This window comes from Nanorana parkeri, unplaced genomic scaffold (genome assembly GCF_000935625.1).
Source record: "Nanorana parkeri isolate BGI_ZX_2015 unplaced genomic scaffold, ASM93562v1 scaffold1197, whole genome shotgun sequence".
Lineage (NCBI taxonomy): Eukaryota > Metazoa > Chordata > Amphibia > Anura > Dicroglossidae > Nanorana > Nanorana parkeri.
In genome coordinates, this window is record NW_017307465.1 from 28,907 (window position 1) to 80,854 (window position 51,948).

The window sequence follows — 51,948 nt, forward strand, 5'->3', positions numbered from 1 at the left end:
GGGGGGGGGGTACACAAAATCACAAAAGGTGGAGTTCCTCCCTTCACATAAAAATCCTTTCTTCAAATCAGAATCCCCCTTTACATCAGTGCTCCCCTTTCACAAAACGATTGCACATATTTATGGAAGGATCCATCATAAGTAAGATCTTTCAGCAGTCTCTTCTTGCCATCTTGTATGTGCAGTTAGCACCCTTTAACTCTCCCACTCACTAGCACTTCGGGGCTTTATTTGCCATAAAACACTGTCAGCTGTCATTCTATTAGCATTTCATCACTGGCCTCCTACATTCAGCTAAACAATGGCTTGTTTTGCTTGGCCAACTTTCCACAACTTGAGAAACAGTTATAGTCTTCTCACCGACCCAACTCCAGTTTACAAAAGGCCCTACAAACATGTACTGGGGATTGGATTTCATGTTATAATACTTTGTTCTTTTCATGTTGCTCGCCATGAAATATTTATACGGAATGCACTTTGTGCAATGTTCTTGTTTGTTGTCACCGTTATCAGACTTGTTTTGGGAATATCTTTCCATAGATTTGTTTTATATTATTCTTTATAGGTGGTGCTGTATAATAAAAACTGCAGAAGGTAAATTCTACATGGATAGTTTACAGTTTAGTCTACTTAAATGAAATAAGGTGACCGGTCATACCTCTTCTAGTGAATGCCAGCATAGGGGAGAGAGAGAAAGATCAGCCAGAGATGGGAGCGATAAAGCTAGTCCAAGGTAAATAGACTTGTCTTTGTTTAGTGAAACTCGAGTGAGCAAGCAGTCCAGTTTTGTATTATAGCTCAGCATTACTCCTTAGTTATTAATGATTGTAAGATATTCCCCTGACGTTAAAGTAGACAAAATGGAAAGGTTGATACAAGCGAGTCTTGAATGTAAGGTGGCCATATATTCATCCAAACTAAAAAGTTAGCTTGGCTCTGAACATGATAACTTGTTTAAAGCTGAACTCCAGGGAAAAGAAAAAATACATTTGCAATACGCCCCCGGGCTACGAGGGTTAAATGCTTATTTTTCCACTTTTGCAGCCAAATTGGGAAACCACCCATTTCATATTGGGTACATGTTCCTATTCACATACAACAAGCAATAAATAGTACATAAATAAATGCTTCTTTTCAGTTTTTTGTTTTTTTTTTAATTCAAAAAATCAGCTTTATTTGTTTATCCTTGCAGTTTTATATTTGTTACAGGTTCTAATTCACGCCAAATAAGCTGTTTAAATTGCTTTTTACTTGAATAAACTTGTATTTTCTTCTCCTTCTTTGTAATGTTATGAGGGGTTTGTGTTAAAGGAGAACTATGGGGTTAAGGCTTTTCCCCATAGTTCTCCTTAGGGTAACGGGAGGACACAAACTAGCGCCCTCCCGTCACCCTAGGCTCAGTATACCGCGTGCTGTAGCTCGCGGTATACTGAGATGCCGCAGTATACCGCGAGCTGCTGCTCACGGTATACTGAGACGCCGCAGCTGAAGCGGATGCTGACAATTGTGCCGGGACCTGCCCAGCTGCGTGACGAACAGCTGGCTCTGCCTATCTAGAGGCAGAGCCAGCTGTACCTGCCCCCTCCCCTGTCCGTTCCGCCAGTCAGCGCTGGCGGATCGGAGCGGGGAGGGGGGAATCCAGCCCCTCCCCTGCCACGGCAGAGAGCCGTGACAGGATCGAGAAGTGAGCGAACGCCGGGAGGTGTTCGCTCACCTCCCGATCTACTGAGCCGACCTGTGACAGTCTCATTGTCACAGGTCGGCTAGAACTCTGAGGTAAGTGAGAAGCACTCACCTCATAGTTCTCCTTTAACCCTATCTGTACTGTGCTAGCTGATTTCATTATAATTTCTAAAGTAGATTTGGACACAGCCTGTTCTATCAAAGGGTTAAAGGATTACAACCCTGGCTTCTGCATTATACATTAATGAGAGAAATGCATTCCATACAGCCTCGTCCTTAGTCTTTCCATAAGGAGAGGTCGCTGTGAAGGTGCTCAGAAAAAGGTTGATTCAGCCATTTTGCTTGCAACAACAAAACCTCGAAAAAGGTAAGAAATATTTTTGTAATTATTTTTTTCGGTATGGTGTATTATGGATGGGAAGACATAACAAACATACAGAGGGATTTTCCCAAATTTGCAAAAGTTGCAATACCCTTAAAAAGTGTCATATGCTTATCTAGCCTAGCACTGTCAGCACCTAACAGGCACCTCTTGGTGCTTGCCAGTCAGGTTAATTTTCATTACATGTACTCTGGGTTCTTTGAAGTGTTTGGATATATACTTACTTCTCTTTCCTCTGTGGTGGGGACCTAAGTGCTAAATCCAGCACCTGCCATTCAACTCTCAAACAGAAGAACTTAAAATGGATGACATAAAAAATAACATATGACTCAGTAAACTAATAAACTTTAACACATCAATTTATTTATTTTTTAAACAGAGGTATAATGGTACCCACACATCAGTACACTTATTATTACCTTTGACAGGTTTTAGGCTGGATCACATTCATCTTAAACTCTACTGTATAATTTCAAAATACTTTTTTCCAAATCATTATGTTAGGGGATATATCCGCTCTCTAAGTTTTTTCTGTTGGAGGTTGACTGGAACAGTTTCTTTTCACCTAGAATTGATCAAGCAATTTGGTGTAAACTTAGTAGTTACATAACAATAGATTTTAGGAAGTGTGCTTTTGTTATTGTTATTATTATTATACAGGATTTATATAACGCCAACAGTTTGCGCGGCGCTTTACAATGTAAGGAAGACATTACAATCACAATACAATTCCAGACAAGATCGTAAGGAGGGCCCTGCCCGTGAGGGCTTACAATCTATTTCTTTTACACTGAACTCCATTCAGGATTGGGCCATAACTGGTCAAGTGTGTCACCTGTGAGAAAGGTCCACCAAGTGGAGCCATCAAAATAATGTACCTGCATTGTAAATTGTTGTCTGGTGCTATGGTCACATTCGTTTTAACGCAGCACAAAGAGGATGCTTCACTGAGCATTAGCGAGTCACACTATTTTGTCTTGGCATTATGAAGCAATCTGCAGAAGGTTCAGGACATCTGCTGAGCACCTCATGTAGGCTTACTATGTAGGCTCACTAAGTTTTCTGCATGAGCCTACATTTGAAGAGTGCTTCAAATGCAAGGCAGACATTTACATTCTTTTATTTTTGCAGTGTAGATAACTGCTAGAAGACTGCTTCAGACCAGCTTTGCATTTCTTTGGATGAAGCAGGATATACTAACATACACTTTTTTTGTAACAGGTAAATCAGGCCAAATGCAGTCCCTGCAAGCACATGTATTTTGGGTAGCAATGGAAAACGCAGCATTTGTAAACAAAGCCTATCTACACAAGTCCTTAAAAGCATGTGTACAGGGATTTTATTAATATTTTTACATTATTTAGGAAATGACCTTCATACATAGTCTTTGGCTCTCCACGTAAGACAGAAGCTCATAGTTTACCAAATGGTCAGAAGTGGGGGTCAATGCAGAATGAATGGAAAAATGCACTGGTTATCTTTGTCCTATTCATTGTAAACTTGGTCACTCTTTGGTGACAGCAGCAGCAGTTGTTGGCTGCCGTATGTAAGCAAATTGATTTTTTTCCTGGCTTTTAATAGCTTGCTGTGCCCATGTGCCCATTTCAAGAAGTCGTGGAATGTATCCAGTAAAGTGTCTGATAAAGTAAACTGTCAGTAACAACGTTAAACAGTAAAAGGTTTTAAGGAGTGTAGAGGCATGCATCTCAATACTCTATGGTGAGAAGGGACTTAAAATGACACTCACCAAATAAGACCCTTTTCAGGAAAGTTAAATATTAGAACACGATTTGTATTTTCATAATCGTTCACCTTCATTCCAAATCCTGGTTTCACTGTAAAGTATTACACAAAGCAGTTATGAAGTCAGTGACCTTAAATAACGTATAAAATGATCTTCAATTCCAAGAAAGGTATGGCAAGATTTTCTGATTTTCATGAATTATTCATTTTGGCGTTTTTTAAAACGATCATGGAAATCAGCCAGCAGGCTTTCCTGACACTGCAAAATATATGTGTAAATATTGACCCATGGCACGTTCCAGAATCATACCTTTGGTGATGATATAGTAACTAAACAATCAGTTACTGTGCTATAAGTCTTCATTCCTCCCAAGTCACCTTGAAATTCCTGTAATGGAGTCAAAGGCTGTGATAGAAGACATACGAGTTGTTGCTATTTTTTTGTATTTTCACCAGCTATGGACCTTGGGTATAATAAATGCATACTCAAAAATCTTCATCTAACTACTCTGGGTGTTCCTCATATGCCTTTTTCTTCCTTCCCAACTGTAGCCTCTGTACCTCCTTTGTAAATCAAGCTGGCAAACACAGTTTGCCATGTTCATTGATACAAATATTATTGTTACAATATATTTAGACTAGATATTTTATATGCAGATTAAAGGAATGTGTTTTCTCGAACAATAAAAGTGCCTAAGTGACTAGTTGGCTCAATCAAACTAAATGACAAAAGAGTGTAGGTGTTCATGCTACGTTAAAGATAACTAGCCACGACTGGGTTAATGTAAAAATATATTCAGTGTTAAATTATTGTAAGTATTAGGATTTAATGGAATTAACTGATAAAATTTGGCTTTTTGAGAGTCCTAGAAGAGTAAATATCATGTGACACTCTCAAAGTCCAGAAGCTGGTCCACCAACTCACACTAAAGAACAATTATAGGCCTGCCCATAAACAGTTGAGGCTGGTAAGTCCTGTGGTCGAGAGTTACCATTACCAATGATAGGAGTGGACACAGCCAAAGAAGCACCTTGAAGTATAGATGGAATTCCCTGCAAATTGACATCCCAGTTGCAGTCACCAAATTTACCCCACTGGTATCCACAGACTTTGTGCAGTGTTCATCAGAACTGCAGGTGAAGTGAGGGGAAAAAAATCAATGAAATTCAGGAAGTGGACTTGTGGTCAGGAACAAGCTAGATGCTGGAACCTGAGAATTAGCTACTGAGATAGCTACAAGAGCATGAGAAAAGCCAGGAGAAAAGCTGAGGTCAATACATGAACAGTAGCTATTCAATCCAAGGGCATAAAAGTCAAAGAATGAAGCATCAGCAAGTTTTAGATTCCGGAAACAGAAACAGAATTAAGAGAAATGGTAACATTGTGCTGCCGCCAGCAGTTGTATGTGTTTATTGTGTTTATTACACTTTTTCTGTGTATCTTCACCTTTTTGTATGGTGTAATTTTCTCCTTCCTCAGTAAGAGTTTCTGCTATCATTAGGCAAAACATGCACATGCGGCAAGGAAAGAAATATTCCTTTTGACCCTTGAATACAAACATCTACCACATCATGTTGTTTTCCAGAAATCTGCTGCATGCAATAACAATCATCATGGATTCCAAGTATTTAGTGAGTTCAGGAGATGAACAAATATGGAAGTATCAGTTTTCCAGTAGACTTCAAGAATGATTCATCATCAAAAGAGCAGAGTTCAGAGGTATGGGCAAGGGTAGAGGTAAGTATTTAGTCTTCTTATGCAAGTACTTCTCTTTTGTCACATACATGTCCTAAAACAGGGTCACTTTAAACAGGTGTCAATTTTTTATTACTGTTTGTGCCCCCAGTTGATGTTTCTGCCAAGTTTGACCCTAGAGTGATATGTAGCTATAAGGAAGGCACAGCAAAAGATAGTTCCATTGGAGCAGTGACTGAGATCAATGTCGTATTGCCTGAAAAGTATTGTACAAAAGGTACACTAGATGCAATACAAACTTGAATAATAAAAAAACATAATTGGTAACTTCTTGCGTGGCATATATTTTGTTTGTGTGGTGCGGGAGGTATTTACAAATCCTATTACAAATGATTCCTATTGATATGCGTCAGTCATTACCTATTCAAGAGAAGGGTGTATTAACTAACACATTTATCCCCAGCTATCTTACATCATTTTTAGCAAGTCAATGAAGCCAAGAATGCACATTAAGCCTATGCAGAACTGCAATTAACAGAATAGGTCAGCAGACAGGAAGTAACTGTAAGGTGCATTTTACTAAATAGGTGCAAGTTAATAATAAAAACCGGTTCAGTATGACAGAGACCATGCAAATATTGCAGAATAGTGAAAGCTTCACTGGCATGGAGTCATCACAGCAATGTCCATGACTCCATCAGCATAGTGCGTGACTGCATGGCATAGTCGCTATAACAAGAGAGAGTCAAGCTGGGAATCACTATTTCAGTAATGCTGTTCAGAGCACATCTACTAGAGATTATTCACATACACAGTGTGCATCACAGTAAATCCAGGGTAGTTGTGATATCACAAGTGAACAGCTTGAGTGTTCAAAAACCCAAGAAACTAGAGAAGTTCGGTAGCAATCAGGAGGGGTCTCCCCACAGTAATCCTCTGGAGAAGCTACATGCTATTATGCTACAGCACGACTGCTTGCACACCGGCTTTGACAGCAGAAAACCTTTCACCTGACTGCAGATCACTTACTTAGCTCCCTCATCAGGTATTGCCTCTAAGCTGCTGAAAGATGGAAGCTAAGGAACTTATACTCCCTGAGCATGTCCATAAACCGAGGGAGTTGTGTGAAATGGAGTTAAAAGGGGCCAGCGTCTGCATCTGAGCATGAAGAGTAAATGGGCACCCAATCCACCATTTAAAGTACAACTAAATGCTCCTGTTTAACAGTCTAAACATGTCCCAAATCAAGGTACTATGGATTGCACAAGTCTCATAAAGTAGATAAAGATTTTCCTATACCTTCCCTGACTGAGCCAAATTTACCTTCATTTGTGCCTCACATGCTCCACTTCCCAGACACTTCAGCTTACAGTGGGAGGATTTCAGCAACAGAGGCAATGCTGTCAATCCAGAAAGCAGTGGGCAGTACTAGATAGGCCAAGTGTTGATTGACAAGCTGATTGACTTATGAATCTGCAGTGACAATGCCCTCCGCAACATCACCTCATCCCACTGTAGCACAAGAAGGCACAGCCTAAATGAGTGGCAAAACTGCTCTGAATTCAGGAGCAATGCAGCATCATTGCCATAAGATCACAGGAAGCTGCCTTTAGTGGACTTCACTGGCAGGATCAACAGTTTTGTGGGACTTTGTAGGGGGAGTACAGATAATTGAGAGCTGAAGCACATACATTTTACTGGGAGGCCACAATTCTACTGCAATACATCAATCTGTAATATTTTGGTATTTTAAAAATGTAATAAACCAGCAAAAGTAGCAGCCATAATAGAATTGAAAGCCAGAGAAAGGTGTATTTAAAAGAAAATACAGCTAAAGCAGGTATAGTGTAAAAATGTACATTATTTGTTTTGTAGGTGATTTGAATGCCTAACTTGTATCCATACTATGGCAATAGGGAGATGCATTGTGGTTTGGTAACAGCAATGTGGCAGCATGCCGTGCACATGCTGTGTATTGCACCGGACAACTATCAGCAAAAACTGTATTCTGCACATCCCAAACTAAAAAAAAAAAAAAAGGCCCCAGCAACACAAAATAAAGTATACCCCACCAATATAAACCCCAAAAGACAAGCCTACCCCTCAAAACAAAAATCCCACTGATAGAGAAAAAAAATAGCCCAGAGAGAGGCTGTTGGTTGGGGGCATAGAATGTAGCCCACCATCTTATACCACAGTATTTCTCCTTACATATACCAGCTCCATGGATTCCAACCTGAAATACATAATTTCAGGGAGATGACCTCTGTCAACCCCCCCTCTCCATTGGGGGGGGGGGGGGCAACAACAAGGAAGAGAGCACCCCCTGAAAGGATGGCAGATAGCAAAGAAGCTTTTTTTCTTTTGCTATCTGTTTTTTTTTTTTTTTTTAGGAGGTCTGACAGCTGCTACCGTCAGAAAAGAAAAACGGCATAGGAATGCATAGCTAGGTTGCTATTGGCTATTTCAATTTGCAGTAGCCAATAGCAAGCCAGCTATTGCACCCCTGTCAGTCAGCAGAGGTAGACCTGATGGAGAACTTCAGGTCCATCTCTGCTGATTGATAGCAGCAGTGGGCGGGTGCAATAGGTAGTCTGCTATTGGCTATTGCAAATTGAAATAGCCAATAGCAATCTAGCTATGCATTCCTATGCCGTTTTTTTTTCTGACGGCAGCAGCTGTCAGAGCACTAAAAAAAGAAAGCAGATAGCAAAAGAAGCATAAGCTAGCTGTGCATTCCTATGCCGTTTTTTGTTTTTTTTTGGGTCACTGATGGCGGCCCCGATGTCAGAAAAAAAAAACAACAACAAAAAAAACAGACAGCACGGAAAGGTTTACTCTGTAGAGTAAACCTTTCCGGGAGAAAAGGTTTCTCTCCCGGGTGTCTGGGAGCCGCTATCTAATTGCGGGAGACTCCCGGAACATCCAGGAGAGTTGAGATATCTGCAGCTCTCCCTAACAAATCCAACACACACTGGCAATATGGCTGCTGTAAGCCCACCCTTTCCTAGAAAGGGGACTGGATCATCTATTCCTTCAGATTTATGGCTCATGTAACTCAGGTAACCAGGGATAAATGCTATACGGTGCTTTAGGAGTTGTTCCTAATTTCTGGTGCAAACTTAGCCGCCAAGAGTATGGGATTCAGCCTGAACACGAATCCAAGCGTGTTCCCGGCGGCACACTTACTGCCTTCAGGTGCTGCAACTTTATTATGGATAGCTATGGAAACATTTAAACTAATATTAGGTAAGGCAATCATGGGATATGGTGTCCTGTATGGCACTACACATCATTTGATACATGATCCAGTTATAGACTGACTTCAGAGAAAAACACAGACACAGTTTTGTTAGGTTTGCATTGATTATTCAGATTCCTTTATTGTAAACATTCAATGTAACGCCTGCCTACAGAACAGCTAATCAGGCTTGTTCGGTAAGGCAAATAGCAGTACCCCAGAAGGACCAATTAGAATTTAATCTTTCATTGATCGGACCTCAATAAACTGAAAACAAATTGGTTGTCCTTCAGACATCATCATTTCTCTTCCACTGCTTTAGTGAATAAGCCCATTTAGGCTGGCAGTTGATTTGGAACTCCGAAAATACCAGGCTCTCCCAAAAGGAAGACTTGATATATTGTCATCATTTGTATTAACCAAGTCCAATTGAGGCGTCTAGATCCCACTCGACCAAACAGATTCTGTTCTGTCAGTCGGTCAGTCTTAAGCCATCGAGTTACATTTTGTATTTGGTCCAGTAGTTCTGCTAGACACTGTTTTCATACCACCAACAGAGAGTCAGTCTGCTGTAGACCAAAGCGCTCTTTGTGTGCATTAAAAATCTCCTGCAGACAGTCTATATAGATAGTATGATAAGCATCCACTTGCTGCTCAGAAGGATTCTTCATCCTAGGCACAGGGATGGGTTTACCTACTGCAAGCAAATTAAAAATTCAGTTTAGGACAGTCAATCCAAGCAGCAGACAAGTCAGCTATTAATGAGATTTTATCCAAGAGACACACCTTGTGATACACCGAGGCTCCATTTGAAAGGCACGTGCATGTAGTAATGATATTAATCAGCATACACACTATGATGCTTTTCACTCACCTCATAGTTCTAGCCGACCCGTGACAATGAGACTGTCACAGGCCGGCTCAGTAGATCGGGAGGGGAGCGAACACATACCGGCATTCGCTCACCTCTCGATCCTGTCACGGCTCTCTGCCGTGACAGGGGAGGGGCTGGATTCCCCCCGCTCCGATCCGCCAGCGCTGACTGGCGGAACGGACGGGGGAGGGGGCCGGTACAGCTGGCTCTGCCTTTAGATAGGCAGAGCCAGCTGTCAGTCACGCAGCTGGGCGGATCCCGGCACAATTGTCGGGATCCGCTTCAGCTGCGGCCTCTTAGTATACCGTGAGCTGCTGCTCGCGGTATACTGCGGCATCTCAGTATACCGCGAGCTACAGCTCGCGCTATACAGAGCCTAGGGTGACGGGAGGACGCTAGTTTGTGTCCTCCCGTTACCCTAAGGAGAACTATGGGGAAAAGACTTAACCCCATAGTTCTCCTTTAATTAAAGTTTTAGCCTTACAGAGAAATGTCATATATAATAAAATAAATTTAAGATGAATCCTCTACTTTTATATTAGCAATGCATTGTAGATAATAATGAGAAAGTGAACTTATAAGTCCTGCATTTATATAGTGCACAATTATATAGTGGAAACATCATATATACAGTAAACTCCCCATTATCCGGCATTCAAGCAACCGGAAAAAAAATATATATATATGTTCAAGAAACTTTTGGACGATTTCTTAAGGGACCGTAATATACAGGGGTACAGGTACTCCTAGAATGAGATCCTAATAGGTTGGACTTGATGGACTAATGTCTTTATTCAACCTCAAATACTATGTAACTATGTAGCTGGTGGCTTGATGCGTTCTAAAGAACTGTCAGTTGCTTGGTGCACTCCAAAAAAGGTTGTTGTTAGCAACTAAAATTTATTTTGTTGTTAACTAAATTCTTTTGTTTACATTCTGCTGTCGACCGCGGCGAGATTCCACAGTTGGCAGCAGAATGTAAACAATGTGACGCAATAGCCAGCCTGCTATTGGCTATTTCAAATTGCAATAGCAGACTGGCTATTGTACCCGGCAACTGAGCATAGGAGCAGACCTGAGAGAGAACTTTCTCTATCTTATTAACTCTCAAGCAACGAGTAACTACAGTTATCCGGAACCGACCTATCCCTGTGGATCGGAATAATGCACATATAATTAGTTATATGAATAAGCGACATGTGGAACATTTAGCTTTGTAGGCCAAGGTAACTAGTGTTTATGAAGGACATTAAGGCTTTGTAGATGGAGGTAACTAGAGTTCATGTAGAAAAGTTAGGCCTTATAGTTTAAGGTAACTAGTGTTCAAAAGACAAAAAAGTTATAAAATAGTTTTTTGACAATAGGTCCAATCCCAAGACAGCTGTCTTCTAACCTTGATGAGTGGGAGTCTTATTAAGACAAGAAGACCCATCTAATGTTCTTGGCATGACCAAATGCAAGTATAGTACATTATTATCTGATTTTTGGGGATAATTCAAGGTAACACAGATGGTTCTACTGTTTAAATCCCTATTAAAAGGGGCCTGTGAGCCTATATTATTTGAACCCGCCTGAATTGCTGCGTGTTCCCGGCCTACTGAATAAACCTACTTCTTGAAGATCTGCCTTTTATCGATCCTCTGTTTATTCTACTTCAGTATGCAAGCGCAAAAAATGAAAATGAAATATATGTATTTGATCATGCACTTGCAAACTTGCAGAGCCATTCAGGACAAAGGGGACAGTGTCATTGCAAAGGGGTCCCCGACTTACTGATATCTTGTCAGCACTCTAGCGCTGCTCATTCCTCTGTGGCATCCACTGAAAATTCACTCTGGCTCCAAGTATATGGGAGCATGTGACTTCCTTCGATGTGACCATGCTCAAGGCTAACAATCAATTGCTAGGCCCGAGCATTGTCACATAAAATAGTGAGTGACATCACCAGGTACCTTAGTGTCGGCTCCAATGGAGGAAGAATCAGTGGGGGATCAATGGCAAGCTAAGCCTGAGCACTGTTACATGACAGAAGGAGTGACATCCCCACTAACCTTAGCCCTCAACCCAAGGATATCTTATCAGCACTCCACCACTGATTATTACCCTGTGGCAACCAGAAAAATACACGGTGATACCAGGTATGGGGGAGCATGTGACATCCTCTGAGGTGACAGTCCTGAAGTCTAGCAACCAATTGCTAGGTCTGACTACCGTCACATGACAGAGGGAGTGAGATCACCTCTCAAATTAGTGTAAGCTCCAATGGAGGAGGAATCGGCGGGTGGGGGAATCGCTGGCAAGGGTAGTATAAGTGGGTTGGGGGGTTCCCTTCGCAAAACACGATCATTTTGTCCTAAATGGGCAAGAAAATTAAAATTCCAGATTAGCACAATCAATCTGACTAATAGACACACAAGCTATTAATGATATTTTATGCAAGAGACACACCTTGTGATACACCCAGCCTTTTACTAGACATGTGTATGCAGTAATAATGACCTTCATACACAGTTCACATGTGACTGAAATGGAGGAAGAATCAGCATGGGATTGCTGGTGAAATAAGCATAGCTTGGCTTGGGGTCCCCATTGCAAGACACTGTTACTTGCCTTGAATGGGCAAGGTGACATTGTCTCTTTAAAGTGTCTCTGAAACTTTACCAACAAAAAATAAAAAATGTTGGAGCTCTGCTTTATCAAAGTGGTCCGGCTGTAGCAGGGGGGCAGGAAATAAAAGCTGCTGCAGGTATGTGTTACTGCACTTTATAACTGTCAATAGCTTTTTCATAGTCACTTTAAAGGCCAGTGTGAACAGGCTTTTGTTCACCTCACCCACACAAGTCTATAAAAATGCACAAGCCATTGAGGCAGGTTAAATCCAGGTCAACTGCACCTGCAATAAACGTTGAATCTGAATGATCTCGAAAGTGCCTTAAACCGATGTCACGAGCAGGCTGTATTTGCCCATCAAAGCAAGTTGACACAGGGTCTAATGAATATACCTGAGATGCTAAGTTGACCCAAGAGTGATATTCCTGTTACAGGTGGTTTCACCTGCTACCTTCCTAAATTACTTGAGAAATCAGTGGCAGGAGTGATCTACCATTCTTTGGAATTGTTGGTGTTATCACTCATTTGGGATATTTCTACAAATTAACCCTCGGCTCTTAATGGCCATGGCAGCTGTTCAGACCTAGGAATTGATGCATAGAGATCTAATCATTGGCATTCCATAGAAATATAATAAACCATTAGTCTAATTTTACAGCACTTGCCAAGAACAGTTTTGAGTAACCCAACTCTTAAAAAAAAAAGTGACTTATAAAGTCATTAGCACAGCTTACAGTAGATGTATCATATTTTATAAAAAGCTTATACTCTAGGACTAATATAAATATAAAAAGTAAGAAAAGTCTGCGGACATGTCATTCTTATGTTAATTGGCACTAACCCACGGTGTTGATGGCTCTTCGTAGTGGCATTATTCCTTTGGAAGAACTGGAAAAGATCCCTTGCCCAAAGAAAATGCAGGGAGCAAAACCAATCCATTGTTGAAATAATGCCTGGAGCTTCCTTTTCCAGCTCCCAGGCTCAAAGTAATATTGCTGAAGAACCTCATTTTCCCCAAAGGCATACACGGGAACCAAGAAGGCACTGTAAAGCAATGTATTATGTTACTTACACAACAAAACCGTTCCAAGAAAAACTCTATGGACACCCATAACATAAGGTGACGGTTTGACCGCTTTTTATTTGTGGCAGGGATTGAATGATCAGGCATGTTAAAAAAACCTGTTCTGCTTCTCCGCTCAGCCCCCTCACATTGTAATCAAGGAAATGATTCCAAGTTTGTCCAAGCAAAGCTTACAAGGTCATAGAGCCTTTGTAAGCATTGCTTGGAGCTCTTTATTAATAACCACAAAAAATACTTCTTGTAGCCATTTGTGAGCACCCCAAGGCCCCTTTCAGACAGCCGCTCCGATCGGGTCTGCCTGACAGTTTTTTAGGCGAGCCTGATCATATGCCCAATGCAAGTCTATAGGCAGACATGTGTAAACAGACAAGTGTCAGTTTACACCCAGCTACCCCTGGTTCCAGCTAGGCCCGAAAAAAACAGACAGAACAGTGTTCCATTTCGACGGACCAGATCGTGCCAGATCGGGGGTAATCTGATGTAAAAAGGGCACATGTCTGTTTACATCAGATTCCCCATAGACACACAGGGGGTCAAGCAGTTTGATTTTTTTGCAAGATGGAGAAAAACACTGTACAATCACGGATATCACAGCGGTGACATCCGATCCATACCCCGCTGATCAGGAGAGGATCTGTACATGGATCCACTCCTGATCAGCCCGTGTGAAAGGGGCCCAACACTTGCCGTACATTGATTATTTGTGCAATATGACGAAAGATTAAAATTTGTTCCCAATCTCCCAATATTCAAACACTCATAGACATGTAACCCTGCATGCAACCTAATCCTTGCTTACAAGAGAAACATTGTTTCCCTGGTTAAGCCAGTTGTCCTTGGCACAAACATTTCAGTAGTTTCAGCCTCCCATCAACATTTGACTTATTTATCTGTCTGACACTATTTTGTTTTGTCACCAAGAAATTGTCATTGTTAAAGCAGAACCCCAGCCTGTGACAAGACAGTGAAAAGAGAAACAGCACAGTGATGAGCTCATTTCTCTGTCATTCTGCTCTCTCTCCTATTAGCATGCTTCCTTGTACTGCTTCTTCCTCTCACATTCCAGCCCTGCTGTACAGGGATGCAAGGGGGAGATACCAGGTTAAATTCAGGTACTTAATTGATTACAGAGCTGCACCAATGTGTGTCTTATACATCTGCATAGTTCAGCTTTATTATTTTTCTGCCTCTATATAATAGATATTGTCAGTGGCTTAATGGTTAGCACCACTGATTTACAACACTGGGTATCCCCAGTTCAAATCCTGGTCAGGATACTATCTGCAAGGAGTGTGCATGTTCTCCATGTGCTTGTGTGGGTTTGCTCCCAAACTCCAAAGACATGCTGGAAGGTAAATTGGCCATGTATGTGTGTGCAATAGGGACTGTAGATTGTAAGCTCCTTGAGGGCAGGGACTGATGTGAATGTGCTGTGTAAATTGTCGGTGCACTATAAATACCTATAATTAATGAAATACTATGACAGGAAATGATCATTCTATTACTGCATAGGACAAATACTGCTCTATAAGCGACTACAAAATATGTCATGAGTATGGACACAGAGGGCCATACATGCGTGAGTTTATGAGCCCCGGAGGTGCCTGGGAGTCACAGGTGTTCCATGCAGACAGGCTGCATGCAGAGCCATGCATCCATCCCTGTATGGGCTTGGATTTGCAGGAAGCTGCTGCATCTGTCAGCTTGTCATTGATTTTTTTACAGGCTGCTGGCCATGGCTGTACAAAAGACCTATGATTTCCGTTCACCTCCCAGATGCATAAACACACCCTGTACAGCTCTCTGTGGCTGTGTGAATGAGCTCTACATGCAAATGTTGCAAATTGTTACCCATTAGTTAGGGCCTTCCTTATGAATCCCTTCCGTTTCTTCAGTGTGAGCACATGCTGATTCCTGGTACAATTTAATGCCTCTGCTGACCCACCCACAACAATTACCACTGCATTGCCAGAGCCATTGCTGGACAGGAGATAGTCAATGGATGAATGGGTCACTGAGCACATTCCTGCAATAGATTCAACAGCAAAATATTAGAACCTCTTTGATATTTTTTTCTTCATGCAAAAATAAAAGAACGTAGTATCAAACATCAAGGTTATCAACAAGCTTATCACAGACCAAGACTGTTGATTGATTACAAAGTCATTATTTAGTTATCAAAAAGGTGAAGAAGACATACTTTCAGATACATATGGTAGTGTTGCATGTTCAAACTAAAAATGGTCAAGAGTAAATGCTACTGCAGGGGTAGGCAACCTTGGCAGTCCAGCTGCTGTGGGACTACAAGTCCCATGAGACATTGCAAGACTGACAACCACTGGTATGTCTCCCAGAGGCAGAGGCCTTTGTAGTTTCACGACAGCAGGAGTGTGAAAGTTGCCTACGCCTGTGCTAGTCGTCACTTGTGGTTGAATTATATAGAGGCGTATTTGTAAAACACATTTGTCTTCACATTCTCCTTCACATTCCCCCAGTTGAATCACTTTGGCTAATGCCCAATGTTGTTATCTGCCACTCATGAATGGAAAATCTAGAACTGAGTATTTTTCTCCATATTTATAATACGTCAGTGTTATATTCGTTTTCCCTGAACACTTAGGCCTTGTTCACACCAAATGCAGAGCAGATCCAGTCAGGTTTCTGCACACGCAGTGCAGTGGGTTGTGCCGCGTTTTTGATGCGTTCCAGAGCAGATCCAGAGCAGGTAAAATAGGGCTTGCCGCAGTTTTTTCACCTGCTCTGGATCTGCACGCTGCGATGTGAACTGGAGCTCAAAATACCATAGGAATACATTGGACGCAGTTTTGATCCGGTCTGCACCTGCTCTGCTCTGGATCTGCTCCACGCTTGGTGTGAACAAGCCCTTATAACCAACTATCACTTCCAACTCGAAAATCATTGATTTTATTAGTAATATTCTATGGGGAACATGCAACCTCGTTTTGTCATCCCAAGTCCACATTTAGCCTCTGCACCCGGGGCTTATTTTATAACCCCTCCCATACCACACACACAGACGCACTTACCTGCAGCGAGAAGGTAATCTCTGTATAAAGGCACCTTAAAATTTCCAGCTAATGTGGTGAGATGTGGCCTCAAGTTGGGAAAAACCTCGGAAAATCCAGTACTGTCTGTGCCAAAGTTACAGAACGCTCCAATGCTCATGATGCCATGAGGATGATATCCAATTATGTAATTGTGTCTTGGGTCTAGATCTACAGTTTTATGGAGCTGAAAGAGGAAAAAGAGAACAGTTTACAACAATAAAAGTAACACTAAACTCAGGAGTTAAATCTTAAAGGATAAGTTCTCCTTTTGCAAAAATGAAAGAAATGCATAATTATTAATAATTATCTATCTATCTATCTATCTATCTATATAGATAGATATAAAATATGCATTTCTTTAATATTTGCATTCAAGTCTGGAAAGGCTTGCAATTGTGATCACTCGATCACAACTGCAAAGCTCAGATTTCAGGACATTCTCATCCAGGCGGAGCTGCATACTCAGGTATAGAGTTTCAGTTAATAGAGAAGGGGCTGGACTTCAATCTGCATTAAATCACCTCATACAGCGTCCAGCCGTCCTTGTTCTAGGTAGATGTGCGAATATGGACAATTCTACCTATAGCAAGGACGGCTGGACGCTGTATGAGGTGATTTAATGCAGATTGAAGTCCAGCCGTCCTTCCCCATCTCTCCTAAGGGCTTGTTCACACCAAATGCAGACCAGATCTCCATGAGTATCTGCACACGCAGTTCAGTGTGTTTTGCCGCGTTCAGCGCCGTTTAAAAAAAAAAACCGAACATTTTTTATTTTAGTTTAAAATGGGCTTTCAGTGCGTTCGCATGCATTTTTGATGAGCTTGCATGCGTTCCAGAGCAGGTAAAATAGGTCTTGCTTCAGTTTTTTTACATGAACTGAACGCTGCGGTGTGAACTAGAGCCCAAAATACCATTGGAATACATTGGACGCAGTTTTGATCCGGTCTGTAACTGCTCTGCTTTGCTCCTGGAACACTCTTGGTGTGAACTAGCCCTAACAAACTCCGTACCTCAGTACGAGATCTGCCTGGATGAGAATGTCCTGAAGTCTGAGCTTTGCAGCTGTGATTGAGTGATCACAATTGTAATGCTTTCCAGGCTTGAATGCAATTATTAACCAAATGCATATATTTTTAAAATATAGGACTTATGCATTTCTTTAATTTTTGCAAAAGGTGAACTTATTCTTTAAAAATGCATGCACGTGGCTTAAAGGAGAACTATGGTGTTAGGCTTTTCCCCATAGTTCTCCTTAGGGTAACGGGAGGACACAAACTAGCATCCTTTCGTCACCCTAAGCTCAGTATAACGCGAGCTACAGCTCGGAAGCCTCAGAAGCCTACTTCTAATAATACGATTTAAAAATAGCTATCAAATTAATCAAAACCAACTTCCTCTAACCCAGTGGTTCTCAACCTGTGTAACCTCAGGACCTACATTTGTCCTCGGTCATTAAGTCGTCACTCAAGACGCACTGCAATGGAACGCAAAGCATTGCGGTACCGCATGTTCCAGTGCAGGCAAACTGTGGGTGTGAGGTGCGTTTTGGGTGCCATTCAAATGAATGGCAATGCAATGCACCTCCCACAACAGAACGCACGGTAGGTGCAATTGCGTGGTACAGTGCGCTAATCGCATAGGACTGTGCAATTAACACACTGTACTAGTGTGAACGACCCTCAAAAACACTGACAGACACACACAATCACAGACATATACACTCCAAAAAAAATGTAATTATTTTTTTTAAGATCCACCCAGTCTCCCTACCTTACGAGAACTGAAATGGATCCCCAAGCTGGGGTCCAGTGTGGGCTGCTGTGCTGTGACAGAGCTCCATCCATATGTGCATTGTTTGTACAGCTCCCATGCGTGCCCATAGAGGTGCCAGGAGCCAGAATGTGACGTCAATTCGGTCCAGTCACCTCTACAGGACAGGTGAGGGAGCTGTAAGCAATGCATGTATGGATGGAGCTCCCTCCTGGCCATACCACCAGCCAACCCCACCTCAAGCCAACAAACGGCGATGGGCAGCATATTTTGAATAGCTGCTCGGTGCAAGAACTGACAGTGCTGCGCTAGGGGGAGGCTGGGAGCCTTTCACCTAGAAAAGTGGAAGGCATGCAGTGATCCAGTGAACGTGGGGTTGTGACCAACTTTTGGGTCATGACCCACCAGTTGAGAACCAAGGCTCTAAGCTACCTTTATGGGGAAATAATCTCTAAAATATTTCCACACGGACCATCTACTCATCCAAACGGATCGTCTCCCACCTGTAATACAAACAAACAACAATTAAAGCCGTTGCTAAAATCTGCATACAAATATCACAAATTACACTTAAGTAGGATACACAGGGTATGAATTTTGGCCGGTTCCTGATGAACGGCCAAAATTTGCACAGTGGTTGACACTGTCGGCACCCTTCCAGCGGAAATTCCTATGCTGCTCGGTTCCATCTTGTGACAGGAATGTTACGTTAATGGCATTTGTTCAGCATATGGCTGGGTGAAAGTTTTATAAACAAACCACTTAGAATGCTCATAAAAGCTTTTGGGTTTTATTTCCTGCATCACAATGCTCTAAGCATAGTGTTACTGAAAGCAGGCCACTGGAAAGGACAGTTATAGACATGCATTGGTGAGCGGAGTCATTCAATGGACTTCATATCTCTTGGGGACTGTCACTTGAAGTTTCTTCACCATAGTTCCTGGCTGTGTTCCCCACCCCTGTTCTTCCTTTAAAGATGAACTTTACCCATATCTTCAAAATAAAAACAAAGGCACCTTTAGAAATGACAATCCCCAAACACATACTTCTAGATAATTGCTGGATTTTTATATCTGCATATCTTATTTTATATGTTCTTCTCCAGTCTTCTGACAGTGGCGATTTTAACTAAGGGCAGGTTACAAGATCTCCCTTTACTTCCTGTAACTCTGGCACATGTGACCAGCACATGACCATGCACATCTCAGTGGAGGAAAATGCCTTTCCCTGAGATCTCGTAAGATTAACCCCTTCGTGACTGACGACGTACAGTGTACGTCGCCAGCATCGGGGCTGAAATGCAAAGCTTGGACACAATTACATCATTTGTGCCAAAGTGGACCAGGAAGTAGTCATAAAAAGAGAAAACTGTAAGTAAAATAAAAATATACCGTATGTTTGTTCAGCTAATGAATGCAAGATGGTTTTTATCAGCATTGGGAGCTGCATGCTGATGTGATTATTGGTCGAAGGGAGTAAAGGTCCACTTTAACAAGGATGTTTTTACTCCTTCTGAATTTTTAAGGGCTGTTGCTAGGGGAGGGTCCCAGAAACCATGTATGTATCATGCGTTTTCATGTGCTCCTATTGACTTCTATGGGAATAGTTCCTGCAGTTAAATGCTATGGACCTGCCATTTGCAGCTGCTAATTCCAAAAATGTTTACTATAAAAAATTAGTGGAGCTCTCCTCTAATAATTAAAAGTTAGATTAATTCTCTAGTGCTTTCCTGGAGACCGTTTCAGTTATTAAAGAATTCCTGTCACCAACTTAAATATAGAAGGTAAAAGCACAGAAAAAGCAAGTGTTTTATATGTATTTGCAGTGGTGTTCCTTTCCATGCATTTTATTTCACTTGCAATGTGCCTCTGAACTTGATAGAAAATTTGACTACTTCAGGCGAGTCAATTCCATAGCCCAGCCCCGTACCTTCTTGTACACCATAGTCATCTCCTCTTCTGGGTGTGTCTAATAACTCTCTGTGCTGGCCCACCTCCTACACCCCTCCCCTCACCTACCCAGATGATTTTTAATGTAGCAGATGGGGAAGAAGCAAAGATAAATAATTCAGAGTGTCAGTTGAGTGACAGCTCTGAGTCTGCTGACATTACATCCAAGATGGCGTGCCCAGCAGCTTCAGGGCTTCTGCATGTCTACACAGGTAAACATCATACAAAAATGCATAAAAATGCACATATAACCCTATGGGAAGATTGTTATTGAAATGAATGGTCTGACAACAGGGTCTAAGAGAGATACTAAAATAAAAAGGCATAGTACATTTCCTACTAACCTCTTTCTGGTGTTTTCCAATCAGAGATCATCCAAATGATGTAGATGGCAATCAGGAGCCATAGCTGGCTATACACAATCCATGTGATTAGAAGTACGCAAACAGGACCTGGCAATACCATAGAACATATTAATATGAAAGAAGAATCTGAAAGAGTAGGACAAACATCTAGATACATCAGTGCTTTAGGTGGAACCCCAGACAAAATGTTTTCTAGCAAAATTTGGAGATGTGACTTTCATGAGAATTCCTCTCACTTCCTCTCACTTCCTCTTTCTAGAGCAGGAAGTAATGAGAAGGGGATATACAGCAATAAAAACCCAATGGCGGTTTGTACCCTTCCTCTAGTCAAAAGTGTTGTGAGTCACCTGCACTCCATAGAGCGTTGTGGCCTTGCAAGATAGTGGTGGTTGTAGTGATGACGGATGGCGCCGTGTGGAACTCCAAAGTAAAGGTCAGATAATCACTAGCACACATGAAGTAGACTCTTAAATCCTTATTCAATTTATTAGATTGTCACACTTTGTCATAAAACATCAACATTTTGGGGACTCGCAGGGTCTATATACATATATATATATATTGCATAAAATTAGATTCAGTGCCAAATTTATTTTCTGTAAAGCTTAAGTCCCCTTCACACTTTTAAGCTTTTTTTCTTGGACACCAACAATTTCTATGTATTAAAAATATTAAAAATAGGGGGCCTACACCAGGCGGATGAAGGCCGCTCAGCTGTGAACAGGCACCATTGAATATAATGAGGATTTTCATGTTGAGCAGTAGATATATATATATCTAGCAGTAGATATATGCAAAAAAATGTGAGGGTTTAGAAACCCTTTAAGTTACTTTAACAGGAAAGTTTTTAGGTGGAGCTGGGCTTCAGGGCTGCATTTCTGCAGCGGTAGTAGCGGTAAGGAAAGGCAATAGGAACATACCCAGTAATAAAAAGGTGAGTATCCACTGTAATACGCTAAGAATTTGTAGAATTTCTGTGTACAGACCGTTGTGTTTGCGAATCTCTTCTCTCTGTAAAACAAATGTGAGAAAACATATTAGAAGCTGTTGTTGAAGGTCTGTGAAGTAAACTTACAACTGCATGCTTCCCTGAGCTTTCTAAAGTGGACCTAAAGCTGTAGCTGTAATTTATTAATGGGTGTAATGGGCAGTACTGCTAGCTAACTCTGAAGAGAATGGGTTGTGTCCCGAAAACGCATTTAGCTGTGTTTGTGTGATTTTGCCGATCAACGGATCCTCTGGATTGTCCTCTTATTCACGTCCTTATTAGGACAGTCACTAAGGACAAATGTCAATTGATGAGTTTACCCTTGCTCTCCATGTGAGTACATATGTATTTTTCTATGTTTTAACTGAATAAAAGGTTTCATTGCACCAGGAAAAGGCGTCCGGTGTTTGTTTTTTCTATGTTCCATGCAGTGCACGGTATCCCTGGTCTGAAACGGGGCAGCCTTTATTGTCCTCTGATCGTAAGGAGAGCTCTATTTGGTGCTGGTCTAGGTGTGTGTTTCATTGTTAAAAAGCAAATAATTACAATGCATGCTTCTGACTCTACTAACTTATAAAAGAGAATACCTGTTTGTTTGCAAGAGGTTGGGGAATATCACATTTCAAATTGCGGTTAGCAATGTCTTTTTAAAGAAGAACTCCAGGGAAAATGTTTAACCCTTGCAGTGGGGCTACTGGCTGGCTCCTACAACGCTCCCACCAGCCTCTGTCCTCCTATGGTGTAGCGATGGAATGTCCCTTGGCGTCTTCACGCCTTATACACTGCATATACACTGAGTGGCCAGATTATTATGACCACCTGACGTTTGTAGGCAAATTAGTTATAATTTTGCGCTGAAGTTGCTAGAGGGCCAGACCATTATAAATAGGGAAGCAGGTTGTTTACCACGACAGTAGAAGTGATTTTTTTCTGAAGATACGGGGAAACAACGCGATTTAACAGCCTTTGAACGGGGATGATTGTTGGCTCTCGGAGCCATGGGGCGAGTATCAGCAAAACAGCAGAATTCGTTACATGTTCAAGAGGGGCTCATTGTTAAAGTGTTTAAAGACTGGACTGTCAGCCGAAAATCTGGGTCTGAACGTGCAAATTGTGGCCGTCAGCGACTAGTCAATGTTAGGGCAGAACGGAGAATGGCAAGACTGGTACAAGACAACAGAAGGGCAACAGTGCAGTGTCAGATTCCTTGCATCACCTTTCAACATCTCCTAGAGTCACGAGGCCCAACGAAGTCATCTCGTAGCCCAACAAAGTACTGATGGGGTGGTCATAATAATCTGGCCACTCAGTGTAGAACGTGATGACTCAGAGACCTTAGGCAGCTGCAGCAGAGGGGAAGAGACGCTGGAAGGACCGGTCTAAAAGTATAACTTTTTTTATTTTTGTATCTAGACAAAAATGAGCACTTAACCCTTGCAGTTCCGGAGTAGCCCCACTGCAAGAGTTAAGAAACAATTCCCCTGGAGTTCTTTATAGCCTAATGCCAGCAATTTGTTTTATTAGTAATTTGGATTCAGTGGGAAAGAGTTGGGCCGGATGTCCATCCACATGTGTAGAGTGCTTTGGCTCCATGGCAGGGAAGCTGATGATACATTGATGCATTTAATTTACTCGACCTTCAAGGGTAGAGACATTCTTACACTCCATCATGCCTTTTTATGGCCAGCATTATTTGTGCCCTAATAGAAATCCATCCTTGTTGGTGCTTTTCCACTCCTGGAATCCTTTCTGTGGTGACAGTTCTTTCCTATCATTAGATTTGTACTCCCTATGATTCTTCATTCTCTTCAAGCCCAATCCCTCTCTGTAGAGATTTCCTAATCTATAGGGATAATTTTCCACTACTTCAGTAAATTGTATTTCTTACTATGAAACAAAACACGATGTTACCCCTAATGCCTTCTATTCTTTTTATTCTCCTCAGTGGAATAACTTACATATTTTCACTGAATAGAGTAAGTCTTCTACACCCTAGTAGTTTCCTGCAGAAAAGAAATGTTACCTTGGTTACATCATATTCCCTCTCATTGTTAAAGTGACATTAAACCCTCAGATTTGTTAACATAAAACAATACTGTAATGTGTGCCTTACTGTAATCCATGGTTGTTTCCCTTCTCTTTGCTGCTCTTCCTTTTAAATCTGTATCTCTTCTCATGCTAGGCAGAACTTCTGTTTTGCAGCAGACTGCCTTGTCTCTGAAATGGATACATGGTGTCTGTGTGCAGGTTCACAACCTGAGCCAGCACTACAGGGAGAGGCACTCAGCTGCAAATGGAAGTTCTCCCCCAGCATGAGAAGAGATACAGATTTAAAAGGAAGAGCAGCAAAGAGAAGGTAAACAACCATGGATTACAGTAAGGCACACATTACAGTATTGTTTTATGTTAAAACAAATCTGAGGGTTTATTGTCACTTTAACTTGTGGGAATCTATGGGAAAATTGGCAAACTCTTCTTCCATAGTTCCCAATAATAATGCTGTTTTTCCCCCCTGATATTGAGGACTATCCCTTCCATCCTACTGAGAAGAATACTTCTCCAGCCTGCTTCTTTAACCCCTTCGTGACGGGAGACGTACAGTGTACGTCCCGTCACAAAGTGGCTATATGACTGGCCACGTACACTGTACGTGCTGAGTTATATTAGCCTCTGTAATGCTGGTAACTGGTAAATGTAAATTCTGGTAAATAAAGCTGGTAACTGTAAATTCTCAGCAGTTCCAGTCATTAATTAATGCCTCACTATTGAGACATTCATTAATGAAATAGTTAAGCTTTTTTAAAAGCTTCTTTCTTTCTTTCATGAATGAAAGAATGAAGCCTTTACATTCAGATACGGGTTCGCTAAATAGCGATCCCGTATCCGACAGCTGAAGATAGCAGAGAGGTAGCAGTGACTCACCTCTCTGCTATTCGTTTTGACACAATTCTCATTTGCCCAGATAATTTTCTTTTCACTTGTGCATTGAGAGTCCTTGTCTTGGACATGTGTCCTTGTTTTATAAGGCAGCAGAATTTACTATTTTTTTCTATGCCTTCTTGAAAGGTCAGCAAACAGCATTCTCTACTATCCCACTGTCCATCCACCTTAGTAGGATATTGTGAGCTCAGAAGCCTTAGTAACACTGATCCCTCACCTTCTTTTACTTATGCTCCTAAGCAGATTCCTAACCCCGATTTCTCTGTGATGGATTCTGCTCATGGCAGTCAAAAATATACCGATTCCTAGAATCATATATTTTATACTCTGGCAGGAATAAATATAGCTAGCACATTTCTCAAACAATTTCGGGTATTAATAGCAGAAGGATGGGAAGGAATCCATGCTATTTTTGTTTGCCTGTTTGTATTACAATTTAAAGTGACACTAAAAACCTGAGTTAAATCTTAAAAATGAATTCAAGTACTCAACTATTAATAAAAATGGATCTCATTTGTGTATCACTCGGCTGTAGATCCTCAAATCATCTCTAAATTGGTGCTGACACTGTTGGCACTTCCGTCTGGAGGGTAGCTACTTTTGTTCCCCATGGTCCCTGTATGTGATGGAAAGTAGCCACCACTCCAAACACGCTCCCGTGATGGACTACAATCTCACGTTTAGTTTACTAATTTCTGATGAGGTAGTAATGTGATAGGTTACCCTGGAGAAATTCGTTTTCAGGGATCTATTTCAAAACAGGTTGGGTTATGGAGTTTCAGAGGATGGGAGGGACTCTAGAGAAGTCGTGGAGGTGAGCATGGGAGAAGTTGACGAGGGAGCTAGAGAGCAGTAGGTTTTGTGAGGAGTGGAGAGGATGGTTAGGGCGATACTTTGAGATGAGGTTGGAGATCTAGCTGGGGGCAGAGTTGTGGATTGCTTTGCAAGAGGTTGTTTTTAATGATAGCTTATGTAGAGGTAGCCCAATGAGGAGTAGACATGTGCACTGGCAAAAAATTAGTTTTGTTTTGATTCTGAATTTTGAGTTATTTCCTTTTTCGGGATACGGGTCCGAAATTCAATTGATTTCGGGGTTCGGATTCAACAAAATTCGTTAGCGGTAGTCTGGACGAAATTTCATTTGTTGGACGAGATTTTGTTGCAGCAAAATTACATTAGAAAAAATGTCTGCAGAAGAGGAAGAGCGTGGAGTTCCCCCAAAATCCATACCAGGCCCTTTAGGTCTGGTAGGAATTTTAAGGGGGAACCCCAGCCCCCCAGAAAATGGGGGGGGGGTGGAAAACATTCCTACCAGACCCTTTATCCAAACACTGGTCCTGCAGGGCAGGAAATGGGGGGGGGCGGCAATCGAGCGCCCCCCTCCCTGCACCTTACCAGGCCACGTGCCCTCGGCATTGGGAGGGTGTCCCCATGCCGATGGGGACAAGGGCCTCTTCCCCACAACCCTGACCCGGTGGTTGTGGGGGTCTGCGGGCAAGGGGGCTTATTTGCATTGGGGTGCCGCCCCCCCATGTGAATGAGTAAGGGGTACTTGTACCCCTACCCATTCACTAAAGGGTTAAATCAAATAGTTATTAAAAAGTCCAGACTTTTGATAAAATCCTTTAATTAAAAAAAAACAGAGACAATTTTTGACTATTCTTTTAAGTAAAACAAAACAAAACAAAAAACGGCTCCATCGATGTAATCCAGCGTCAATCACGATGCACGACGCCCGCCGACAAAATAAAAAAGTCCCGCCGCACGAACCTGACGAAAACTCGCCGCAAAATGACATTCAGTTTGAAAGTAAACAGATGGACGGAAATTCGGATTCGTTTGCATTCGTTACATCTGTAATTCGGTATTCGGATACATCCAAATTTCCGAGATTTCGAAATGAAATCGCACATGTCTAATGAGGAGGGAGTTGTAATAATTGAGATAGGAGATGACAAGTGAGTGGATGAGCAGCTTTGTGGTTTCATTGGTTAGGAAAGGGCATATTTTGGAGATGTTATGGAGGTGAAAAGTGGCAAGATTTGGATAGTGATTGGATGTGGGACTAAAAGGTGAGGTCAGAGTCCAGGATTACATCCTAGCACCATGGCATGGGGGATGCAAGGATAGTTGTTCTATCAATCACAATGGAAAGATCAGGTGAAGGTGCATGGGTGGCAAGAAATATTTGTTAAAACTGAATTTTAAGAAGTGTTGTGACATCCAAACTGATATATCAGTTAGAAAATTAGTGCAAGGACGCTTAAGAGCTGAGCTGTATAGAGATGGTATTGCAGGTCATGCAAGGTTATCAACTGACCAAGAGAGGAGGTGTAAAGAGAGAAAAGAAGGGGTCAGAGGGCAGAGCCTTGGAGAATCCTTATGGAAAAAGGAGGTAGATATCTTACACTCTCCCCTTTTTAATTTCTGTTTAGAGAGCTCTCATATACATTCCTGTCTCCTTTAGAGATTACTGTAATGCATGCACTCAGTGACGAGTGGTCAAAGAAAATAGTAGGCAAGCGTAGATTTACCTACAGCATCCCATGTTCCCTTAAAGCAAACAGACCTACCAGTACTTGGCTGCACCAGGATTTATTACACAAAAGCTATGTTTCCAGTTAGGTAGCACAGCTAGCAATGGTAGGACTTATGTACCTGTACTTTTTTGTTTTTATGCTGTAAAAGTAGAATTATAATGTGATAATAGAATCATGTTAAAAAGAAAAACAGCCAGAGGGTCAGTCCAGGTGGCACTCAGAAACATGATCAGTAGACGAAAGGTCAGTCCAGGCAGCAGGCAGAGGAGTGGAAAGTAAACAGATATGGGGGCTGATCCAGGGAGCAGACAGAAATGTGGCCAATAAAAAGCGTCGGTACACAGGAGAACAAAAGATCAGATACAAGTAATGGCAGCAAGTTAGGCATGTGGCTAAACCTATAACACAAATCAGGTGCAGGGTCAGTGAGATTTAAATCAGGCACCTTAAAAAGGAAGGACCAATCAAGGCAGGAGTCAGAGGGCATTGCCAGGCAACAGGACACTGAGCTGCAGGTAAATTGCCAAATGCAGGAGAGCCAATGGGGAGCCAGGAGGAGGAGCCCATGGCATGCCTAGGCAATAGTATGATAAGCGGCAGCTGCTCGAATCACCAGAAGTGCTCCGGGAGGCAGGCAGACCAGCATGGGATGGAGGTTTTCAGTGAACCCATCAGGTCTTTACAAGCACTTCCTGGCTAGAAACTCATATTATGCACCTCACTTGTCCTAAGGCAAGGGTTAAAATACCTCATCTTTGCTTCCGACTGTTACCTAGTTGGTCTAAAACACTATGTTGATCCTAGATGTCTTCTCTTTTCTATATTTGATAAATTATTATTCATCAAGTCTTTATTCAGGTATGGATTCTGGTAAAATTACACATCTGTTGGTTTTCCTAGTGGCTTGCCCACCCCTCAGTTGAAATGCTTTTGGACATCCCACATGTCATAGACTATTCTACAATCCCTGTTCCCTCAACGGACAATAAAGAAAATAAATTTTTTGTACTTTCCGTAAAACATTTTTTGAGTCCATTGATGGTTCTGTGTACAAAACCGAGGCATGACGATTTGAGGTTGGGTTATACAGGCGCTGGATTAATGCGTTTTGTTTTGCCAGGTTCCAAAAGTACTATAGGCGGCAGGACAATACATGTCATATACTATTGTAGAACCCTGTGTCCCTCAATGGAGAAAATATTTTTATGGTAAGTACAAAGATCTTATTTTTCTCTTACCAGATTGTTTTACTTTACAAATTATTGTCCAGTATTCTCCTTATTTCATGCCAGCATCTAAAGTACGAATCAAATAATTTTACTACCAGTTATAGAAACATTATGTTTTTTAAGTTATGCATTTATGATTGTGGATATTGTAACCATCTATGTATTATATTCATCCAAAAAGAGCCGCACTCAATATATCCTCCGAATTAATCCAAACTTTAGTCCAAAAAACAGCATGAACCATATAAATATAGTGAGAGAAACTCCCACATGTGTTTCACTCTCCGGGCTTAATCATAAAGATAATCATAGAGGTCTTAGCTCACATCTATACACAGTGTATAGACGTGAGGATTTTTAGGACCTTAGACCGCTACAGGGGAGGGTGAGAGACATGGCAGGACTGGCTAAGAAGGAGTATAATTTTTTTTTTTTAACCTAGACACAAACAAGCACTTAACACTTGCAGTGCGGGGTAGCCCCATTGCAAGGGTTATTAAAAACATTTCCTTAAAGTGACATTAAAGTCAAAGTTTTTTTCTCCCCTTACCTTAAATGATGTCTCTTATTCCGATCATCTTCTTTACTGTCCTTTTCAGCCTTCTCTCCAGCGCTGGTGCGGGTCTCTGATCCAGCGCTGACTCCTCTGTCCTCTTCTTCTCTTCCTGTCCCACGGAGTCTGTGCGGGAGCACACTGCTCCATAGACTTACCTTGGGTCTCTCCTTGTCTCCCGGCCAAACATCTGAAATGCGCATGCGCCCACCCAAGATCCTTTGCGACTCTCCAGATATTCGGACGGGAGCGCACGGCGAAGACACAGGTAAGTTTAAACCCTTTTTAAACATTTTTTTTTTTTGCATAGATCTACAGCTTGCTAGCAGTAAATATATGCAAAAACACACAAGGGTTCAATAACAAGGGTTTAATATGTAATAATACTAACCCTTTAAATGTAAGCAGTGTAAGTACCTGCATTTAATCTGATATCAGACACCTCCTGCAGTCCCTGTAGAGCAGGGCTGGAGTGTGAGAGGAAGAAGCAGCACAAAAGTCAGTTCATGTGCTGTCAAGAAGCATGGTGAGAGGAGGAGAAAGCAGAGTGACATAGAAATGATCTCATCTCTGTGCTGCTGCTTCTTCTTTCACTATCCAGTCACAGCCTGGGAAAGGTCTAGGACAAAAGAAAGTAGGCTGAAAGATGCTGGCCATCAGACTGACATCTAGTGGCAGGAAAAAGCATCTGGATTTAGGCTAGGTCTTTAGAATGCTGGAAAACAATACAGGGTACTTTGCAATGTCCTCAGAGATCTGATTAAATATCCATTGCAAATCAAATTCTAAAGCAATATATTGAATTTTGAAGTACGCTGTTTTCTTATGTTTCACTGCTGGATTTTAGTTCTGCCTATTGTTTACTGATGGGTCCTGACTTGACAAGGCCACATAATATCAGCAAACTAAATCCAGACATTTCAGTGGATTTCTATTTAAGTTCTCACTGTTTCATTAATACCAAATTTGCGCAGGGGTGAGCAAGCACCCCTGTGCCCCACGACAGTTCTTGCCAATTGCAATGGGCTTCTCGGACACTGGCAGCGCATGAGTAAGTAAGAGGTATGAACAGACACCTTGTGGTGGCAGGCTTAGCTCGCTGGTTTTCTCCCTAGCGGTTTCCATTAAGCCCTGCCCTCTGCATCATAAAACTCTGTCCCCTCATCCAATAATTATGTTTTCTTGTAATCGGCTGTTCAGACAATGGCACTGGCAGCGAGTGAGTAAGAAAGATGTATGCACAGACACCTTGTGGTGGCAGGCTTAGTTTGCGGTTTTTCCTCCCTAGCGATTTATTTTTGTTTTTTTATCACATCAGTACCTGCCCACAAGGAGCTTACCAATATAAAGGTCCCTTTTGTACACACAGGGCCAATTTAGACAGGAGACAATTAAAAGGAGAACTACGAGGTGAGTGATTTTTACTCAACCTCATAGTTCTAGCCGACCTGCGACAATGAAACTGTCACACGTCAGCTCAATAGATCGGGAAGTGAGCGAACGCATACCGTCACTCGCTCACTTCTCGATCATGTCCCTACAGAGAGCAGTGACTGTCACTCACGGCTTCCTGCAGGGATTCCTCCTCTCCCCTCTCCGATCCTTCAGTGCTGACTGGCGGAACGGATGGGGAGGGGGCGGGTACAGCTGGCGAGCAGAGCCAGCTGTCACAAACGCAGCTGGGTGGATCTCGACAGTAATGTCGGGATCCGTCCCTGCTGCCTTCCAGCATGTCCTTGGAGTGTAGGAGGAAACCGGAGTACCCGGAGGAAACCCACACAAGCACCGACGGGGTCACTCATCAGAAGAAGCTGTAGCTCGCGATATACTGAGCTTTGGGTCACGGAAGGACGCTAGTATATGTCCTCCCGTGACCCTTAGGAGAACTATGGGGAAAAACACTTACCCCATAGTTCTCCTTTAACCTTCCAGCATGTCCTTGGAGTGTGGGAGGAAACTGGAGTACCCGGAGGAAACCCACACAAGCACAGGAAGGACATGCAAACTCCATGCAGATACTGCTGACCTAAATCAGGGGCCCCCAGTGTTGTAAGGCAGAAGTGCTAACCACTAAGCCAATGTGCTGCCCAGGTTTACATTAAGCCCTGCCCTCTGCATCATAAAACTCAGCTTCCTTATCCAATGATTACATTTTCTTGTAATCGGCCCTTGTAACCAGCTGAACAGGCATGCTGGCAGGCTTAGTTTGCTGTTTACCCTCCCTAGCGCTTTAATTTAATCCTTGCCACCTGCATCATAAAACTCCGCCCCTTCGTCCAATAATTGTTTCATTGTAATCAGCTCCAGTTAAAGCTGACCTTTACTCTCAAAAATCAAATTCTACCAATGCATCCCTCTATGTATGATGATTAATAATAACATAGACATGTCAGGTGTAAAATGCTGTGATTATGAAATATTTACACTTGCATAGCATTCACTTGCTGCTTTCAAAGGGCAAAATGACTTTGACAAAGCAATGCACACTGGGATTGCGTTGTCATCCGCAGATCATTGATGGGAAATCTCATGAGATCTCAGGGAAAGGCATTTTTCTCCCCTGAGATGATGTGCATGGTCACATGTCCTAGTCACATGTGCCGGAAATCCAGGAAGTAAAGGGAGAGCTAGTAATCTACTCTTAGTAAACATGGCCACCGTCACAAGACGACAAGAAAAGGGAAATAAGGAATGCAAAGAATACAAAGCCGGCAATTATCTAGAAGTAGGTGTTTGTAGATTGTCAATACTAAACAGTTCTAAACAGTTCTAAAGGTGTGTTTGTTGTTATTTTAAAGATATGGGTAAAGGTCCGCTTTAAATTATACAGTCAACCAATCAAAAGCCTAGGTATTTCTTTGACTTGGCGGCACAGTGCTTCAGAATCATGTGACTCCTCTTAGCAGCAGTTGTATCACCTCTTGCTTGCTGCTTAATTTAAGCAGAAAATGATCAGAGCTGTCAATGCTTTGACCCACAATTGTCTTTTGGGAAACACAGAGAAATTTGGTGATCAATGGAGCGGTACAACAATGTATATGTAATATAATGATGGATAAATGATTGACATTATGAAATGGATTATGAATTTTGTATGATCTATATGCAAGACATTTAGGGATTCATTAATCATGTTTGTGCAGGAGCATTGATTTTAATTTTCATTATGAAAAAAACTTTTTAATGAATTTAATAAATGTATAACATTTTCTAATTATCCGAGTCCTCTTTTCAAAAAACCCCCACCACAACCTTTGTTGTATATGTAACAGAGAAATCGAAACAAAGGTCAATATAAACAAAGCTCCAATACAACAATGCACATATAGTAAAACATAATAAACCAATAATAAAACATCATAATATACAAATATCCAGATCCAGTCATTCAGCTCTCACCTCCTGGATGGACTCCATAGGAAAGGCTGCCGGGGTCACTCATCAGAAGAAGCCAAGGTCCACATAATAGCAGATTTTATCGCTGTGTATGGGAAGGAAATAAAAGAAGTATTAAACCAAATGTCAGTTATATAACAGTCTGGGGCTGGAACATGTATGAAAACGTAGCCAGCATAATAATAACAGAAAATAAAGAAAACCATCACAATCGGTGTGACCGGGATTAGTGGATCACAAGACACTTTGTGTAAAAGAGCTATTCATACAGCGGTCACAGATTCATCTGTACAGGTCACAGCCATTTATAAGAACAACATTAATAATGTTTGAGATTCAGGTAGGAGATAAAGTTATGATGTGAACATGCAAAAAGAATCATAATATTTATTTATTTTTCTATTGTGTATATGCAATGTAAAAATACAGCTAGCGCTGCGTCAATGCCACTTGTAACCAGCTGAACAGGCATGCTGGCAGGCTTAGTTTGCTGTTTACCCTCCCTAGCGCTTTAATTTAATCCTTGCCACCTGCATCATAAAACTCCGCCCCTTCGTCCAATAATTGTTTCATTGTAATCAGCTCCAGTTAAAGCTGACCTTTACTCTCAAAAATCAAATTCTACCAATGCATCCCTCTATGTATGATGATTAATAATAACATAGACATGTCAGGTGTAAAATGCTGTGATTATGAAATATTTACACTTGCATAGCATTCACTTGCTGCTTTCAAAGGGCAAAATGACTTTGACAAAGCAATGCACACTGGGATTGCGTTGTCATCCGCAGATCATTGATGGGAAATCTCATGAGATCTCAGGGAAAGGCATTTTTCTCCCCTGAGATGATGTGCATGGTCACATGTCCTAGTCACATGTGCCGGAAATCCAGGAAGTAAAGGGAGAGCTAGTAATCTACTCTTAGTAAACATGGCCACCGTCACAAGACGACAAGAAAAGGGAAATAAGGAATGCAAAGAATACAAAGCCGGCAATTATCTAGAAGTAGGTGTTTGTAGATTGTCAATACTAAACAGTTCTAAACAGTTCTAAAGGTGTGTTTGTTGTTATTTTAAAGATATGGGTAAAGGTCCGCTTTAAATTATACAGTCAACCAATCAAAAGCCTAGGTATTTCTTTGACTTGGCGGCACAGTGCTTCAGAATCATGTGACTCCTCTTAGCAGCAGTTGTATCACCTCTTGCTTGCTGCTTAATTTAAGCAGAAAATGATCAGAGCTGTCAATGCTTTGACCCACAATTGTCTTTTGGGAAACACAGAGAAATTTGGTGATCAATGGAGCGGTACAACAATGTATATGTAATATAATGATGGATAAATGATTGACATTATGAAATGGATTATGAATTTTGTATGATCTATATGCAAGACATTTAGGGATTCATTAATCATGTTTGTGCAGGAGCATTGATTTTAATTTTCATTATGAAAAAAACTTTTTAATGAATTTAATAAATGTATAACATTTTCTAATTATCCGAGTCCTCTTTTCAAAAAACCCCCACCACAACCTTTGTTGTATATGTAACAGAGAAATCGAAACAAAGGTCAATATAAACAAAGCTCCAATACAACAATGCACATATAGTAAAACATAATAAACCAATAATAAAACATCATAATATACAAATATCCAGATCCAGTCATTCAGCTCTCACCTCCTGGATGGACTCCATAGGAAAGGCTGCCGGGGTCACTCATCAGAAGAAGCCAAGGTCCACATAATAGCAGATTTTATCGCTGTGTATGGGAAGGAAATAAAAGAAGTATTAAACCAAATGTCAGTTATATAACAGTCTGGGGCTGGAACATGTATGAAAACGTAGCCAGCATAATAATAACAGAAAATAAAGAAAACCATCACAATCGGTGTGACCGGGATTAGTGGATCACAAGACACTTTGTGTAAAAGAGCTATTCATACAGCGGTCACAGATTCATCTGTACAGGTCACAGCCATTTATAAGAACAACATTAATAATGTTTGAGATTCAGGTAGGAGATAAAGTTATGATGTGAACATGCAAAAAGAATCATAATATTTATTTATTTTTCTATTGTGTATATGCAATGTAAAAATACAGCTAGCGCTGCGTCAATGCCACACATTGTGCTACACTCTACCTGCGCTTACTTGATTGAAATAAGCGTGTGAAAAAACGCCACATGGTAGTTGCCGTCATGTGATGCCTACTACTTTACTCGCAGATAGCCTAGGAGTACGGCAGCTTCCATCTAAGGACTCGCACACAGGTATTATCCTTTGTGAAAGATTCATTTGAATAAACTCAGCAACTATATAACAACACAAGTGATCTGAACATGGACAGCACCAGTGATCCAGTTACACTCAGTACAGTATTGAACCACAGGCAACATTCACAAAGAGGAGGATTATCTTACCCCCCTTTGCACGCTGAGCTATGAATACAAAGACTTACCTTCCCCCCAGAAGGGGGAGACACTTAACTGTGGCCCTCTGATAGTGTCATTGACAAGGGTCATCATCAGCTAATACAAGCCTGCATCACACACACGTGGTCCAGAGTTCAGGATGTGAGGACAGCTGTGGATGTCTGGTACCCACGCACACATTCCCAAATACGAGATGCAAGACGCCTCCTGATTTGCAGCTCAGGCTGGCTGCTGATTGGACGGAGCTCTTTCTGTCCCTGAAACACATCGGATGCTGTGATGCAGCAGGATCAGGACAGCATTAACTCCTGCACTGCCACACCACTAAGCAGCTAAGGTTACACTGATCAATGGAGGCTTTGTGTCCGGAAAATGAAGTGTTAAAGTATCCTCACTCCCTCTCGTTAGTCATTGGTGACAATTTCACACAAATCTGTTACAGGAATCAGAGAGAGCTCAGAGATCCGGGATAAAACCGGTATGCGTTTCATGGTTTATTTTCTTTCAGCGAGGTCAAGTAAACCGATCACGAGGCAAGAGAGATCGTCACGGCCAATATTGTCTCCTGAATAGCCCAGATGCCTGGCCGTCATTATGTTTTAAACCAGGGGTCTCAGAACTCAATTCACTCGGGGGCCACTGGACAACATATTCTTCTCTCATGGGGGCCACTTGCAAAAATAAAATGTCATACTTCCAAACAAAATGTAACTATATACGGTACCAGTGTTCATGTCTGTGTGTTCATAATGTCAGTATGTGTGTTTGTGAGCTGTCAGGAATTCTGTGAGTGATGTCAGTATGTGTGTAAATGTTTCTGTGTGTCACATCAGTATGTGTATATGTGTGCAGTGTCAGTATATGTCTGTGTTCTTCCCCCCCACAGGTTTAAATTTTAATCAGAGAGGAGCAACAGATTTACACACAGAAATATATACACACACAAATATATGCACACAGTAATACACACACAAATATATAGACACAGAGAAATATACATAAGCACACACACAGTAATACCCACACAGAAATACACACACAGTAATGCCCACCACACACAAATATATATGCACACAGTAATACACACACACACAAATATATACACACACAGAGAAATAACATAAGCACACACACAGTAATACCCACACAGAAATACACACACACACACACACACAAATATATGCACACAGTAATACACACACACAAATATATGCACACACACACAGATAAATATACATAAGCACAAACACAGAAATACCCCCCCCACACAGAGAAATATACATAAGCACACACACACAAATATATGCACACAGTAATACACACACACAGAAATATACATAAGCACACACACACACAGTAATACACACACACACAGTAATACACACACACACACACACAGTAATACACATAAGCACACACACAATAATACACACACACAGAAATATACACACACCCACAGAAAAATACAGACACTAACACACACACAGAGATAAATATACCCATACACACAGAAATATGATCATGAAAACCCCAAGAACCCCAAATCCACAACCTCAAAAAAGTAGATTATTACATGCAATCAATAAAACAAGGATTGTACATAGAACAATATCGGACCTCTGATAAGTACAAGCATGCATGTGTACTCAGTACTTGGTTTGGGCCCCTTTTGCAGCACTTACTGCAATTACTTTTGCACGATATTCTAATTATTCGAGTTTCACCTGTTTATACACACCCCTCCCTCCACACACATAAAAGAAAGAGCTCCCTCACCTGCTGACATTTCTTGCATGGAGGAGGAACATTCCCTGGTGGCTCGGTGGTTGATTAGTAAGGTCTGAACCAGGTGCAGACCTCACTACTCCTTCCTTTCGGCCAGCACTCAGAGCTGTCAGAACACCAGCTGAAGGAACTAGTGAGTGCTGGCACCGCCAGGAGCACATATGTGGTCTGCATCTGATAGAGATGCAGACTGTGTAGCTGTTCTCACAAGTCAGATACTCGGTACGTGACCGCATGCCTAACTTGTCAGCCGGCTGTGGGCTACATGGTACCGGTTCCGGCACTTTGAGACCCCTATTTTAAATGCTCCGAGGCACAGAAGAATTAGACAGATCAGATCTGACTTGAAGCTAGCCAAACATTATTGCAGGGGCAGACAACCATGGCACTCCACCTGTTGTGGAACTTCAAATCCCATGAGACATTGCAAAGTTCAACAGAAAGCAGAAGTCATCAAGTTGCGCAGCTAGATGGATTGCGTATGGGCTGTATATTAATAGTATAAAAGGAGCTCCAGTTATACTGGTGATTAATCCAGAGAAGATGTATGCACTGATCCTGCAGCCTGGTTAGTTGGATAGGGGAATAGCACTGTGAGGGAAACATCCATGGAACAGCACTGGGAGGGAAACACAAAAACCGGCACCCAGATCTGAGTGCAGTATAAAAGTGACTGTTTAATAAAGATTGAAAGTAATGCACTTACAGGATAATAAAAAACATCTCGCCTGTCACACATCAGATGAAAGTCCGATCTCAGCTGCTGGTCCAAAATTGTTATCAGAATATGGAGAGAGCAGAGTCTAGTCCAGAAAGATTCCAGAACACCTGTGCTGGAAGACACAGATCTGATCCAGTGGCTGACAAAGGAAGTGAACCTCTGAAACACGTTGCCTAGCAACACCTGACGACCTGGAAGTACTCAGCAGCTGTGACCCCGCCTTGAGGTGAACCAGCCACAGCAGTGCTCAGCCACTAGATCAGATCCAGCACTGGACTCTGCTCTCCCCATATCCTCATAACAATCTTGGACCAGTAGCTGAGATCAGACTTTCAGCTGATGCGAGATATACAATGATATGTGGACTGTTGCTTACAGATGTGGCCGCTGTCACCTGGTTATTAACTTCAATGGGTACAGCGGCCGTATCTGAACGGAGACACCTGGCATTCCTGACGCAGGAATCCATAGGTTCTTGCTGCAGCAATGCTAGATCACCCGGATTAAACTAGACCTAGGGCCTGTTCACACCTTTACGTTTTGTCGCGCGTTCAACGCTCTATGAACGCTCTACAAAACGTACAAACATGAAAATCCCATTGTTTTCTATGGGTATGGTTCACACCTTTCCGTATTTCCGCCTGTCTGAACGCCCTACAAAACGACCTACGCCCAAACAAGTACATGTACTTCTTTGGGCCGTTTTTGTTGGGCGTTTCCATTGGGATACAGCCAAGTTAGCCCTCGGAAACCCCGTGTTTGTCTCGCGGTTTTTTTTACTGCGAATCGCGGTAAAAAAAACGCGCGACAGACGGGCATATTCAATACGCCTAGGTGTGAACCCAGCCTTAAGGAGGAGGTCAGCAATGGCAGAATATCTTATCGTTTACAAATACCGTTACACAATATCTCTAATAACACTATAAGTAATGAAAAAAGGATTGGTTACTATGAGCAACTGCTCCAGTTTTTATACATTTCCCCCAGGTTTTTTAAATTCACTTTTAGTAACGTCACACTGTAGATAAGATGGAGCATTTCATTTTTACTTGCACCAGTAGAGGGGTAAAAACATACGTATCCTTCAATGGGGGCAGGTAAATTACACATAAATCCCCCATATTACCCACCTGTACAACAGAAGAACTTTATGTCCATTGGAGCTGGCGCTTTGGTGGAAGGGGGCTATTTTATTGATGCCATTGCATACAGGGCCGGCCTCAGGCCTTTAGGCGCCCTGTGCGAGAAAGCTATACAGCGCTCCTCAGTGGCCACACCCTGTAGTGGCCACACCCCCGTAACCACACCCATTTCATGCATCTGGATACAGCCCTAGCCCTAAAGTATATCAGCTGGTGTGCCAGGTTGGGATTCTTTTGGGTGCCACTTGCTGGTTTTTCTTTAAAGATCTCTCTCCTTTTATGCATTCAGCACTTGTTAAAAAATTCCTATCTTCTGAAGCTTCTATTATACTTTCTATAGATATGTATGTGGTTTCCATCTAAGATTCAAGCGTGCTATCTCTATTTGTGGTCCAGATCTGCTCAGATTGTTGTAGCTGTACGGATCATGTACTATGAATATTGAAGATTTCTGCCACACACGGCTTTTTGTAAAAACAAGATGTCTATTAGCTACATTTTAATTTGTTCACGAAAAGTTCATCTGTATACTATGTTTGGTATCTTTTTTTGCATCTTTTGTTTCAACTTGCGCTTTTTATATATGTGGTCTGCTCTCTCCAGCGCTAGCTTTGGTTAATTACAATTATGTGAATGGTGTCTGTACTCCAGCAACTGGGTCCATGACTATAGAGGGTCCACTAGAGATCTGTCTGAACGAATCGAACATGTATTCCTGCAAAATGACACAGAATGTATCTGTTTCAACGATAGTATATGTAATCTTTAGACCTGTGCCATCTGACACAGATATCTGGACATTTAGAGTATTTCCTTTATTAAAATTAGTGGTCTGAATATCGGTTTACTGGAGTTAAAACTCCTTTAAAAATTCTCCAACCAAGCTGCGCTGAAGAGTGAGCCCTAATAATCCAAATTACCCTTGCGACCCAGGTGGTCCGTTTTTGATTACGAGCCTGTGTTGGGCCGATGTACTGACATATAAAGGGAGACATTAAGACACCCTCTAGTGGTTCTGATGAAGGAGGTGTGACCTCAGAAACGCGTCAACCAGGAAGGACTGATAGTCGGCTGGCTAAGCCTATCACATATGATTTTCCATGTATGGTAAAACTCTACCTTTGCGAGTACCATTTCATCTGTTTTTATCCTGTTTTATTAAAAAGTTTTTACGCGATGGAGGCGCTCTCTGTTTTTTGTATTTCTATTATACTTGCCTACGTGGCGCTTTCTGTGGTGGATCTAGTGGTGAAGCCTGTGCCCATGCCACCCTTCTCCTCTGCAGGAAAGAAGATAGAAGACTAAGGACTTGGCACATCATGTGATCACAGATTTAGTTCACAGTATTTTAATAAAGAAGAGGGTTCTTTACAGTAAGAGCGGTTAAGGTCTGGAACTCACTGCCATCGGCAGTGATTTCAGCCAAGAATGTAGATTTGTTCAAGAAACGTTTGGACAATTTCTTGAGGGACTGTAATATCCAGGGATACCAGTATCCCTAAGAACGGGATGATGCGTGGACCTACATGGGTTGGACTTGATGGACCTATGTCTTTATTCAACCCCAAATACTATGTAACTAGGTATATGGGCACTACTCTTGAAGGTGTTGACACTTGGTTGTCATCAATATCCCTCCTTCACAATGTAGTGACTCACTTAACCGCAATAAGCATGGGCATATCTGGTGTCCTAATGCTTGGTCCAGGTTGGTGAGTCTATAATGAAGAAAGGATATACATGGCAGCACCAGAGTCATGGTAGCTCCCAGATTTTTATTCTGGAAAATCAGTGGTGGCCCAGAAAATATCTGTAAATTTCTCAACCTGAACGGATCTAAGCCCTAAAATCTGAGCCTTGATACAGCCTTGTAAGGCATGGGAGTCTGCCCCGGGTACAGCCAGCAGGGAGGGTTTTCTCAAGGACTGCATTTGCCACCTATCACGTACCTGACTGGAGACCCAACTGAGAAGGGGACTGCCCATGCACCTCTCGTCCCACACCTCTGGAGGTGGTGACAGGGGATGGAGAGAGGCACAGACGCCGTACTGGGAGCTGGCCGCTTGTGTGCCTTGGACCAGCTGGTGAATCTGCAGGACCAGGATGACACCAGGACCTCTTGGAACCAGATCAGGCAACAGGTGTGAGGCCAGTGGAGCACTGGCTGGATAAAGCTGCTCTGGGTTCTGGTGGAGCAATTCACCAAGTGGCAAGCCAGGAGCGAAGTCAGGTTCAAGCCAAGGCCATATAGAAGAAGCAGAATCTTGAAAAACCAAATCACAGATCAGGAGCAATGTCAGGAGTCATAAGCCAGGGTCATACACAGGAGAGCAAAGAGTCGAGGTACCAAATCCGAAGGAGAAGAGAGTCAATGGTCACAAGCCGTTGGAAACAGGAATTCAAGATACAGGAACAGAATGCAGGGCACACAGGGACTAGCTGACGACCACTCAGCAACTTGGCCATTGCCTCTATCAGTTTATATAGGGAAGTGTGCACGCTAATGAGATATTTTTGCTTGGGGGGTGGCTTTACCCTTACATTGCCATGATTGCTTGTTGTGCCACTATTGAACCCATCCATTGTATTTATTTTATTTTTTTACTGTCTTGGTTTTCTTTTCTGGCCATTATTAGTTTTCAAATAAATTCCTGACTAAAAATCATTTTAACAAATGAAGGAGGTGTTAAACATTGATCCTGATCCTACACTGCAGGTGCCAAATAAACTAGGTACACCACTGGCTTAAAGTGCTCTTTTATAAGGGCCACAGATGTTTGCAACTGTTAGAGGCATCAGAACGTCATAAAAAGTGTATGATAGAAAGACTTCTGAGCCCCGCATTGCAGTTTGGGTATATGACCAGTGTAGATGCAAATAGTGCTCAGCAGAGGTTGTATTTAAAGTGACACTAAACTCAGAAGTTACATCTTAAAAATGTATTCAAGTACCTTGATGTTTTACAAAAATGCTTTTTTGTGTATCATTCATGTATAGATCCTCAAATCATCTCTGAATTGGTGCTGACACTGTCCTTCCTTCTGGAGGGTGGCTAGTTTTGTCCCCATGGTCCCTGTGTGTGTGTTGTAAGTAGCCACCGCTCAAAACTTGCCTTCATAATGGTCTACAATCTCAGGTTTAGTGTACTGATTTGTATTGAGATTGTAGTCCATCACGGGAGGGAGCTTGGAGCGGAGGCTACTTTACAACACACATAGGGACCATGGGGAACAAAAGTAGCCCCCCTCCAGAAGGAAGGACAGTGTCAGCACCAATTCAGAGATGATTTGAGGATCTACAGCCGAGTGATACACAAATAAGATAAACATTTTATTATTAGTTAACCACTTGCTGACTGGGGTGTTAAAGCCCCTTCCTGTCCAGGCCATTTTTCAGTATTCAGTGCTGCAGAACTTTGACTGACATTTATTCCGTCATGCAATACAGTGTTTTCAGAACAGATAGAGCTTTCCTTTGGTGGTATTTAATCACCACTGAGGTTTTTATTTTTTACTATACAAAGAAAAAAAGTGCCGAAAATTTTGAAAACAATTTCCCTATGTTATAAAATATTACCCAATTTTTTGGTAAAATATAAAAGTCGGGGTCACGTCACGTAAATAGACACCAAACATGTCAAGCCTCAAAATTGCGTGCGGCCACACAATTGCAAAAAACTAACGTATCCAAAACTGACCGTAGGTGACGCTTTAAAAGCTTTTACAACTCATCAGTTTAGTGTTAACAGTGATTCGTGGCCCCAGAATTATTGCTCTCACTCCGACATTCACGGTGATATGTAACATGTGCAGCACAATGGGCGCAATAGTTGTTTTCACAATTAGGCGCTCCTGATGCATGTTTGCATTTGTGTACATCTTTTTTTTGTTTTTAAAAAACCCCTATGTGATAGCATTTATCCTGTGACAGGTCCTCTTTATGGAGCTATTAGGGGTCTTTTAAACCCCAAATGTCACCTAGGGACCCCCAAAGAAGCTTAAGCAGCAGATCTGCCTCACCAGCTTCTCCCTGACTACAGAAGCCAGAGAAATGAAAGCTGAAGGCGAAAGTGGTGTAATACACATGACTTCTGCATTCAGGGACCGAAGAGGAGATCAACGTGTGTGCTGATCTCCCTCTGAACTCCGTTCAGAGTGTCGCCATGCCAGCCCCTAGCCTGCATGGGTCACAGCAGAGCCTGGGATAGGCACAGGTGGAGGGGGGACACTTGCACTCATCATACAAGCTCAAACGCTTGTATGTAAACAGCCATTGCTGGCTGTTTAATTTGTAGGCAGTTTCCCGCTCGTGCACATGTGGGGTGGTGCATACGAGCAGGAGCGGGGAAAGGACTTTTTAAAATGATAAGTGGTTAAATGTACTTAAATGCATTTTTCAAATTTAAATCCTGAGTTTAGAGTCACTTTAAATCTAAGAGATAAATAGTTTTCCCAACACCAACATTTAGCAAAAGCAAATTGATCACATGATGTAAGATCACACTTTTGTAGAACAGATTAAAACCGTACGAAATGTATGTATGAAAATGGGAAACCAATATACATAAGAACAATCCTATACAGTGTTAGACGTGTATACAGTAGGTATGAAGAATACCGTATCTAGATCAGAGGAAGTGCTTTACCACAGTAAATTCCATCCATATTATTATGTGTTTGAACAGATTTAGATCCTCACAATTACATGTTTCTCAAGTCAAGCTGCTAATTAAGAATCTCAATAATTTTAGAATTGCATTTTTATTGCAACAGCACTTCTCTAAATGTTTATATTATAGAGGGAGAAGATGGTGTATGACACAAGCTCCAGTCACCAAAGTGACAGGTCCTCTTACATACTACTTCTTTCATATAAAAAAAAGGGTTTATATTATGGCAATATAGGATTTAATAGCTGTAACGGAGGAGTCCCGTAACAAGGAATCTTCCAGTACACATGAATATTCTCCACATTTTCCATAGAGAGAGCATTCCTTTGCCATTGCATAATGCACAAGTGCTTAGTAGCATACCATTTGTACATTGCACACAGAGCAGGCCACAATTTTATGGGCTGAGACAACATTCATATTCTATTACTTAGTGACCTAATTGAAGCACTACAAACATCACAATACTTGTGACTACATGAAATATTATAGGCGATTTATTGAAGATCAAAACTGCCTGCCTCCAAGAGGAATATACAGAACTAAACTTTGTACAGGAAAGTACAGTGCCTGACCAAAAAAAAAAAAAGTCACCACCTGGATGTAGCCAAGCAACTAGGCAAGAGCCTTCCATTAGATAATAAGTCTACATTCAGCAACGTTATGTCCCAAAGAAATGAGTTCAGCTGCCTATGTAAATATACTGAATGATCAGGTTTTTTCCACCAATGTATTTTTTCTTCCCTGATGGAACGGACATATTTCAAGATGACAATGCCAGGATTCATCGGGCTCAAATTGTAAAAAAGTGGATCAGGGAACATGAGACATCATTTTCACACATGGATTGGCCACCACAGAGTCCAGACCTTAATCCCATTGAGAATGTTTGGGATGTGCTGGAGAAGACTTTACGCAGTGGTCCGACTCTCCCATCATCACAAGATCTGGGTGAAAAATTAATGCAACTCCGGACAGAAATAAATGTTGTCACATTGCATAAGCTTATCAAAACAATGCCACAGCGAATGCGTGCCGTAATCAAAGCTAAAAGGCGGTCTAACTAAATTGTGTGACTTTTTTTTAAGCCAGGCAGTGTATATGCATAGTCATTTACTTAAGCTGGCCATACACAGCTCGAAATTGGGCCAAGTCCTGCTAATTCAGCCAAATATGAGCTGCATGTGGCCCTGCCATCACCCATCAAAATTAAATTTTTTACCTTTGTCAAAGGAGCCAGGCAACAAATTGTCAGGTCAATTCATGTATTCTGGCAGCTGCAGGTGTCAGCTGTCAAAATACAACATTCCGGTAGTGGCAAATCCCACATCTACAGTTCTTGTTCAGCCCACAGAACTGAATGAGAAAAAATGCCAAGCGTATGGCAAGCTTTACCTATTACAAAAGAAATACAGGGGCTGCCACTGTGAACCTGCTTCTGTAAATGCATATTTCCTGGCCATTATGGTAATTAATTGGCTTCAGTACTTTTAATCTCTAGGTTTGCCACCTGGCTGGTATTTTACTAGCCTGGCCGGTATAAATGGGAATTGTTGCCAAGGTTATAGATATAAAAGAAGACCATTATATATTCCTGGAAAAGATAGTAATTTTATGAGTTACTGACCTGGAACAACTATGAAATTCAGGAACGTCAGCAGTCTTTCAATAAATACTTCTTCGGGGTCAGTGAGCTACTAGAGAAAAAAATGAATAATGCTCTTATTATGTGTATTTAGTATTTTTTGCAGTGGAGCCAGCAAATTATTGCAACTGCAACAAGTGGCTCAAGGGGCAATGCTCTGGCTTCTGCAGATGCTTCTTGCCATCCATGTCTGTACCTTATAATCCCTGTGCCATGGTGAATGATGTAGTTTCTCCATTTATAGATCCTGTCAAAAGGATCTGGTAATGGATGACAAGGCTATGTGGGCAGAGCCACGCAGAGTTCCATTGGAAAAAAAAAAAGGCAGAAGAACCACATGAATCAGGTAAGTGGGGGGCCGGAGGGGAGTAGGAGTTTGCAATCTGACCATGCTTCATTTTATACCATAAATATGGGGGTAACATAAAATGTGGTCAGAAAGCCTTTAAAGAATGGTTCCTTGTTATACACATGGAGGGGAAATTATCAAAATTGAAGCAGACAAAATCTGGAGCAGTTGCCCAGGGCAACCTATCAGCTTTCCTCTTCAGTTTGTTCAGTTAAGATTTGAAAATGAAAAGGGAGAAGCCAATTGGTTGCCGTGCACCACAGCTCCAGATTTTCTTTGCTCCAGTTTTGATAAATTCTCCTCATGGTATTTCTGCATAAAGACTATTTCTATTTATGTCCTGTTCACATTGCGCGATTTGCAAATCGCGCGCTTGTCACGCAATTTGCATTTTGCGCGATATCGCGCAAATGCTTGCATTGAGCAAGCGAGAATCGCGGCAAAATCCGCTCCAAAAAGGGTCCTGCTGTAGCGATACACGACCCGCGACAGCAGGACCCTTTGCCCCAATGAGATGCATTGAAGAGCGATATCGCGCGGTAAATAGCCGCGATATCGCGGGAATTACCGCGCGGTAAATCGCTCAATGTGAACGGGGCCTTAGACTTTTACTTAGACTTCAGGTCAGTGTAAAATATTGTTTGCTGCAATTTAATGCACAATACTACTTTTGCGTTGATGAAGTCTAAAATTAAATCAGTCAAGGTATGTATAGACTGTTCCCGGGTTTTTACATCAGCATGAAATGTACTGTGTACCTAAATATATAGGTCATTTAAATAAAGCCTTTATGAATATGTTGCATGTTTTGTACAAAAAGTGTCAATCTGATATATATTGTTTTGCTGTTAGTTTTGCTGCCACCTGTAGGCATCCATGACATGATGCGACTAAACAGGAAATCAATCACCAGTACACATATATTTATTGCATTTATTACCATAGTGAATGTAAATAGAATAACCCTAACATACCGTGCATAACAGTACCATACGCTGACAAATCTAGTAATAGAAACTCCATTATACTCATTCAGCCAACAAGTCAATAAGGCATTTCCATTTCTGATGCAGAAGATAAATGACATATGGGATACTGGTTCTTTGTGAACACTAGAGTGTCTTCATAGTTCCCTTGAGATATAAATGTGCAGATATAAAGTATTACTCTGTGTGAAAACAATGGTTTACAGATATTGTGTGGATAATAGGTCCGATGGATCATGTATACCATTCTGGTTCCAGTCCTAGGAAAGGAGCCGCCTATGTGAAGGTCATGTAAAGATCAGAGATTTATGTTCAGGGATGCCATACTTCCCCTTGTTCTCTTCAAACAGTTCCTGGAGGGCCTTAAGATATTGCTGATGAAGCTCATCAATTTCTTCCTGAGTGGGGTTTGAGGTTTGTTTCACCGGGATAGGCTTGCCTACTGTAAAAACAAATGACAACTTTCAGCTAAACTCCCCCTTTTACCCAATCAAACATAGTTCACTTTATGGAAGAAAAAAAAAAAAAGGCCTTTGCAGATAACCTCCTACCATTGAGCTCAAGGCAGATTTATTATTGCAGCTCTGTATACATTAAAGGGTTTCGTAACCCTCAGCTTTTTTTGCATAGATCTACTGCTAGCAAGCACTAGATCTATGCAAAAAGTAAAAAAAAAAAAACAAAAAAAAAACGCTTTAACAGACCTCTGAAATCATCTTTATACGCTGTTGTTTGACCTACCATTGTGAGTACTCTTGCACTCCTGTTTATCGTGTCTTTTAAAATTAAAAGGATTATCTGCACTAGGTTGGGCGCCCTACTGTCTCTTTTGTCTTCCAGTTTTACAGTTTCCCCGGCTGAAGTGGGGCAGCACCCCTAGCAATCCTGTACACATAACACTCAACATCAGGATTCGTCCACAGCGCTTTTGGTTTTTATTTCATCTAGCGGTTTAAACTTACTTGTATCTTCCCCGCGCGCTCCCGCCTGAAAATGTGAAACTGCACGGGTGGCCGCAAAGGATCTTGGGGCGTGCGCATGCTCAGTTCACATTTTCGTCCGGGACGCGAGGAGAGACACAAGGTAAGTATATGGACGCGTGCACCCGCATGCAGACACCGTAGGAGAGGAAGTGCCAGCAATCACAGAGGAGTCCGCGTTGGATCGGAAGGCTGAAAACTACAGGAAAGAAGATGATCGGATTAAGAGACCTCATTTAAGATAAGTGCTTTCATTAACGTTGTGTTGAGGCAAAAACATTTTTGCCTTTAATGTCACTTTAATACATCAATAAATTTATTTAAAAAATGCCTCTAATGTTAAGTATCTGACATTGATTTGTGATCAGCCTCTTGCAATCTCCAATATAGCCGCACTCCAATTGGGAAATGGATGGGCAAGGCTGGACGGCAATCAGGTGTTCTGCATGCAAATCTATTGACAAAGAACATGCAGATAGGAGGACGGAGCAGAGGCTCACCTCATCAGTCTTCTACTGTTCACTTTATCCCTTCTACAGTCTATACCTTTAACAGAGAAAATTGTGTCATCTGCTTGGCTGTGCTGTATTACAGAGCTGTGTGATCTCAAAACTGGAAGGCCAGAAATACACACGTATGGCCGGTAAAACAGTTGCCCAATATGTATTTAAGCTGTGTATTTAGCCGTTTGCCTGGAATTTAGCTTTAAGTCTTATAATGCACACTTGGGGAACAATTTAAAATGGAGTTCATATTCACAGCCTGCACACTGCTGGACATTCCTCTAATGACTCCATTTTGTGAGAACGTTACCACAGAGAGAAATTGCCAATCACATCCTTTTATGTCCTCAAAACAGGAAGCAAAAGGAAATCTCCTCAAAATTAAATAGGTAGCAAAAAAGAAAACTGATGGGCTCCAACTATTGCCGGCTTTACCCAAAACTGAAAAAATAAGATTTGGAAATGCACTTTAAGGACAGGTATAGATGCTGTCTGAGCAACACTTATCAGGCTGAGCATTTCTGGCCAAGTAGAGATTCCTTAGGGTGCAATTTTGAGGGTGCAATTTTGAGGCTTGGAGATATCTGAGAGAAGACCAGTCAGTTTGCTATTTCTCCAGGTATTGAAGACTGGAAAAGTCATACTTAGTGTCACTAAACTCAGGAATTACATCTTAAAAATGTATTCCAGTACCTCAACTATTAACAAAAATGTATCTTATTTGTGTATCACTCGGCTGTAGAGCCTGAAATCACCTCTGAATTGGTGCTGACACTGTCCTTCCTTCTGGAGGGGGACTACTTTTGTTCCCCATGGTCCCTGCATGAGTTGTAAAGTAGTCACCACTCTACGCTCACTCCTGTGATGGACTACAATAAAGTGGACCTTTACCCCCTTTTACTAAAAATCACAAAAGAATGCAGCTCTGTATGCGAATGTAAAATAATCTTACATTAAACAAATTTGTTTTTCATTTACTTACAAATAGAGTTAATCTACCTCGTGCTCCAGTTCTGGCAGAAATGATGTAATGTGGCCAAGCGCTACATCCTGGGAAGGTTACATCAGCAGAGCATTGCTGGGAAATCTCATCTGTAATCCCATGAGATCTCAGGGAAAGGTATTTTTCTCCCCTGGGATGATGTGCATGGTCACATGTCCTAGTCACATGTCTAGCCACATGTGCCAGAGTTCAAGGAAGTAAATGGAGAGCTATTAATCTGCCCTTAGTTAACATGGCCACTGCCAGAAGACTGGAGAAGAAAAGAGAAATACGGGATGCAAAGAATAGAAATCCTGCAATTATCTAGAAGTATGTGTGTGTAGATTGTCATTACTGAACATTTCTAAAGGGGTTTGTTGTTATTTTAAAGATATGTGTAAAGGTCCACTTTAATGTGTACTAATTTGTATTGAGATTGTAGTCCAGCACAGGAGCTTGGAGCGGTGGATACTTTCCAACACACACAGGGACCATGGTTTGCGTGAGGTACTTACTCATGTAAGTACCCTATTTTTGTTAATAGGGTACTTGCATGAGTTTAGAGTCACTTTAACTGAGAAGGGAAGGGAACAACGAACAGTAAAACTATGTACCATGCAAAACAGAGCCCTGCTGAGCCTCAAACCCACCACTGAACTACTAATTTGAACAACATTTGATCAATTTGCTACAGAAAAGAACATTTGGCTGGCAACCCTTGCATGCATCTCTCTAAATTCATCAACATTCAGCCAAAGAACTCTTTGTGTTTGGGGATCATGGGACTGCCTATCTGAGATAAAACAAAGTCCACCACTGAGAGACCTTGATGCCCTGGCTAGCGTACCAAAAGCAGTTGAAGAGAAAATTGTTCTGGCATCCTGGTACTCAGAAGGTAGCATGGTTGGAAAAGGTTTCTAAAAGGCAGCTGATGAGACATAACATGAAATGACCTTCTCTCACTACTAATTGGATCCCCCGATATATTGGTAAGAAGAATACATGCAGATGGCAGTGGCCTGCAATATGACAGTAGTAGTGTGCATTGCTTCTATTGTAAAAAACATCTTTCTTTGACCTCTCTTTTCTTTTCTTTCCTCCGATCTTTCGTCTTTGTTTTCATTAATCCCTACACACTATGAACTTACTTCCTTATAATATACTGAATGACGAAATTCATACCTTTAATATTTGATTACTTTCTTAAATTCCCCATATAAAAATCAGACCTGAAACACCAGATACAACCATCAATATGCACAGTTGCAGTATTGCAGGGTCACTATTAATATGGAGAAATGTAGTTTTGCAAATGCAGAATTGTTATTATAATATACCCATAACATTTCTTCTATAAATCAGACATGATTCTAAAAAACAATGTCACATGTTTGGCATTGTCTTTGTAATGAATACAATATTGTCATGTGTCATGGTTTCCATCTAACTGGGTATTTGATATATCCCTATTTTATTTTTCCATTTATTCTTTTTAATAATAAAAATACAGATTTAACCATAAAAACATTAAAAAGGATGATGTTGCCCATAGCAATCAGAATGTAGTTGTCAATTTTCTAATGTTGGTAAGAACAGGTTCATCAGGGCAACAACCCTCTTAAATTTGACTAAGATTTTTTTCACCTCTAACTGTATATGTAAATGGCATTCTAATAATAGTCCATGTGAAAGTGTTCACCACATCTGTGAGAAATATCTGAAATTAAAGACGACAAAACTCTTATTAACCCTTGCAGTGGGGCTACCGTCGCACTACAAGGGTAAACTGCTTGTATTGCTCTAGGAAGGTATGTCCCTCGGCGTCCTCACGTCCTATACACTGCGTATGGACCGTGATAACTCAGATGTTAGACCACTGCCGCAAAGGGGGAAGAGAGGATCCAGGGGACCGGTCTAAGAACAAGCCTGCTCTGAGGATCAGGTTAAGTATAACTTATTTTCCTTCCTAGACCAAAATAAGCAGTTAACCCTTGCAGTGCGGCGGCAGCCCCATTGGAAGGTTTATTAAAAACTCTGCCTGGAGCTCTTCTTTAGGGCTTGTTCACACCATGTCTGGACCAGACCTGGTTCAGATCTGCAAACGTGGTGCAGTGCGTTTGATGTGTTTCGGTGCGTTCCCCCCCCTAAAATGGGCTTTCAGGTGTAGTCTAGTGCAGTGGTTCTCAACCTGTGTAACCTCAGGACCCACATTTGTCCTTGGTCATTAAGTGGTGACCCAAGTTGCACTGCAATGGAACGCACAGCATTACGGTACCGCACGTTCCAGTGCGGGCGATAGGACTGTGGGTGGGAGGTGCGTTTATGATGCCATTCAAAAGTCTCCATACCTTACGAGAGGTGCAGTAGATCCTCAGCCTGGGGTCCAGTGTGGGCTGCTGTGCTGTGACAGAGCTCCATCCATATGTGCAATGCTTGTGCAGCTCCCTTGAGTGCCCTGTAGAGGTGCCGGGAGCCAGAATGTGACATCACTCCGGTCCACGCACATATACAGGACACGCAAGGGAGTGGTACGTATGGATGGAGTTCCCTCACGGTCATAGCCCATCCCACCTCAAGCACACACTCAGCACCAGGCAGCAGATTGTGAATGGCTGCTTGGAGAGAGAACTGACAGGAGGAGCTGAGGAGTCTCTCACCTGGCATAGTGAAAGGCACACGGTGACCCACTGAACACGAGGTCGTGGCCCACTTTTGTGTCACGACCCACCAGTTGAGAACCAAGGGTCTAGTATATTTTTGCATGCATTTTTGATGCATCTACATGCGTTTTGGTGCACTCTAGACCAGAACGGACTGCACTGGTATGAACAGAGCCCAGAAATACCATATGAATACATTGAGATGCATTTCACGTGCGGAAACAAAAATGTTCTGGTCCAGACATGGTGTGAACAAGCCCTTAATTAGTGTTAAAACTACGGTCAAAAAAAGATTTACTCTTCTGTAGTCTAAATGAATTTGTTAAATGCTTCCAACTTACCAACAGTATGGATGGGCATTCTATACGGCATTAGTCCAAAGCTATACTGGAAGATGCCGCGGGCATGAAATAGGGGAAGGGCAAAGCCCAATATCTTTTGCATCCTCTCTTGTGCAGTCCGCAGCACAGACCCTTTAGGATTGGACACTTGAAGGAACAGTTCATTCTCACCAAAAGAGAACACTGGCACCAAATGGGCTCTGTAAGAAGAACAAAACATTTAAATATCGACAAGTGTCTGTACATGGAAATCCCTGAATGTTCTACATTAGGCTGTAAGAGGAGGACAGCAAATTTTATCCTAACATACATATTTCAAAAAGATATCAAATTCCGGCCTCGTCAAAGTATTGTTTACACGTTCATTGTTTCAGATTTGGGTAGAAATCTGCAGATTGAATTGAACCCACAGGATGTTGAGATTTTGCTGCCAATGATCCATTCTCCATGCCCACTGCGCCAGTACATAGGTTCTATACAACTCAAGTAGTGAATTCTGTATTTGTTTAGTGTTACAGAAAATGTAGCAGCAGCAGCATGATACCCAATAGCAGGACTGAGTCACAGGCCCTCATGATGGAATTTATAGTTTCACCACAGCTGGAGGGCCAAAGTTTGGCTATTGCTGACCTCTATT

General features: G+C 41.8%; 2 protein-coding genes across 3 annotated transcripts in view; both read right to left on the reverse strand.

Moving 5' to 3' along the window:
- Nucleotides 1–9,255: 9,255 nt before the first annotated feature.
- Nucleotides 9,256–34,863, reverse strand: LOC108796935 (diacylglycerol O-acyltransferase 2-like). 2 transcript variants are annotated; one of them, XM_018568496.1, is made up of 9 exons: nt 34,575–34,863; nt 33,792–33,873; nt 21,386–21,476; nt 20,445–20,552; nt 18,584–18,654; nt 16,361–16,565; nt 15,165–15,339; nt 13,071–13,273; nt 9,256–9,442 (listed from the first exon to the last, which is right to left on the reverse strand). In XM_018568496.1, the coding sequence occupies exons 2-9, from the start codon at nt 33,807–33,809 to the stop codon at nt 9,288–9,290; spliced, it is 1,026 nt and encodes a 341-aa protein (XP_018423998.1). In that variant the 5' UTR covers nt 33,810–33,873; nt 34,575–34,863; the 3' UTR covers nt 9,256–9,287. The 2 variants fall into 2 exon arrangements, with proteins under 2 accessions (XP_018423998.1, XP_018423997.1); XM_018568495.1 differs by lacking the exons at nt 33,792–33,873; nt 34,575–34,863 and adding an exon at nt 32,115–32,192.
- Nucleotides 34,864–45,839: 10,976 nt separating this feature from the next.
- Nucleotides 45,840–51,948, reverse strand: part of MOGAT1 (monoacylglycerol O-acyltransferase 1) — a 16,936-nt gene continuing 10,827 nt past the window's right edge. The window contains exons 5-6 of the mRNA XM_018568489.1: nt 51,312–51,511; nt 45,840–46,287 (exon numbers count right to left, since the gene is read on the reverse strand). Of these exons, the coding sequence (XP_018423991.1) occupies nt 46,133–46,287; nt 51,312–51,511 (355 nt within the window). The 3' untranslated portion in view covers nt 45,840–46,132. The remainder of the gene's footprint in view (nt 46,288–51,311; nt 51,512–51,948) is intronic.

Bases quoted from the DNA above. Each gene is read 5' to 3' on its own strand.
- LOC108796935 (XM_018568496.1), bottom strand. The intron at 16,566-18,583 runs GTAGCTTAGAGC...TTCCTCTTTCAG, and splicing joins GAGATTATTTCCCCATAAAG to CTCCATAAAACTGTAGATCT. The intron at 15,340-16,360 runs GTAAGTGCGTCT...AATCTATTGCAG, and splicing joins AGATTACCTTCTCGCTGCAG to GAATGTGCTCAGTGACCCAT.